Below are 72,089 nucleotides of genomic sequence, written 5' to 3' on the forward strand. Positions count from 1 at the left end.
TTAATGTTAGCTAAATTGAAAAAAAAAACTGCTTTTCTTTCAAAAATAAGAACATTTCTAAGTGACCACAAACTTTTGAACGGTGGTGTACATACACATATACAGGTGTGCTGGGTTACTTGAGATTAAACTAGTTGATTTGAAAGGTGTATTTTTAGCTTCTACATGTTTGTATCAATCATTTTAATAATTGAAATGCTTAATAAAATTATTTATGTCTCATGTAACTACAATGTTAAACATACATGTTGTGAAATTGTTGCGACATTTACGTTAAATCATGAAGCGTAAAAAATGTCATATGCCCTCTTATCACAACAATAAACAATATGAATTAGCTGCTCAATTGCATCAATATTCAGAACATAGTCTGGATTCTTATTGGTTAATAATGATGGGAAAATTCTATTTTAGTTTGCTTACTACTTTTAGTATTGATAGTAGCGTAATTAGTGCTAATTCCCTTCCTTTAAGTTGTTTCAAATTTAGTCAAGCTGCCAAGTAGCCATAAAGGTAGCCAGAACTAACGAACTAAGGCACAGTAATGCTAGCCAGATTCATCCTTCATGACATAATCATTACGATAACACAAAAATGAACTTCAGATATTATCATATATCTATCATATATTATTGTTGCTTACAAACATCTTTCTTCCATCTGCTTCCACGACATACCATTATTTGAAAATTGCGTTACATCCCGAGCTGCTAGGTGGCGCATGTCTAAAACTACGGCATGTCTAGAACTGCAGGTCTAAAACTGCAGGTCTAGAACTGTGGTTGGCTCTCCAACTGTGCAATTGGATGCATCTCGTTTCAACTCCACCCCCCAGTTAGTGTTTTTTTTTTCTCATTTTTAATAAATATTCATACTATTGCATTTGTGTCACACCTACCTTGGATAAATGGTACAAATATACTGTATGTTTCCTTGTTTTCATTTACAATAGTAGGACGTTTTAAAAGTTGCAAAGTAGTCTTTAGAAAATTTTAACACAACTGCTATGAAGTAGTGTCTATACCAGGGGTCACCAACGTGGTGCCCGCGGGCACCATGTCGCCCGCGAGGACTTCACGAGTCGCCCGCGGGCTTGTTTTAAAAATAGCTCACTATAGTGAAGTAGCTCCCAGTTTCAAAAAGGTTGGTGACCCCTGGTCTATACTTACTGAACTCTGGGACCAATAGCGATCAAAAGAACCTTCCTTGGATGCTCAGGTGAGCCACAGAACGAATGGCGTTGCAGTTGTTAGCGTTTTATGTTACCTCTCCACCCAATCTGAAGACTATCTGTGGTTAGCAATTCATGTTTCATTGGGGTAGAAATGCATGGTCCTATAAGGTTTCTCTCACACGGGTTTCATTAGGGTGACCATATTTTCATTTGGCAAAACCAGGACACCTTGGAGGGGCGGTGTGCGGCACATATACTGTGGCATGCACTCACTTAACATAGGCCCACGCAATCTTACAATATGATATTTGCAGTTGGTTTATTACAAATGCTTTTCAGTAAAAGTCAACAACTAAAACTCCAATAACAAATGATAGTCCAAGGAAGGTAATTAAAAAATTTTCCTCACTTAAAAAAAAAACCGGGACGCCAGGTAACGAACGTGAAATATGGACATGTCCCGGGAAATATGGAGGTTTGGTCACCCTAGTTTCATGTAAATTATTTTGGCCATACATTCATGATTACTTTGACTTCATAAAGTCATAAATTCATGAGTTTCTAAAGGCATTAAACTGAATTACATGAATGTAATGTAAGCTAAAGCAATGACAAAAACATGGACAATGTGGCTAATGTGCACCTACCTCTTTAAATAATGTGTTGCTTAAAACTTTTACTTTTTATGGTTTAATATAATGTGGTGGATGTAGGGAATCTCGCTCTCCTCAGCATTTGTGTCCGCTTCCTCGCTAAGCAGCATATGCTGCGTTACACATGAATGCAGAGGAAATACGGCCCCAAATATCTTTATTCTGCACATGGTCCAAGAGGCTCAAACAGTGATTACCCTTCATTTATATTATATTATATTTACATTATATTATATTTTTGTGAATAATATTAGTCCATGGGCCATGAACAAAGTAATGCATTCTGAGTAATCAATTTCAACACATTTGTAGTGTACTTGTGTACTGGCGTTTTTTTCTTGTAGCTTTGACAGTGACAGAAGAGAGAGAAAATACATCGTCAAAAGACATCTGTAGCTACAATGTATCTGTATGTTGATCGTTCTCACCTGTGGCTCATCTCGACATCACTTGGGTCTCGTTTAGTTCTTCTTGCGCAGTGTCCCATGCATGGACGTAATTTTGATTTCATAGGTGGGGGGGCACAAATGGTGGTGCTGGTGTGTTCCAGATCACTGACGGGGGGTGGCGAACGAAAAGTGTTGAAGGGGGGGTGCGGAGAACATAAAGTGTTACCAGAGCAGAGCTTGGAGCGGTCGATTTATGCATGGTCCTAGCGCTAGATTCGTCGCTATTTAAATTTTTGTTTTTTAACCGTTAGAAAGTGGGAGGGACGACGACATGGATTCGTCGCTATTTAAATATTTGGTTTTAACTGTAAAAACTGGGGGGACCAAAACCGGCTTTTGAAAAGGTGGGAGGGACATGTCGTTGTCCCCCTCCAAATTACGTCCGTGGTACCATGCTCGTATTTGTCGATGCCGATGCCATATGTGTGTACAGCAGGGGTGCTCATTACGTCGATAAGGAAGGAAGTGTCGGTCGATCGCGAAGGAATGTGCGTAGATCGCGTCACATAAAATAGTAGTAGATGAATCGCACATCTGCACTGACGGTTGTATTTTGATTGACATTCACGGTAGCCAATCTGCAATCCACTCAACAAATTACGTTCGCCACCCAACCCCCCCCCCCCCGCTCAACATATTACGTTTGCCAACCCCCCCCCCCCCCGCTCAACAAATTACGTTCGCCGCCACCCCGGTAGATCTTTCTGACTTGGTCATCTTATAAGTAGCTCGCAAGCTGAAAACTGTGGGCACCCCTGGTGTACAGTATATGTTAATGTGCGCTGCCTGCGATATATCTCACTTTAATAAACGTGAGTATATACGCAACTGCCTCGTCACTCCGCCTGTGCATCGTCGTTACAGTAGCAAGACATGAAAATTTTATTTTTATGCCACTTTGAGAATTGAGAATCGTACAAAGGTAAAAAGAAATACAATTCAAGGATTTATTATTTTTTTATTTCAAGTAGGGGTAAATAAATGCAGTAGCTACTTAAATTACAGCCTGGTTTTCGCACAATTAAAGTTGAAGCTGTAGGTGTAACGCTGGGAGGAGGCAGGAACGACGAGCAGGTGCGACAACACAACGTTTATTTATACAGACGATAGTGAAAGTGCGGTGCAAACAGCGCAAGCACTTGGACATAGAACACTCACTAAGCACGAGCATTAGACAAAGACGAGCACAAGACATTGCGCGAACGCACATTAAATAGGTGATTAAAACATACCCTCGTGATCTCGAGAAAAGGTACAGGTGCGACTACGAACACGCTCAAAAATGACCCACACCCACGGAACTACAAACATGGACATAACTGCATGCAGACAACGTAGCGGCACGCCCACAGGAAAGGGTCCGGGGCTGTCACCGTAACAGTAGGTTACCTGACAAATTCTAGGTTCAGTTTTTCTTCACTCAGAAATCTGAATTTATCCAAAGCAACTATCCTTAGCTAGCATATATAGGTTTAATTCCAAAAACCCTTAACCAAAACTATCAGAACATCACATTAATGTTGAAGCCTAGAATGAGAGCTACAATATAACACTCTAAAATACAACACAATTCAAGAGCAATCACTAAACAATTATAACTGCAAAAATGTAATGTTCTGTACCAATGCCTAAGTATAATTAAGGTGCTTTTCATAGAGCAATTCAAGTTGATATTTGAAGATAGTGAGTCACTCCACTGTTTGGACTGTTTGGTCTTGATCCTGGTCTTCCATGAAACTTGAAATATTGTGGGTCAAGCCAGGCCATACTTAACAGTCAAATAAAAAGGTAGCTCAGTAACTAAAAATTGGCATAATATTCAGAAGCTTCCTTCAAACCCACCATTGTCAACGTATCACTGTTGGGCCCTTGAGCAGTCCCTTAACCCTCAATTGTCTGATCTTGCTCAAAACTGTAAGTTGATTAGAATAAAAAGTGTCTGAAATGACTAATGACCTCTCAAAACAGATGACAAGACCTCTGTGAGGATCAGTTGCTCTGGGGATGTGTGATAACTTAGTCTTGCTTAACAATTTTAGACTTATTGTTCAATTAGCATCATTAACATATTGGCATCATTAATTATTCTTAAGTCATTGATTACCTTGACTAGAGCTCTGTTCCCTGTTTTGTGATAATTTTGGCTTAACATTTGTTTGTGTGAAATGGCTGCTCTAGAATCTTTTGACTTTTGCAAAATTTCCAAATTCCTTTACAAAGACACTTAAAGATCTTCTCCCATGCCTCCAATTCTGATCGCCACAGAGCTGATCTAGAGCGGATAAGATGAGAGGTTTCACTTTTCTTGCCTTTGGCCAGGCTAATGCTTTCTTTACAGATAAACAGGGCATCAACACCAATGAATAAGGCATTGAGACCAATGAAACCAGCCCTGGCTGACTTTGACTGGGCCAGTGGTGCGCCCTTAGCCAGCTGCCCAATGTCAGGCAGGTCTGCAGTGAGATTAGGGATGCCGCGAGCTATTTTAGCCTCCTGAACCACAAGGACCTTCATGGCTGATGCCCCATCTACAACGGCATCAATACCTTTGGCTACTGCCTAGTTGTTAAGAGTTTTGCTCCAATAGCCATAGGGTTATGGTTACGGTTGGGGTTATGGTAATTTATTTGAGTTTGTAATTTATTTATTTGACCCTCTCTGTTATCTAATTCCTGCAAACAATTTAGAACCTTCTGCACATCATCCATAAATCTCTTAAAGGTGTTGTTGGCCTTTTTCCCACGATGACTCTTTACTGCTATTTCAGTAATGCCTGTGACTAAACTGTTAACCCCACTTGTGACCCCCAGTCCAACCCCTGTCAGTGTGAGGGCCAGGGACACTCCTGCAGTGACAGGGGCCAGAGCCAAGCCAACGATGGACAAGACACCTCCTGCAATGCCAACTGAACTGCCAGCCACAGTGGAGATGCTGAACCCCAGCTTCATCTTATCCAGCTGATTTGCATCCTCCTCTAATTCAGACAGGAACTGAAGCATTCTGGGGCCACACTGACTGAATAAGCCAATGAAGCGCAGGGCCTCACCACCAAAGAGGAACGTCATCCTGAATGATTCATCCATCCTGAAAAGGTCAGGAAAGAAAAAAATCAATGCACCACAAATGTTCAAAAGGTAAAAATGTTCATGCAAGAGAAGACGTGCGTTTACCTGATACTGATTAGCTGTTTTAAGTGGACATACAAGTTACACACTGACTCCTCACTCGGGTTATAAAACTGCAGTGAAGGTTCCGAATTTTCCCAGCTGCAAAGTAATATGTAACACAATCTGTCATTTCAATGTTCAGATATAAGCAAAGTAAAATGAATGTTTAATTACTAAAACAATAAAAAGATAATTAATCTGAATCGAATTGAATCAATTCATTTGAATCACGGTGTTCCGAAACACTGTTTAGAAGTCTGTATCGAAAGGGGAAAGCCATGTGACTGTTCCAAAAACGGGTTTCTTACATCACGCAGTTTCGAGACGTTTTGAAACTTTTCACGCGTTTTAGTCCGCACTTAAGTTTGAGCAGCTGGTCTGAGATCAAAATGTTTACTGATTACTTGTGATCAGTTGTGATTACAACTGATTACTTGTAATGTTTAATAAATAAAGGATTACATAAGCATTTCCCTACTTTGCAATGTAAAATGAATAATGTCAGCTATATCAATCCACTGACTAAAAGAGTATCATAATGAAAAATACATCTTAATGACATCATTAAAACAACCCTGTTCTCTGCAAAATTATGTTTTTGTGATTAAAATTTATTTAGGGACACAATCTGTTATGGGGGAATATTTCCTATCATTTTTCATAAATTAACACATTACTTCTGTTAAGAAAATGTTGTGGATTTAGGCCCTGGTTGCCCACTAGATGTTACTGTGGCATGGGATGATTTTTCCAAATCAATTGGTTCATTTGATTCGATCTCCCAAAAGCCCCACTTTTGCCGTCTCTATGAAAAACCTTTACCAAAATTACAAACAAAACTGGATAGAGAAATAACAGCATAAGTAAACTTGAGTAAGGGCAGAAGTGGCGAAGGAGCGAGCATACTCGGAAACAACAGGGAAAAACCAGAGCAAGGTAAGTACAACAATGTAGCATGAAGCAACAAGAGGCTGACTGAATGTGCGCAGTGTTGGCAACAAACAACTCAACAATGAGACTCTGCTGCCATCATCCTGAAATAGGAAGGACAGCTGCAGGTCATCACTGCTGATTGTGTGTTAGTGAGTGAGTGCTGGTTCGCAAGCGAGCGTTGGTTCGAAAGTGGCCGTTGGTTCGAAAGTGAGCGTTGGTTCGCTAGCGAGTGCTGGCTCGCGAGCCTCCTCCTGTGGTGACAGGTGGAGCAACTCTGGAGTCAGCACTGACACAAAGAATTATTTTCCTGTATAATACTTACTCAAGATTGCCTCCAGAAAACACACCCTTTGATCTGCAGAGAATAAAACACTACTTTGACAAAAGATAAACAGCTGTTAAAAAAGATAAACAGCTGATAAATAGTTAACACCCCAATACTGTACACCCCATGATAACAGAACTGAGATCTTACTTCTCTTTCATTCTCTCACACAGCTGTTGTGTGGTGCGAATATACTTGTCCAATTGGAAGGCCAAGACCTCCACATTGAAGAGGCTGGGCATGAAAAAAGCTCCTGCATCTCTCTTGAAGTGGATGAGGAGTGGAGAGACAACTCTGGTTGTGGAGATCACACAGCTGCAGCACTCACCCCTCTTGGTAGAATGTTTACACTCATAAACACAAACAGTGAGGTGACTGCTAGCCTCTCCACTGCATCCATGAAGTGTTGGAGTTTCTCCAGTCCCTGCAGGGTTTCATTCAGGACTGATCCCAGCTCTTTCTCCAGGTCTTCCCTCCTGGAGTCTGCTGTCATCTGGGTCATACCACTCCACAGATACTCCCCAAAAGCCTTGATGACTTTCCACAAGATTTTGGAATGTGACTGTGGGAATTTGTGGCCATTCATTCAACACAGCATTTGTGTTATTGGGCACTGATATTGGACAAGAAGGTCTGACTCACAATTTAGATTCCAGTTGATCTCAAAGGTTTTCAATTGGGTTCAGGGCTCTGTGCAGACCACAGTTGTTAAACCATGCCTTTATGGAGCTGGCTTTGTGCACAGTCATGGAACAGGGGAAGGTCTTCCTGAAACTGTTACTACAAAGTTGGAATCATATAATGGTGTGAAATGTATACTGTAAAATTACCTTCACTGGAACTAAGGGGCCAAGCTCCAGCTTTAGCCCAATATCCTTATGAGTAATGTAACAAACTATGGTCAATATATATAAATATATATACACACACACAGTATCTGGCAAATGTCCTGTTGCTTAGCCAAGTTGTAGGAACAACAACAAATAACTTGACTTGTAGTTGATCAATTGAAATCAGAAATAGCTTATATGGAAGGTAAAGCCCTCTAGATTATGCTTATTATACCAAAAGACGTTTTGTATCATTAATTGAGTTTTATCATTAATTAGGTCTTGTATACAAAATAATGTTGAAATTATACACATACTTTATTTTGAATACACAAACATGTTACAATAACATTAGAAAAATAGTTAATATCAGTATGACTTCCATGAGCTTGGAGGACTGCATCCATACATCTTGGCAATGACTCAAACTATTGATGAAGTCATCTGCAATGGCAAAGTAATCAGTCTCGCAGGACTTCCAGAGTTCACCAAGATTTTTTGGTTTCATCTTTCAATCCTCAATAATGTTCATGTCTGGTGACTGGGCTGGTCAATCCTCAATAATGTTCATGTCTGGTGATGGGGCTGGTCAATCCTCAATAATGTTCATGTCTGGTGATGGGGCTGGTCAATCCTCAATAATGTTCATGTCTGGTGACTGGGCTGGTCAATCCTGGAGCCCCTTGAACTTCTTTGCTTTCAGGAACCTTGATGTGGAGGCTGAAGTATGAGAAGGATCGCCATCCTGCTGCAGAATTTTGCAGTCTCCAGAGTTCCTTACCTCAAAATATAACAAGAACCACCAACACATTTTAACCTGCAAATGGGCATGTAAAAAAACTCATGTGGGCATTTTTCACCCCAACCAAGGTTGCATACCTTCTATGCACAAATTAGAGAATACTGTAAAATGCAAGATATATGTATTCTACAGCACATTTTAAACAAATAGAAATAGGTTCTGCTTGATAAGACCATCTGCAGCCACAGTGACCCTGTGTGGATAAGACTGGCCCTGATCTACAACAAAGAAATGCACGCTTACTCTGCCAAAAGACTGTTCTTTCATCAAGCATGCCAATAAATGCATGACGAGAAAGCCCAGGAGCCAGCTGCTTCAGATCCTGGAAAGACTGGAACAGGTCTACATGGATGATGGTCTGGTGGTTGATGGTAGCAGGTAAAGACTGGAACAGGTCTACATGGAAGATGGTCTGGTGGTTGATGGTAGCAGGCCAATTTCCGCATTGTACTAGTTAATCAAGTCCAGTGGTCCAGCTTTTCATGCACTGAGAACAGCCCAGTGTTGGCAAATTTAGTTGGTACCATCCTGAAATCAAAAAGAGCCGTGTAAGCAGTATGAATTCAGTCTTCTGCATTTAATTGAACTGAATTAAGTACTTACTAACAAGGATGACCTCTTTACCACACATCAGCTTTAGCTGACTGGGAGAACAGGCACACTGTTGAGGTAGACGAAGCAATCTCTGTACAGCAAACATCTGTAAAGCGGGATCAACGGGCTGGGAACAACACAGACATGAGAAACAGGGAAACCAGAGTGACAGCTAGGAGAGGGGGGCGTAGCCCTACGTGACAGCTAGGAGAGGGGGGCGTAGCCCTACGTGACAGCTAGGAGAGGGGGGCGTAGCCCTACGTGACAGCTAGGAGAGGGGGGCGTAGCCCTACGTGACAGAAGCATTCCACTTCTCTGAGCTTTGAGCTTGCCGTTCAGCCCAGCTGAGTGGCACAGTGCCCTTCCCTTGTGGAGGAACGTCCCCGAGAAGGTCTTGCAGTGCATTAAGTTCTTGAGCACTATCTGTAAATGTAAGACAAAAAAATTACTAAATTATTAAATGTGTGACTTACAGTTATGTATGTATAATCTGTGTAACAGATTTCTACTGACCATAATGTGTTGGCTCAGGCTGCTGAAATACTGGTTCAGCCACTTCAGAACTGCTCCTTTTACCTGAGTTTGGAACAAAAAGCAATGTGAGACCAAGGTACATTTTCATTATTCAACTATCAGAAGACCTGTACAATTCAAATTTGGAGACCAAAAAGAACATTTATTACGTGTAGTCGAGTTATGAGTCTTTGGGGGAAAATTTGGAATAATTTGTTCTGAATTATCCCTCTGTCTCCACCTAACACCACCAGATACGAGTTTTGCCGACCTTCTTTTCTTTGCCTATGATTGTAAAATAAAAATTAGTACACATACCAGACAGATAGATAGATGGATGAGATAGATGGATGGATGGATGAATGGATGCATGGATAGATATACAGAGAGACAACAGACACACACAGACAATGAAGACAGACAGATAAACAGCAAGAGAGGCAGACAGATAGATGATGGATGGATGGATGGATGGATGGATGGATGGATAGATAGACACAGACAGACGAGTGGCTCTTAAAAGTGCCGTTGGGTCGCTATAAAGGACAGTGAGATAGATGGATGTGAGGAGGGATCTAAAAGGTCTGTGAAAAGAAAAAAAAGCATTTAATGTTGATGTAACCCACCCACAAAGTGGTGTATTTAATTATTTCTTGTTGCTATTTGTTTTATTCAAGAAAAAAATAAATTCTTTTAGTTTGGCATTTCAGGCACGTTTCTCAACTAATTGCCGCTTACCTGTAATTGTGGGTCTAGAGTTGTAATGCAGCACCCCCTCTAGGTCACGTGAGTGTGCTGTTTTAGCGCCGTGAGAGGTGAAACGTCTGGTGGCTGCTCGTGAGAACTCGCATCCAGCGCAAATATTATATTTGCTGGTTATATCGCATATACACCCACATATTGTGTCTGAATTATCACATTTTTCTTTATCAGGTAAGAAAATGTCTTTGTTATTTTATTATTATTACTTAGTAGAGTTATTTTATTTCTGAGTTCTAAAATATGTACCGACCACGTTGTGCTTTATGCTAGCTATGGGGAAACTTAGCCCGATATGCAGTGGTTAACGTCAAGTTCAGTTTTGTTGTTAACTGTTGTAAATGTATTTGATATTGAATTTTTCTGCCATCCAATGTATATATCTTGTAGTTCAAATTGTATAGTTGTTTGTGATTTTATTTAAGCAGGCCATTAGTGCTGCTAGTGTATATTTTATTACATTGTCGATACGTGAGTGTGCTGTTTTAGCGCCGTGAGAGGTGAAACGTCTGGTGGCTGCTCGTGAGAACTCGCATCCAGCGCAAATATTATATTTGCTGGTTATATCGCATATACACCCACATATTGTGTCTGAATTATCACATTTTTCTTTATCAGTGGACTGTTGAGAGCGATCAAATTCTGGAACGGCTCCGTCTTCCGGATCAAGAGATATACTTGCTGGACACCAGTACTGCAATTTTTTTGAGCTCCATCTAACACCGTCACCGTAAGACTGTTCCATACGGATCCGGCGTTAGTCCGGAGACAAGACATTTTTTTTTGTTGTTTGGTTTGTTTGTTGTATACATATATATATATATATATATATGTGTGTGTATGAATGTATGGTATATATATATATATATATATATATATATATATATATATATATATATATATATATATATATATATATATATATATATATTGTTATTATTCATGAACATAGTATATATATATTTTTTAATAGACATCATTTTAAAAAAAAATTCCATTCGTCTGCGTTTTTGTGTGCTTAAGTTGAGTGCGAGCTAGAGTTGTCTCTAAGCTGCCCCAAATATAATTTAAATTATATCAACTACAAATTTTATTTATTCACTCCAATATCCCAGACCCTGTAGATTAATTTCCTTACAGGATCATACCCTATATTTTATTATTGGGTTACAACTGATAAGAGAAATTAAGTGGCGCCCAACGTGGGGCCCGCTGCGGAGTAGACTTGTGTTCGCATTGACTAAGCACACACATTGAGCATACTACATATTGAGTATACTACACATTGGTTATACTACATTTCAGTTTTCAAAATGGATGTGTGTACTCAGTATGATTTTGACCCTGAATGTTCAGTGCTCTTGAAAAATGTACATCCCACTGTAACACTCAGCGATGTACGTAGAGCCTTCCGTTTGATTGATAAGGTAATGAGAATTGAGTGGGTAGATGGAAATACTTCTGGGGTTTTACTTTGTGAGTTCCAAGAGTGTATTACTCCACTACTGCTGGAGGAGGAACACTTAAATGCAGATGGCAATGGGTATTGGGAAGTAATTCAGGTAGATAGTCCTGAAGCTGGCAAGACCAAATTGCAGACAGAGGCTCCCAACAAGTCAGAGCATCTAGACAGTGTTCTGGGAGCCATGGCTGATGACCTGGTGGCCCAGATAGAGTGCTTGGCAGATTTATATAGCGTGGATACCAATAACCTTAGCCAGCATATTGCTAATAAAATCACAAAAGGTGTAGGTTATGGTGCACAGAACCCAGTTAGTTCCACTCCAGCTTCTAGCATATTTGCTCATAATGCAGACTCTGAGATTTCTGCCCCAACTTTTGTCACACCAACTCGGTCAGACAGCTCGGTCAGACAGCTCTGATTTTCCACGGGTTGCTCCAAAAGTGTCGTTTGCTCCTAGCGTTGACTCTCATTCTAGGGACAGGACCACTGATGCTGAGGCACAGGAGAGTTTTCTAATTCCCAGAGATGTACAGCGGGTAGTTGTAGAGCATGTAGTAAAACGTGATGCCAACTCCTTAGAGCCCACCACATCTCACCATAAGATCCGAACTTTCTCGGGACAGAGTCCAAAGCCGGCTGGGGAAGTTGACTTCAAAACCTGGAAAATATACGCAAGACAGGTGATCAGAAATGACGCTTTGTCTGAAAATTACAAGAGGAGGCAGATACTAGATAGCCTTCTCCCTCCTGCTATCAGCATAGCACTCTGCGCTGGTGATAATGCACCCCCCAAGCTCTATCTACATGAGCTGGAAATTGCATACGGCAGTGTGACTTGTGGTGAAGAACTTTACATCCAATTCCTTGAGACACATCAGAACAGTGGAGAAATGTCCTCTGACTTTTTGAGAAGGCTTCAGGCCTTAATGCAGGAAGTTGTTGAGAAGAAGGGTATGGCAGGCAGGCATGCTGATGTGCAGCTCATGAAGCAGTTTGTTCGTGGTTGTTGGGATGAGGGATTACTAACAGAGCTACGTCTTAAGGATGTGCTGACATGCCCGTCCCAGCCTACCATGAGTTACTCAGACCTGCTGTTTAAGATTAGGTCGATCGAGCAGGAAAGGCAACTTAAAGAGAGGAGGAAAAGTCGCCATCTTGGCATCCTACCGACTAAGGCACGTAGCCATACACATGTCACCTCTAATTCTCAGCAATTACTACCTGAGAGTTGCAATAGTGCTGAAAAGGAAGATTTGAGACGAAGGATTCATCAGCTTGAAATAGAGGTGGCTGAAGCAAAAGCTGCATCTGAAGTAGGGAACGGTAATAGGGGAGTAATCTACCAAGAGTCTAAATCCACAACACAAGATACAACAAAGAACAAGACAAAACTGGAACAAATTCCCATATCTAAATCTCAAGCTCAAAAGACCAGGACACTGAAGTTCTGCTATCGGTGTGGAGAGGACGCACATTTTCTGCAGCACTGTAAAAATCCAGTGAACGCAGCCCTGGTTCAAGAGAAACTAATGCAAAGACATGAACAAAAGAATAAATTCCAAAACACTAAAGCTTCACCCTCAGTACATTTAAATGGGGTGTAGCCTCTGTTGGGGAACAAACGGAGGCTACAAATGAAGAAAGTTCCAAAGCAGCCCAAAAGCAATTTGCATGCACTTTAAGCTTGAGTGACAGTGTGTCAAAGCCTGAGAAACAAATACCTATTGGCTTAGTGGGAGAGCCTTATGATGGGGTAGCATGGTTGGATGGGGTGAAGTGTCATTGCCTCATAGATACTGGATCTCAAGTGACTTGTCTCTCAGAATCATTCTATAGGCAGCATTTGTATCACAGAGAGCTATCTTCTGTAGGTGATATCCTGCGTATTGAGGGTGCAGCGGGACAAGAGGTGCCTTACCTTGGGTATATTGAGATGGATATAAGATTTCCAGCCAGTGTTTGCGGGACAGGAACAACCTTCACCATTCTAGCCCTTATCTGCCCCGATCAAAATTATAATGCTAACACTCCCTTACTGGTAGGGACCAATGTCCTTAGACGACTTATTCAAGACTGTCAGAGTACGAGAGGGAACCAGTACCTCAGCACATTGCCCATACATGCTGACTGGATCAATGCCTATGCTATTTGTGATGCAAAGCTGAAGTCAGAGATGACTGATAGAAATCCTATTCCTGTCCGTCTGTCCGGAAAACATGCAGTCACCATCCATAAAGAGGAGAGCCGTGTTTTGGTTGGGATTTGTCATGCCAAAAAGTCTAAATGGATGAGACCAGTAGTTCTAGAGGAACCTGCAGGAGGCCCTTTTCCTGGTGGACTTGTGGTGAGTGCACAGTTAATCCAAGTGCAACCCAGATCACACAATAAAATTAGGGTAGTAGTTCAAAACATATCAGACCACAGTGTAACTTTGCAACCCAGGCAGAGGATTGCAGAAGGTTTTCTGGTGGATTGGGTCAAGCCAGTGAATCCAGGTGCCAGTTATGGTGATCCAAATGCTTCCAAACTTTCTGTTCAGCAATTCCCTTTGTCGGTTTCAGAAACTGCTGTTCCCCAGGATCTGAATTTCGAGAATTCCCTTGTGCCAGAAGAGTTTAAACTGCACATCATATCCAGAATAAACCAAGAAGTATCCAGTGCCTTCTCTAAGCATGATTTAGATGTCGGGCATGTTAATGGTGTCACACACAAGATTGAATTGTCAGATCACATACCATTCAAAGAGCGTACTCGTCGAGTGTCACCTGCTGATTTTGAGGATTTAAAGAAACATCTGAAAGAGCTCCTATCTATCGGCATTATAGAGGAGTCAAACAGCCCCTATGCTTCCCCAGTGGTCTTAGTTAGAAAGAAAAATGGTGATCTTAGAATGGTCGTGGATTATCGCAAACTCAATAATATAACCAAAAAAGATGCATATCCTCTTCCAAGGATAGAGGAGACTTTTGCCTTACTCACTGGTTGTAAATGGTTCTCCGTTTTAGATTTAAAAAGTGGCTACTATCAGCTGGAAGTTGAGGAAGCAGATCGTCCAAAAACTGCTTTTACTACGCCCTTTGGAAACTGGCAGTTCCGCCGCTTACCTCAAGGTCTCACTAATGCTCCTGCAACTTTTCAACGGACCATGGAGAGGGTTATGTCAGGGCTCAATCTGCAGGAAGTAATTGCTTTCCTAGACGATTTGATCATTTTTTCAGAAACCTTAGAACAACATGAGGAGAGGCTAATGAGAGTACTGGGAAGGATCGCTGCATTCGGGCTGAAGTTGTCTCCTACCAAGTGCAGGTTCTTTCAGACCTCCGTGAGATACCTGGGTCATGTGATTTCAGCCCAAGGTATTCAGCCTGACCCTGACAAATTAGAGGCTATAAAAGGGTGGCCTACGCCTAAAACAGTCAGAGAGCTCAGATCATTTCTGGGTTTCTCAGGCTATTACCGCCGATTTATGGAAAACTACTCTAGAGTAGTAAAGCCTCTAAATGAGTTGTTGCAGGGAGGATCCTCCACCAGACACAAAACATCGGCACATCAGAACAGATCAAAATTTCAATCTGTGGTTGAAAAGTGGAGTCCTGACTGTCAAAACGCCTTTGAGACTGTCAAACAAAATCTAACTGCTGTGCCAGTACTGGGCTTTGCTGACTGGAAGCTACCTTACATCCTCCATACAGATGCTAGTACCACTGGTTTGGGTGCTGCACTGTATCAGATTCAGGAGGGGAAAGCTAGAGTCATTGCCTATGCGAGTAGGGGCCTCAGTAGAAGTGAAAGGAACTACCCTGTCCATAAGCTCGAGTTTCTGGCACTAAAATGGGCCATATGTGAAAAGTTCCATGATTTCCTTTATGGTGCCAATTTCAGCGTGCTAACGGACAACAATCCTTTAACATATGTGCTTACTACTGCCAAGTTAGATGCAGCTGGACACCGCTGGCTTGCCGCTCTGTCCATGTACAATTTCGATATTAAGTACAGAGCTGGGAAAACTAACGTGGATGCTGATGGTTTGTCACGTAGGCCTCATGCCCCTGCAGGGGAGGATGAAGACTCTGAGGATATTGAGATGAGAGTAATGAGGATGCTGGATAGAGCAGCTCACTCTCCAGAAGAGTTTGAACTAATGAACCCAGCTGTCTTAGAGACTTTGTGCCTTAGACATGGTGTGCGGTGTATGAGAGGAGGCGTGCAACTGGACAAAGAATCTGAAATAGACGATAGCGAATCTGAGGTGACTCCTGCAGTGGAAACGCTGCTGTGTGATGAGAGGGCTGTCCCGAGTGATTTAGTGGATCCTGAACCATGGCCCGGACATTCCACGTTACCCAGCATGACTCCATCTGACTGGGAAGAGCTACAAAGAGATGATCCCGCTATTAGTTATATAATCAGGCTTTTACAATCGGGTGAGGGGTTAGCTGACTCAGATGAGCAAACGGCACCTAGAGAAGTACATCTGCTCTGGAGAGAGAGACAAAGATTGATCTTAATTGACCAAGTTCTATATCGTCAAGTTACCGATCAGTATGGCGAAAAGTATAATCAATTGGTAGTTCCAAGTAGCCTTAGACAAAGAGCACTAGAAGGCGTACATGACGAGACTGGTCACATGGGGTATGAAAGAACACTGGAGCTTGCGCGTGCTAGATTTTACTGGCCAAAAATGGCAGTCTCTGTTGAACACAAATGTAAGACGTGTGAGAGATGCCTTAGGAGGAAATCTCATGCTCAAAGGGCATCTAAGCTTGTAAATATCAAAGTCTATTCACCGCTTGAATTAGTCTGCATTGATTTTTTATCACTAGAGCCAGACGCCAGTGATACTAGGAATATATCGGTTATTACAGACCATTTTACAAAATATGCCCTTGCATTCCCAACAAAAGATCAGACTGCAAAGACGGTGGCAACAATTCTTTGGGAGAACCTCATATGCAACTTTGGTTTCCCTAAACGCATACATAGTGATCAGGGGGCCAATTTTGAGTCCGAATTGGTCACAGAACTTTGTAAATTGGCGGGTGTCAAGTCCAGAACTACACCGTATCATCCCAGGGGAAATCCGGTTGAGCGATTCAATCGCACCCTATTGGATTTACTGGGCACTTTAAGTGATCAGAAGAAGGAGCAGTGGAGGAAGTATGTGCGTCCTCTTGTACATGCGTACAACTGTACAAAAAATGATGCTACAGGAGAGTCGCTATTTTTTCTAATGTTTGGGCGGCAACCCCGCCTGCCCATTGATCTCTGTTTTGGGATAAGCCCAGCTGGACACAATCCTAGAATTCACTCACATTATGTCACGGAGTTGAAGAAGAGGCTGAGATATGCCTATAAGCTAGCTACAGCAAATGCAGAAAAGCGACAAGCTCTCAATAAGGCCAGATGGGATAAAAGAGTGACTGCTGCCAGTATTGGGGTGGGAGACCGTGTTCTTGTGCGTAATGTAAATCTTAGAAGGAAACACAAGATTGCAGATCGCTGGGAGCCCACAACATATATAGTAGTCAAGCAACCTAATGAAGAGATCCCTGTGTATGTTGTCAAGGCTGAAGATGGTCAGGGACAAGAGCGGGTGCTACACAGAGACCTGTTACTTCCTTGTGGGTTTCTGCCCATCAGTCAGGAAGATATGCAGGCAGAAGGTGCTGGTGGACAGAATAGACCAGTCACACGCAGCAAAGATAGAAAAGTATCTGAGAAAAGCAACCCTAACATAACTCTTAATCCTGAAGCTCTGGAGTTCCATTCTGTGCTGGAAAGTGGAATCAGTTCTATCTCCACCTTGAACCAGGAACACTCAGACCCTTCGAGTACAGAAGAATTGTTGTTTTCACAGGATGAAGATTGCAGTGTTGCAGAGAATTATTCATGTTTGAAGGAACAGAATGATGACTCTGTGTTGAGCGGAAGGGACAATTCATCCCCCTACAAAACAGAACCTGCAAGCTACAGAGCTGAAGTGTATGAAAATGCTGATATTGCACCAATGGATTCAGGCTCCAGCGTAGGTGAGCAAGAGCAGGCTACTTCAATAGAGGAAGAACCACAAGTTTTCCCCCGACGGTCTCAGCGGGAAAAACACCCTCCTGCGAAATTAAGAGATTACAATGGATGGACTGCAACCCGCACCATTCAAAGTGTCATTGAAAAGCCCCACAGTGATTATCTTAGTCAGTTAGTTAATATGATGCAACAGCAGATTCAAGTACAGCAGACTCAGAGTGAACTTTTACTAAGTCTTGTGACCACAGGTTTTGGTTAAAGTATCTGACGAGGACGTCAGTGTTCAGCAGGGGAGGATGTAACCCACCCACAAAGTGGTGTATTTAATTAATTATTTCTTGTTGCTATTTGTTTTATTCAAGAAAAAAAAAATTCTTTTAGTTTGGCATTTCAGGCACGTTTCTCAACTAATTGCCGCTTACCTGTAATTGTGGGTCTAGAGTTGTAATGCAGCACCCCCTCTAGGTCACGTGAGTGTGCTGTTTTAGCGCCGTGAGAGGTGAAACGTCTGGTGGCTGCTCGTGAGAACTCGCATCCAGCGCAAATATTATATTTGCTGGTTATATCGCATATACACCCACATATTGTGTCTGAATTATCACATTTTTCTTTATCAGGTAAGAAAATGTCTTTGTTATTTTATTATTATTACTTAGTAGAGTTATTTTATTTCTGAGTTCTAAAATATGTACCGACCACGTTGTGCTTTATGCTAGCTATGGGGAAACTTAGCCCGATATGCAGTGGTTAACGTCAAGTTCAGTTTTGTTGTTAACTGTTGTAAATGTATTTGATATTGAATTTTTCTGCCATCCAATGTATATATCTTGTAGTTCAAATTGTATAGTTGTTTGTGATTTTATTTAAGCAGGCCATTAGTGCTGCTAGTGTATATTTTATTACATTGTCGATACGTGAGTGTGCTGTTTTAGCGCCGTGAGAGGTGAAACGTCTGGTGGCTGCTCGTGAGAACTCGCATCCAGCGCAAATATTATATTTGCTGGTTATATCGCATATACACCCACATATTGTGTCTGAATTATCACATTTTTCTTTATCAGTGGACTGTTGAGAGCGATCAAATTCTGGAACGGCTCCGTCTTCCGGATCAAGAGATATACTTGCTGGACACCAGTACTGCAATTTTTTTGAGCTCCATCTAACACCGTCACCGTAAGACTGTTCCATACGGATCCGGCGTTAGTCCGGAGACAAGACATTTTTTTTTGTTGTTTGGTTTGTTTGTTGTATACATATATATATATATATATATATATATATATATATATATATATATATATATATATATATATATATATATATATATATATATATATATATATGTGTGTGTATGAATGTATGGTATATATATATATATATATATATATATATATATATATATATATATATATATATATATATATATATATATATATTGTTATTATTCATGAACATAGTATATATATTTTTTTAATAGACATCATTTTTTAAAAAAATTCCATTCGTCTGCGTTTTTGTGTGCTTAAGTTGAGTGCGAGCTAGAGTTGTCTCTAAGCTGCCCCAAATATAATTTAAATTATATCAACTACAAATTTTATTTATTCACTCCAATATCCCAGACCCTGTAGATTAATTTCCTTACAGGATCATACCCTATATTTTATTATTGGGTTACATTAACATATAACTTTTTGTAGCATATTGCAGATACTGTTAGTAATAAAACACTTCCCAACTGCACCTTTGCTTAAATAGAGAGTATAATTAGGCCTCTCCAACTAGATTTGGTAGTGCACAGTGTGTGAAATGTTAAAATACTCTGATAATATTTTAACATATTTATTAAATACTGCCACGTATCATGAAAACTTCTTACTCATGTTTTCACAATTCACATCAGCTCTAGCTGAAATGTCATTTCTATATCATTCATTAATGGACATACAGTTTGAGTAATGTTAGTCTAGACCTGTGTATTATTTAGGTATACATAATTAGAGGCACATGCTCTAATTAGGCCAGCTGTAATGCTAGCTAGCAAATAACATTTTCACCTGTTAAACGCACTCTTAGCATGTCAAAAGTAAACTTCTACATGGTGCACTTATTTTGAGGGCAACATAACTTTATAGAAATTGTGATACTAATCAAATCTCATGTTAATTAAAGGCATGTTAGCTAATCTAAGCTAGTTTACTAAGCAAGTTTAAGCACCGGACTGCTTACACACTCACCGTGTGGAGAGAAAGCGCGCGGTGATACTGTGTCCAGTGGCTCGGGTGGAGGTGCACACAGTCCGACAGCTGGGAGTCGCTCACTTTCACTTCAGGCTGTATGAAATGTAGGGCCCTAACTTAGACCCACCCTTAAACAATCTTTGCTTCAAAACCTTGATATCGATGGTCGCAATTGCGCTCAAATTGGATAGCAACCTTACCATTGCGAGCAGAACTTCACAGTAGGAGTCTTTGTCTGAGCACATTCTTGTTAACTAAATTCATGATGTTTTCATACGTGGTCTATTATGAGTGAATTCCTGTTACAAGTGAGGTTAAAAAAAACGAACAAGGATGACTAAAAGTAAATTCCTTTGTTAAATTGGCAACCCTGCATATCACTTCTGAAGCTGTATAACCCATCATTATTTAAGCTTGGATACTAATCAGTTCATTTAGTCATATCAGAACCTGAGAAGAACCAGAAACAGAAAATAAAAGAAGGAATATGTTTAGGTGAAAATTACGTTTGTCTCCACACAGGAAAAAGTAGCCAAAGACAAACCTAACAGTCCCTAAACTATGAAACATCTCTCTTTCTCTCTCTCTCTCTCTCTCTCTCTCTCTCTCTCTCTCAATTCACTTAAATTTTACTTTATTGAAATTCACTTAAATTTTACTTTATTGACACGACCAATTTTAACAATTGTTTTGACCAAGCAGTAGTTTAAGAACAAACCTAAGCATAAAGAGCACTAATAGAAGATAAGAAAATTTTAAAATACATAAACAAATTAATAAAGCGATTATGTTGGTCTTATTTAGTGAAGAATTCTGACCAAATCCCACGGGCATTCGCTCAGGAAATGTCTCTCTCTCTCTCTCTCTCTCTCTCTCTCTCTCTCTCTCTCTCTTTCTCTCTCTCAACCCGCAAAACGTCAAATGTCAAATGCTTTAATATACTTTAGAGTAAAGATCAGTTTGGACACCTACTATAGCCTAGGGAATGTTTTTGTCGGGAATCGGCGAGTATTTACATGTATTTGATAGCGGCGTCAGTGTAAGGCTAGAAACATACTTGCTGTTTGCCCATGTGTTCGCGTAGACAACCGGCTGCGTTGTGAATGTTACTGAGAACATACTAGCCTATGTGCAACGCTTGAAACTGGAGGCTTCCACTAGAGGGCAGAACGTAGAAAGGGCTTCGGTATTTTAATGATGCAAACATGGCAACACTCGAGGAGATTAGCCTTTGGGTAATTTTACGGTCACGGCAGAAAAAACGACGACAGCGATCTCTTCGTAGGTGGTATGTTAGGCCGTTAAATCAAAGACAATGTGAGAATGGCAAGTTTGTGTCGTTGGTACTTCCAATGCAACAAATCGATGCTGAAAAACACTACCAGTATTTTTGAATGTCCGCGAGGACATTTCATGATCTGCTTCATCGAATTGGCCCGATCATTACACATCGGAACACACACGCAAAACCAGTATCCCTTGCAGAGCGGCTTGCTGTTACTCTCAGATTTTTAGCAACTGGTACCAGCTATCAAGCCTTGTCAGCAAGCTACAAGCTTGGATCAGGGACAGTTGGACGCATAGTCAAAGAAGTTAGCGAAGCTATATGGACCGCCCTAAATAAAGAGTATATGGCATACCCCAATGAAGAACAGTGGAAACAGATTCAGGAAGATTTCTGCCGTTTGTGGAATTTTCCGCCCTGTGTTGGAGCAGTAGACGGTAAACACATCAGAGTCCATGCCCCAGCCAATAGTGGAAGTTCTTTCTACAACTACAAGGGATATTTCAGTTTTATCCTGATGGCTGCATGTGATGCCAGGTACAGGTTTACTGTTGTGGACAGGAGCATATGGCCGTGACAGTGATGCTGGGGTGTTTTCAAGAAGCCTTTTTGGCTCACAGCTTATCCAGGGCAAGCTTTCTCTGCCACCTCCATCAGCTCTACCTGGAACTGAAATCCTGAGCCCCCCCGTCTTTGTCGCTGATGAAGCATTTCCACTGAAAATGAACTTGATGTGGCCATATTCAGGTGAGTGTTTATTACACATGCCACATTTCATACCTAATTTATCCCTTGTAGTAGAAATCATTCATTATTTCCTTTTTGCAGTTTTCTTTAAAAAGAAAATGTTCTTTATGTACACATTGTTTTGTTTTATTTTGGCTATCAAAAGGGAGAGTTATGGTTATTCTTTGGAAGTCTCACTAGGTTTGATATATAAAAATGCAATCACTCATCGCTGCTCATTATCTTTATAATAGGAGCCGAACTCACTGCTGAAAAGCGGGTCTACAACTACCGTCATGCCAGAGCAAGGAGAGTTGTTGAAAATGCCTTTGGCATTTTGGCTGCAAGGTGAAGAGTCTTCAGGAAGGCCATGGAGTGTTCTGTGGAGACAGCAGAACACATAACAAAGGCGTGCGTGGCTCTACACAATTATCTTTGTCGTATTGACCAGCTTCAGGTAGAGAGCACAAGATACGTTGGCAGCACCTTGGTGGATGATGGGGAAGTTCCAGGAGAATGGAGGCAGGTGGTGGATGGAGACACAAATCTCCTTGATCCAGGGCGCCTCACTACTGACCGTGTGACACGAGTTGGCAGCGAAGTGTGGAACAACCTGATGAACTATTTTCAGACAAACACAGGGAGAGTGACCTTTTAGGATGGAACACTACATTAGTTTTCAGCATATGGTATATGAAAATTAAGCAAATGGTAATTTTTTTTTTTACAATACTTTTTACCCATGAAATTTTCTTCACATTGAAAAAGACAGAATGGTGTTTAACTTTACCTATTTTTTATTAGAGTTACTATAAAGAGTACAGTGTGGCTGCTCATAAGTAAACATTACATATTGTGCACAAGGTCACCTGAACAAAGTGTTTTTGAATTCATATGTATGAGCAAAAAATATGTCCTTGTTCAATAATAAAAAGATAAACAGAAAAAAAGGTTACCTGAGTGTACCAAAGTGGTATTATGTGAACTAAATATAGCACTGGGCAGTAAAACACAATGTTTAATTTGCTTGTCCAACAGCTTATTAATAAAACTAACAGCAGCTTAATAACAAAAATAAATTAAGAGCTTAACAAAAATGCAAGAAAAACAGAATTGGGCATGAAAAACAAACTCCCAAGAATAGTGCATTACTGAACTGAATTGCTGTATTTATCTATTCATAACACTGCATAAGTTGCTTAATCTCCTTCATCAGGAGGAAAGGTGTGTCTAGGTGTATGTGGATGTGCGGACCGGCTGATCTCTGTGGGGGGGTGGTGTGGATCCGGGCTTGGATGTGGTAGTGGGGAGGGTTGCCGCCCTGGTCTCCCCGGGTCGACCGCTCCCTGCCCTGAGCTGGGGGGGCAGTGAAGTTCGGTGCTCAATGAGCCAGCTAGCAAGCTGGCTCTCCTCTTCCAGAGGACCCTTTCCTCTGGACCTAAGCATTCCCACCCACCCACCCCCCACACACACTCACACACACACACATCCTTGCTCATTTAGGATTCTGGGGACAGGCATGTACCCAGAGGTTGACGAGGTGGGCCTGCTACCATGGCTCACCCGTCTCCTCACCACTGTCTGTCCCTCAGTTTTTACTGCACTTTAGACATTGAGGGCCTTTGAGGGGACGGTGTGGACATGCACTCACGTTTGTCCTAGCACCTGTCCCCTCAATTTTAACTGCACCATAGTGTCACACACTACTACACATGCATATACACCAACACCTACACACAGCACTGGGGGTGGAGGGGTGGGAAGGCCTTCCTTCACCCGCTTCTTGCTCCCTGCCGGGGCGGGGGGGGGGGGTGGGGGGGGGGGGGGGGTTGCTGGCGCGGGACTGGGCTGGCGGCTTCCTAGGACCACTGCAGGTCCTTGCTGGTCCAGCCATTTGCCCCTGCCGCAGAGGGTGTGCCAGTCTGGATAAGTGTGTGTCTCTGTCTTTGTTTTCTTCTTGTCCTTGTTTTCTTCTTGTTTCTGAATGGGTGGATGAATGAGTGCGTGTTGGAGGGAGGGGACATATGGCCAGGTTTGGAGGTGTGAGGGTGAATTTGAGTGTATGTGTGTGTGTATGGTGGGGGTGTATAGGGGCGAATGTAGTGTGGGTTTGGGTGTGTGGGTGAGGACAGCTGGTTCTGGGTCGGGGCTGGTCGTGCCCGGTTCACTCCCGGACGCTCCCCTGAGACTACTGCACCACTCCAGAGGGGGAGCGCCTTGGGGCTCCGGAGTCCGGCTTGGCCCCCCGGCGAAGGGGCGGTTGGCCCGCTCCCCTGGGCGGTGGTGGTATGGGGCGGCCGGATGCTCCTCGGCGGGAGGTGGGCCCTGCCGGGTGGTAGGTGGCTTTCCGGGCGCGTGGCGCCGTGGCTTTGCCGCTGGCCCCTGGGGGGGGGGCATCCTGGGGGGGAGGCGCTCTGTTCCCTCTGGTTCCCCTGGACCTGCGCTCCTTGACTGGTGGGGCGCTGTCCGGGGTCTCTCTCTCCCGCCTGCGGGGGCGGGCATGTGAGGGTTTCTGGGAAGTGCGGCTCTGGTACTCCACCGCTCCATGGGGGGCCGTGGGCGGGTGGGATTCCCGGGTCTCTCTCCGCCCGCCTCTGGCCTCTGGGGGAATGTTGTCGCAGCTACCCACCCTTGCTAGTAAGTACATTCTATACATCTATCCTATGTTGCACTTCTAGGTTGCACATAAACACACACTCACACACACCCATACATCGCACTCATCTGTACTATATGTATTTGGTTTACTTTCTGTACTTCTTTGCAGTGGTCATTTGAGCTGGTTGCGTGTTTTATTTTATTATTATTATTATTATTATTATTATTTTATTTATTTTTTTTTTCTTCTTTTCTTTTTCTTCTTCTTTCTTCTCCTACCTCTTTGTCTTTTCCCTTTTTATTATTTCTCTCCCCCTCTTTTCTTGGTCCACCTAACCCCAATAATTATCACTTTGCATATTGTTATCACTATATATTGTTATCACTATACTATATATTATACAGAATTGTTATAATTGCCATTTAAATCTGTACATAAAAACAAAGTTGTCCTCCAAAGATGGGGGGGTGGAGGTGGGCCAAAAAAAAAAAAAAAAATCTCCTTCATCAGCCTCTTTGAAGCATCTGGAGGCAACTCCTTAAGGAACATGGCAATGTAATTTCCAAAGCTGCTGTAGATATTCTGTGATGCACGAGTCTCCTCTCTGATGTCTGCCAACCTCTGGAGAAGAGCAGCATCCACCTTATCCATCTCTTCGACACTCTTCTTCTTTCTTTGGACAGTAGGTTTTGTGGATGAAGTAAAGGGCTCGGAGTAGGTATGAGAAGTTTGGACAGATGGGCTTGGTGAGGTACCAGGCTCAGATGTTGGGCTTGGTGTGGGATTAACAATGGGCTCTTCACTTGGCACCTACAACCACAAAATCAGGCTGTATTACAGGTGTTTATTTTTTCTTGGTGTTCAGCCACAACAGTATCTCTCTCTCATCTGAAATGTACATACAGTATTACACCTAATAAACAATTTATCTCAAAATACCAGACATGTGAACAAGTCACTAAGTTGCAAGTAACCAAGTCAATACAAGCGAGTCTCGAGTCAAGTCCCAAGTCAATACAATCAAGTCTCGAGTCAAGTCCCAAGTCAATACAAGCGAGTCTCGAGTCAAGTCTCAAGTCTTAAACTTCAAGACCTAGTCAAGTCACCAGATGTAATGTAATTTCAATATTTAACACAATTGATGCAGTTGATATATTAGTATATATGAGTAGTATATTAAACTGACATTAATCATAAACATTTTTAAAGTTTGCATTTATTATAACAGAACTTACAACATACAAGCAGTTCAAACAAGTAGTGCAAATAGAAACAAGTAGTGCAAATAAGTAATTAAATAATTTGAAAAGGGTCTTTTTTAAAGAACAGTAACATAGTAACAAATCCTTTTATTCTTATATCTCATTTACTTTATGAGATACACCCAACAAACCATACCAAAATCTTATCTATGAAGAATTACATTTGCAAAAGATCATTCTGTCATTCATTTGTGCGCGATTGGGCCACAATATGATGCCGCCATGACTAAAAACACGCTCCACTGGTGCACTAGAGGCAGGCACTGCCAATACCCTGATGGCCACTTCAAACAGTGAAGGTAGAGACCTCATGTTCATTGCCCAGAACAAGAGAGCACTCTGTCCTTCAGATATGTCAAAGTAGTGAGTTAGCTGTAATGCTGGACTGGCCCCAACACTTTTCTTCTGTCTCTTATGGTATGCTACAAACAGTCCTTCTTCCTCTTCCACAGCAACGCTGTCTTCTGCCTTATCAACATGACTCTCTGCTTGACTTTTTCTTTGCAGCATCTTCGAGGATAAGCTCTGGCAATGCACAGAAAAGCACAACCAAAACAATAAAAAAAAATGCAATTCTTTAAACAGGATATTATACCTTTCACTCTTTGTGCAACCTGTTCCTTGTGTTCAGGACTGGCCAGTACATGGTGTTCCACCCACGTCAAAGAAAACGCTGGGTCCAAAGCAGCTGCTTTGAGGTACACGAGATCTGAAAATGGAGCAGTGCTTCCATTGTGCGACTGGGCCATTTTGACATTCCAAGAAATCTTTTCTGCAAGGGAGCCTGGAGACTTCTGACAAGGCCCATTAGGAAAGACACTTGTGGCTTTAGAATTTCCTAGTGGTGATTCAGGGAGAGTACAGATGGAATAACAGAACTGATTGTGACAATTGTCTCCCCCTGTGTCAATTCTGTTGCTTCTCCAAATGGTTTTAAAATTTCAAACAGCTCCTTTAACTGATTCCATTCTCTCAATGTGAACAACAAATGCTTATGTCCAGCCTTTTCGAGAACCTGACCAAGCTTTAAATGATCACACTGGAGGACTGCCTTCACTTGCCTCAGTGTTGAATTCCACCTTGTGTTAACCGCAGCAGGGATTCCTCTTTCCCCAAATTCAGCTTCAAACACATCTTTAAATGATGTGCTTGTGTGCAACAATGAGCTGATTTTTGATAGCTTTGAGAGAGAAGTAGTAACTACTTTTGTTTCTTTCAAGCCATCCCCTACCACTAGCTGGAGCGTGTGGGCAAAACACTGCAAGCGTTGTGTTTTTGCCATAGAAGCATTTACTGTTTGCTGGTCTTCCATGCTTAGCTCATGCCAGATCTCCGGGTCATCTAGGTAATCTTCATCATGTACTTCATCTTCCTGTTCTTTGGGGAAGCACACTGTGAAGGCTTTCTTCATGTTTGCAGCATTGTCACTAATGATAAAATCCAATTTGTGTTTAATTTGGTACTCATTACATATAGCCTCAAATTGTTCACAGATTCTTTCAGCAGTATGTGGGCCTTTAAAATGGTCACACGATAGGAGACTGGACTTCAGTTGTAAGGTCTCCCCTTCTTTCTCCATATAGTGCCCAGTGACACCAAGAAACCCCCTCATCTTCGGGTCTGACCAAATGTCCACTGTTACTGAAATGTAATCTTTGTTGCTTAAATGGGTCTTCAGTGTTGAATGTTTCTCAGCAGTGAGGGCCTCAAATCTTGATGTTAGTGTTTGACGACATACTGGGCTGTATTTGCTGTCAATCACTGACAGAAAGTGAAACTTTTATTTTCCACAATTGACAGGGGCATGTTGCAACTTATAACCAAGTCACATAGCAGTGGTGGACAGTAACTAAGTAAATGTAATTCGTTACTGTACTTAAGTAACATTTCCATGTATCTGTACTTTACTCAAGTACTTTTATTTGGTAAGACTTTATACTTTTACTTCACTACATTTCAAAGCGAAAATTTGTACTTTTTACTTTGTTACATTTACAGAAACATCTCGTTCCTTTTTCATTTTAAATCAACGTTTAATAAAATACCGAAAGGTTAAAGTCTACCGTGTCACAGACTATAACCAATCAGCGCTCAGTAAGAGATTAAGATTTGTACGCTAAATGGCTGAGTATCTGACATGGCTGCAACAGATGTCTTCCCCCAACACCCCTGGCCTTATTTAGTCGAATTGTTTGTATTCCTCGAAAAGAAGAATTATTCGTATTCCTCCTCTGCATTCCGAAGAACACATCGCTGTCGTCATTTATGAACTCGCTGTCAAACTTGAAAAAACACATCGAAGTAAGTTCACCAATAGATTAGTAGGTTTATATACCCCTGTTAATTATATCACATTGAAGTACACTACATTTAACAGATGCTTTTATCCAAAGCAGTGTGCTAGTACCCGAATTGCAATTTGTGGAGATGCTAAGTGCCAGTTTAACACAGGAGACTCCCACATCAAACGTTAAAGCCGGGGACACATACACGCGAATTTGGCCAAACGAAGCGAACTTCGCAATTTATTCCTATGAGGGAGGCGAAGGCAAGTAAATATGAGCGAAGCAAAATTATTAAAATTATTATTAAAATTATTATTATCAGGGTTGGGGAGCGGGGCGGCGGCATGTGTGTAAAATGTTGGCGGGTGGGGGGGGGGGGGGGGGGGGGTGGCGCCGAGTGTAAATTGTTGGACACAAATTAAGTATTATGTCGCGATCGATCGCCAGTGGTTGGCGCCACAGCGAACTAGTAACTCATTGAATCATAAATGTAGATCAGAGGTAAATAAACTAGATTTTTTTTCAGTGTGAGAAATCGGATGTATGTGAAGTGCAGGGTTGCCAACTTTTGACGTTCGCTTGGAGTGAGATTTTAACCTGGAGCCAGTGGCGAGTGTATTGTTGTGGCAAACGAAAGTTGTTGAGCGGGGGGGGGGGGGGGATGGGGGGTGGCGAACGAAAGTTGTTGAGCGGGGGAGGGCGAACGTAAAATGGACACAGATTCAGTGTTATATCGCCGGTGGATGGCGCCAGAGCTAGCGAACTAGTAACGTATTGAATCATATATGTGGATCTGAGGTAAATAAACTGGATATTTTTTTTCGGCGTGAGATATCGGAAGTGTGGCGTGAGAGCGTGTGAAAACGGTCAAATGCGTGTGTCTCACGCTCAATGCGTGAGAGTTGGCAACCCTGTAAGTGTAGTGTGAGTGAAAGTGGTCTCTGGTAAAGACAGTCAATGCGTGTGTCCCACGCTCATTGCGTGAGAGTTGGCAACTCTGATTATTATTATATTAATTATTCGGCCAAGTTTAATATTATCAGTTCAGTTCAGTTGGTAGGGCTGCACACAGTTCTAGTTTTAGGTGCTAGAGCTTCTAGCTTCCCTGTCCCGCCATGTGGTGGACAACGTAGTACCTCAGAAAAAGTCCCCCAAGCTAGGACTGAAGTGGCCAGTTCAAAATTATTGTTCTGTTTGGTGGTGAATTATGTTTTCATATTAAACGGTTTGTCCACTTGTCTACCTTTCTAGTGTGAATTATTAATATGGATAAAGTTTGGAGATGAATGTTGTGAGGATAATATAGGCTAGTTTTGTGTATTTTGTGTTTGCTAGGCAAATGTAAGGCACTGTTTCCTGTTCACCTTTTGATCGAGTAGGCCTAGGGGTTTTGATGTGACGCTAAGAAAAAAAAGGTTTTTATTTTACTTTTAATACTTAAGTATTTTTGAAGGCAGATACTTTTGTACTTCTACTCAAGTAAAAAATTGAGGTGAATACTTTTACTTTTACTTGAGTAATATTCAATGCAAGGTAACTGTACTTTTACTCAAGTACATAATTGGTGTACTTCGTCCACCACTGTCACATAGTATTGAATTTGTGATTGCTTTCTGCTGTGGATGATGCATGTTGTAGTGGTGTGATTCCTGGATTTTCATGAACTGTGAAATTTGAGGCTGTTGTTCATTAATGCAGGTTTTGTTCATTTGATATTCTTCATATCTGAAAAAGATTAACCAAATATCATATAGTAAATATATTAGATGTGATTAGGGAGCATATTGATTAATATGCTAAATAATAAAATTCCGTTACATGCTGAATGATTTTCTTATTAACTGTGAAAACCTACAAGTACTGTGCAGCAAACAGGGCAAATAACTTACAGTAATCTCTAATAGATATGTACTAAATGCAGTATGGGCAAATGAATGTGACATTATACCACAGTTTAGAGCAAAAAAAATCAATGTTTATGTGACGGGCAGGGGTGAGCAACTAAAAAGGAAGCGATCACGCCAAGTCTCAGGGTAATAGGATGGTTTAATAGAAAGTGTGCAAACCAAAAACCCGTGCATGTTCCAAATGTAGGAAATAATAACCAGCAGTCAACTGGTACAAAAGACAAGACATATATAGACGAACAAACGACCCTCAGGTGAGACGGATCACGGGTCCCGCCCACCTGAGGGACGAACATCACGTGACCAAAAACAGGACCGCTGCCGCTGTAACCGGGGGCGACCGGCAGGGGGCCCCCCCACAACGTGACAGTTTATGAAAAAAAAAAATAGGAAAGGCTTGCTCATTAGGGATCTGGACCCATACGATTGTAAAGCTGCTTTGTGACAACGTGTGTTGTGAAAAGCGCTATATAAATAAATTTGACTTTGAAAGGACTAGAATATCATATGGTTTGTTGGTGATGGGGCTGTTTCAGTGTGCTCTGAGACAGATTTATTTCTATAAACAGTCTAATAAAGTACACTAGATCATTGTTTCTCAACCCTGGCCCTGAAGGCCCACTGGGCCCTGCACTTTTTATTGTTTTCCCTTCTCCCAATACACCTGATCGAACTAATCTCCTCATTACCAGCCCAATACTGAGTTTAAATAGGTGTTGAAGCAGAAAAAAACACAAATGTGCAGGGCAGTGGGCCTTGAAGGCCAAGTTAGACAAACACTGCACTATATGGAAGTATTAGTACACATTACACCTACATGAGTTATACAGACGTCACTATTAGGCGGACCGCGGTCCGGATCCGGACCCAGATGTTGTCCAATTGTTGTCCAATGTGGACACAAACCGATAAACTACTTGAGTGTTTCGGTTCGCTTGAGTGAGATGTCGTTGCAATTGTCGTCGTCACCTACCCCCCCCCCCCCCCCCCCCTCCGTTTGCCACAGTGAGAGTTCTCATCCATCTCATCCATCAGTTCGCCTCAGTGACTTTCGCCTCTCCGTCCGTATCCCCCCCCCCCCGGTCCCCGGTATCCGCTTTTGAATTATCGTTGGTGCGGACCGCTGACACAAGTCAAGTTGCTCGTGTGTACCCTTAATTTTTAGTTAATTTTCGACCCCTGAGTTATCACATCCCAACCAAGCTAACCGTTATAGCATTATATTAAATATACATAGTATACTTACTTTTGTTTGTGCAGCCTCAAATGGCGAACGAAGTTTGAAGTGGTTGAATCTCCATCTTTTATCTTTACTCCACATGTCTTGCATGTCGCATTTCTTGTTTTATTCAAAACGGTATAATCTTTATAGTTGAACTGGATAATTTTGGGGAGCATGTTTCTTGACCTCTCTGCCCAAATACAACACTCCCCCTCCCCCTCCGATTGGCTGCAGAACTTCACCTGTAGCTATGGATAAACTGAGCTGAGCAGTTCACATTTTACAGCACCGTTTAACCCTTATATCGTGTTGGGGTCAATTTTGACCCGTTTTCAAAGTTCAGGTGTGTAAAAAGTACTGTTTGCTTTTTTGTATTGGAATACAATACAGCTTACACACACAAACAATTGTTCTGGGCATTGTTCTGGGCATTGTTCTGGGCATTGTTCTGGTCATTGTTCTGGTCACTGTTATGGGCATTGTTATGGGCATTGTTATGGGCATTGCTCTGGTAATTGTTATGGGCATTGTTATGGGCATTGTTATGGTCATTGTTCTGGTCATTGTTCTTGTCATTGTTATGGGCATTGTTCTGGGCATTGTTCTGGTCATTGTTCTGGTAATTGTTCTGGTAATTGTTCTGGGCATTGTTATGGTAATTTTATGGTCATTGTTCTGGTAATTGTTATGGGCATTGTTCTGGGCATTGTTCTGGTCATTGTTCTGGTAATTGTTCTGGTAATTGTTCTGGGCATTGTTATGATCATTGTTCTGGGCATTGTTCTGGTAATTGTTATGGGCATTGTTCTGGGCATTGTTATGGTTTTACAGGGTTCAATCTATAGTTTAATTTTCAAATTTGCACTTGATAAGTCTGTATAAAAAGTAGTGGATGAATGACAGGCTAGGGTTTGACACACGCAACCCCCCGCACCCCCCGGCCTGGGCAAAGATCGGCACACATGGAGCCAAAAAAATGAAACCCTGAAATTGAAAACTGTGGTTACATGGATTTAAACACATACTAAGTTAGCTATGAGGTGAGAAACAAGAATTTTCAGGCCAATTTAATTCGGGTCCGTGATGACCCGAGACACCAAGAACTGTTTACCCCGTCTAACATAAGATAAGGGTTAATACAAAATGATTCAGTTATGTGATTCTATATTACTTATTTATTATGTTAAAATAAGGATTTCAAGTCTTAAAGCTCAAGTCCGATTCCAAGTCTAAGTCAGTAAAGGTAAAGTCTAAGTCAAGTCGCAAGTCTTCAGTGATGTTGTTGAGTCAAGTCACAAGTCATCAGTTTAGTGACTCGAGTCGGGCTCGAGTCCAAGTCATGTGACTCAAGTCCACACGTCTGCAAAATACTAATCATAAAATACTGAATACGGCCCTTCAGAATAGTACAGTAAGTTATGGTATAGTATAGTATAAGTACAGTATAGTTTGAATCCAGCAAAGGTTAAAAATAGCTGCTGTCACTCTGGGGAAAGTTGGTCTCGGTTGCCCGGTGGTTAATGAAGTTACATAGCCAGCTCAGGCGTCTGATAACTGCTGGACAGAACACCCCCTCGGCTCCGTCCCCACTACGTTTCTCCATCATTTTCCGCCGTGCCCGGACGTAGCGGTCTCGGATTTGTTTCCATTTTAGTTTACACGTTTCCACATCGACTTTCAAAACAGTGCTTATCTCTCGCCAGCTGTTCTGACAAGCATATTTGTCACTGTGCAGCAGCGAGGACACATCATACAGATGTGGATAGCTCCGGACGTGGTCACAACTGCTCCTCAAAACTTTCCGCCATTTTGATGCTGGTTAGCGGCTACACTGCACCTCGCGTACGCGTCGCGTTAACTTTTGGAGGACGTGCAAGACCTACGCGCCAAACCGACGCAGGATACGCGAAGCAGCCATGATCGAACGCGAACGCTTAGTTAACAGCAAGTATATCTCTAGCTTAACATCTGTACGCAGCATTTCAGTGCATAGTTTTGCATACGATTTCATATGCATGGGGAATGAGACCGGGTTGGTGTGACTGCTGTCATGGCTTCCGCTAAAGGACTTTATTTTAAAGTTAAAGAAATTGCCCCAGAAGCAGTGTTTGTGAACGGCTATGCACATAGATTAAACTTGGTGTTAAACTGGTGCACAATTCATGCCTCGGTCCAGTGTTTTTTGCAACTTTCTATGGGTTTGTCACATTTATTGTTAAACCCACATTTTCTGTTAAAGGACGGCCTTTCCTAAGTATTCAGGAAGTTCCCTGAAACTCTGATACACAGTGGAGCTTCACATAATGGATATTAAGCACTATGACCAACATGTATCATAGGCTCCTGCAGACTTTTGAAAGGATATGTTTTGATTCCTGAGGAGATATTCCAACATTTGATAAAACGTTATGGCAGTTTCTGTGATATAGGGATACTGAAATCTGAGTGAAGCAGTGAATAAAACAACGTATTAATATTTTACATATATTTACATTGTTTTAAGATTGTCATTATAAACTTGATAGTTTAACAAGGTTCTCGACATTAAATTTCAAAAGAGGTCATTTTAATGTTTATGCTGTGTGGTTTAACTCAGTTGAGAATGATTCTTCATTGGTTCATAAGTTTGTTAATTGTTTGGAGTATGCGCTACTTTGAAGTTATCCAAAGTAGACATATTTGTGTGCACGCTGTTCTGTGTGACTAGGGGTGTGTGTGCGCTGTTCTGTGTGACTAGGGTTGTGTGTGACTAGGGTGTGTGTGTGTGTGTGTGTCGCGGGTAGTGGACGGGAGCTTTCCCTACAGTGTGAGTCAAGGTTTGAGGGGGGCGGGGTCAATTAATCACTTTTCCTCAGAAAATAAACTCTCCATCATCGTTCCACGATGCCATGTGACCAGATTTTTCTATTTTGTCCTAAATGTAGGAGGCGTTTTTTCTGGCTTTCACCGGAATGTTTCGGAATGTTTTTACCATTTCGTCCTCGGTCGCTCGTAGATCTACCGGTTGATCTTCAGGCGCCTGAAAACACGGACAATATAGGAACTGCAGATTTTAAATAAAATGGAGTTTATTCTTCTTTAATAATGCAGGTTTATTCCGCGGGCTGGACTGAACCCCTGGCGGGCCGTATGTTTGACACCCCTGGTGTAACGTTTCTCGCGCTGCGTAGCGAGGAGACGGACACAAGTGCTGAGAGGAGCGAGATTTATTCAGGGGAATACCGTAATCGTCATCCGAAAGCCAGGCAGGGTCGACAACAGGAGGGCAGTCCGAAAAGCACGCATACACTGGCATATTGAACACAAGGAAACACAACCAGGGAGGGAGACACAGAGCACAAGGAAATAAACGGGCGAAATACAAAACACGAAAGCACGGGGTCAGGTACACGAACTAACAGCAGACAATAATCAAAGAGTCACAACAAAATACCGGACGAAGGACAAGGGAGACTCAGGGGCTTATATGCACGGACATTAAACAAGGGGCAGGTGACGGTAATAACAAGGGGCGTGGGAACAAACGAGGTAATCACAGAGACAAACGAGCGGGGCGGAGTAAACAGGTACGGAACACAGACACGAGGGGTTCGGAGCGACAGCTAACGGAGGGGGGCACGGTCATACGTGACAGTACTCCCCCTCAAGGCGTGCCACTCCGGGGCACGCAAGGGCAGACAGGGCAGGGGACCACGGGACACAGGACAGACCGGAGGAACAGACCAGGACAAAACAGGACGAGGGACCTGGGGCATGGCAGGGACTGGAGACAGGGGAGCAGAGACTGGCCAGGAGCCGGGTAGGGACTGGGCAGGACAGGGGACACAATGAGATCCGACAGGGCCAGGGCGAGGAATAGGGGCTGGGCCAGACGAGACAGGACTGGGGACAGACACGGGAGCGGGGCCAGGGGACAGGGCGGAGGCAAACACAGAGGCAAAGACACCATGAACAACGGAGACAGGTACTGGCACAAGGTGGGTGACAACTTGGGGAACAGACATGGGGACAGGGACAGAGAGGACGCCACGGGAAACCGACACGGGAACAGGAACACAGACCTTGACAGACACAACCACGGGGACAGGGACCAAAACAAAACCAGGGATGGGACCAGGGAGCAAGGGGAACACGGGCAACGGAACATAGGAGGCACAGGGCGGAGCAGGGGGAACACAAAGTCCATGCCCAACAAGGGGCAGCACAGTCTCAAGGGGAACAGGCAGGGTCCGCTGGCGGGCAGCGGGAACAGGCGGGGTCCGCTGGCGGGCAGCGGGAACAGGCGGGGTCCGCTGGCGGGCAGCGGGAACAGGCGGGGTCCGCTGGCGGGCAGCGGGAACAGGCGGAGTCCGCTGGCGGGCAGCGGGAACAGGCGGAGTCCGCTGGCGGGCAGCGGGAACAGCAGCCGGCGCGGGCGACCTCTCCAGGGTCGCGGGGACAGCAGCCGGCGCGGGCGACCTCTCCAGGGTCGCGGGGACAGCAGCCGGCGTGGACCGCCTACGGGCAGCGGGAACGGGAACTGGCGTGGACTGCCGACGGGCAGCGGGAATGGGAACTGGCGTGGGTGACCTCCTCAGGATCGCGGGAACAGGCCGCAGAGGTGACATGACGTCCTCGGGGGGCGGAGTCGCCGCACTGACGTCCTCGGGGGGCGGAGTCGCCGCTCTGACGTCCTCGGGGGGCGGAGTCGCCGCTCTGACGTCCTCGGGGGGCGGAGCCGCCGCTCTGACGTCCTCGGGGGGCGGAGCCGCCGCTCTGACGTCCTCGGGGGGCGGAGTCGCCGCTCTGACGTCCTCGGGGGGCGGAGTCGCCGCTCTGACGTCCTCGGGGGGCGGAGCCGCCGCTCTGACGTCCTCGGGGGTTTCAGCCTGCCACTCCTTAGCTGAGTGGCTTGTACGACCCCCCAAAAAATTCTTGGGGAGCCTATGGGGCGTGGTTTCCGGGGTCGGCGGAGGGAAGTCCTCATCCTCTGGGTCCTGGGTGAGCCTGGCAGAACACACAGACACACAAGCTCCTCGGCTGCTCTCTCTGCTGCGGCTCCGCCTCCCTTGAGGCGCCGGGAGCTCGCGGTGGTCAGAGAGAGTCAACCGAGGGTTAAGCGAAAACTTGTCTGTGCGCTCAGACCGTCTGCCCGCCGCTTGCACTACAGGGGTTTTTTCCCCATCGTGTTCGCAAAACCGGGCAGACACATAGCGCTCAGATGGAGTCTCGTCGCGAAAGCCAGTAGAAAGAGACTGCGCTTTCTTTGGTCGGCGACGAGACTTCCTTGTACCCGCAGCGCCAGGGGTATTCCTGTCTCTGGTTTGTTCGCACTGAAATACCGGAGAGTCTAACCGGATTAAACCAGCCGACATCCATTCACAGTGTTTGAACTCACCAGAGTCTCGCTCTCTCGCTGTGTCCTTGATAGGTCCGGTATTATGTAACGTTTCTCGCGCTGCGTAGCGAGGAGACGGACACAAGTGCTGAGAGGAGCGAGATTTATTCAGGGGAATACCGTAATCGTCATCCGAAAGCCAGGCAGGGTCGACAACAGGAGGGCAGTCCGAAAAGCACGCATACACTGGCATATTGAACACAAGGAAACACAACCAGGGAGGGAGACACAGAGCACAAGGAAATAAACGGGCGAAATACAAAACACGAAAGCACGGGGTCAGGTACACGAACTAACAGCAGACAATAATCAAAGAGTCACAACAAAATACCGGACGAAGGACAAGGGAGACTCAGGGGCTTATATGCACGGACATTAAACAAGGGGCAGGTGACGGTAATAACAAGGGGCGTGGGAACAAACGAGGTAATCACAGAGACAAACGAGCGGGGCGGAGTAAACAGGTACGGAACACAGACACGAGGGGTTCGGAGCGACAGCTAACGGAGGGGGGCACGGTCATACGTGACACCTGGTTTATTGTTTGCACCCGTCTCTTGTTGGTTTGCACCCCTTATAAGCCCACAGGTACCTGCCTTTCTGTTTATATTTTGTACTCCTGTGTCATGTATAAGAAAGGTAACTTACATACTACATACGGTCTATAAACTACTTAAAGTTTAATCCATTGCCTTGATTTGGCACAATTTCTGTGGAAGCTGTAGGCTGCCTGAGGTATTCTAGATTAATTTCTTCATCACTCAGATTTTGAATTTGTTGTATTTTGTAGAAAAAGAGTCCTGCTAAGATTTTTTGTTAATGTATAGGTATGCTAATGCACATATAAAAACAAAAAAAAATTACCTTCCAAAGTGGATATATCCACACATAAATGGTATAAAAAGATGTAAATCTCTGCACGAGTACAAGGATTGAAAAGAAAAACACTTTATTACACCTTCACCTTCAGCCTGTATTTTTGTCTTTTTCTTCACAACACCCTTAACCAAAACTACTAGAACATCACGTCAGTTCTGAAACCTTGAATAGGAACTAAAATATAACGCTATAAAATTCAAGATTCAAAATTTAACACAATTCAAGAGCAAATTACTAAATGAGATAGAAATATGAGTGGAAATATAAAATCTCTTGTACAAATGCCTGATTATGTTTAATTAAGATGCTTTTCTAAGAATTTTCAGTTCTTAGAAATTATGGTGAGGGACTTGCCAGCCAGGGGAAATTCATTCCAAAAACAAGAATCTTGATGTTGGTTTTCCACAGAATCTTGAAAGACGGTGGATTACATATGAATATCAAAGGGCTTGATGTACAAATAAGGTTTTAACTATTTCCATAATGCAGGAAGGAGCACATACATTTTTGGGCTTACAGGCAAAAAGATGGCAAGATCTCTGTGAGAATTAGTTGTTCTGGAGATGTGTAGCAGCTCAGTTTTGCTGAGACTAATGGTGCATACAAAGCCTGCTAAGGATTTTCTGGAACGTTCTTCTGGAATGCTGGTAGATTGTAGATAGCAGAAATTAAAGATTCGAATAAATGAATTAAGATTAATCCCAGAATCCTACTAGTTTTGATGACAGAATACATAATTGATACTGCCAAAGCAAGTAATTCACACACTCACAAACATCTCTTTCCAACACTTATCAAATACTTTGACTAGAGCTCTGTTCTCTGCTTTGTGATCATTTTGGGTTGAGATATTTGTTTAAGCACAAAATGGCTGCTCTAGAATGTTTTGACTCTTGTAGAAATTACATTTCCCTTCACAAAGACACTTATAGATCTTCTCCCATGCCTCCACTTCTGATCGCCACAGAGCTGATCTAGAGCGGATGAGCTGAGAGGTTTCATTTTTCTTTCCTTTGGCCAGGCTAATGCTTTCTTTACAGATAAACAGGGCATCAACACCAATGAATAAGGCATTGAGTCCAATGAAACCAGCCCTGGCTGACTTTGACAGGGCCAGTGGAGTGCCCTTGGCCAGCTGCCCGATATCAGGCAGGTCTGCAGCGAGACTGGGGATGCTCCGAGCTGTCTTAGCCTCCTGAAGCCCTAAATTGACTGCAGTAATAACCACTTCCTCACTCCCAAGGATCTTCACAGCTGATGCCCCATCTACAATGGCATCAATACCTTTGGCTACTCCTCCAGTTCTTGCTATGAGTTTTGCTGTATTGGCCATAGGGTTAGGGTTAGGTATAGGGTTAGTCTTTTGAGGGCTCTGTCCAGACTCTGTCTTGAGAGGACCCTCTCTGTTAGCTACTTGTTCCATATAAGCTAGAACCTTCTGCACATCCTCCATGAACCTGTTAAAGATGTTGGTGGCATTTTTGCCATGGCGATTGTTTACTGCTATTTCAGTAATGCCTGTGACTAAACTGTTAACACCACTCGTGACTCCCAATCCAACCCCTGTCAGTGTGAGGGCCAGGGACACTCCTGCAGTGACAGGGGCCAGAGCCAAGCCTACGATGGACAAGACACCTCCTGCGATGCCAACTGAACTTCCAGCCACAGTGGAGATGCTGGACCCCTTCTTCATCTTATCCAGCTAAACTGCAGCCTCCTCTAAATCAGACAGGAACTCATCCATTCTGGAGCCACACTCACTGAATAAGTCAATGAAGCTCTTGGCCCCACCACCAAAGAGGAACGTCATCCTGAATGACTCATCCATCCTGAAAAGGTCAGTAGGTAACAAAACAACCATCAATGCACCATAAATGCTCAAGAGGTCAAAATGTTTATACAAGAGAAAACATTTTACCTGATATTGGTTAGAGGTTTAATGTGGTCATACAATTTAGACTCTGCATTCAATATTAATTCCAGTGAAAGTTTGGGATTTTTCCAGCTGAAATGTAATATACTGCATATATAATTTCATTGTCAAGATATAAGCAAAGTAAAATGAATGTTTGATTACCAAAGTTTAGCCTTAATAAGAATCTTACTATTTTGTTAGTATGTAGAGATATATAGAGATATAGAGTAATAATTTCAGAAAGACTTAAAATATTCCTTCGGTTATTTTTTGATTATTCATAGAGAAAAATATGCCTGTATAATGCTTACTCGAGATAACCTCCAGAAAACACACACTTTGATCTGCAGAGAAGAAAACACAGTTCCCTAAAATCACTGGGAGAAACTTTACTAAAACCCTAATGCAATCCATCTATCAAAACTTTTTCTCCAGCAAATAATATTAATTGCTATTTAGGCTAAATATAAAAGGTGCACATTCTGTCAGCTTTCTAGAACAGGTAACACCCCAATACTGTATACGGCATAGCAACAGAACTGAGATCTTACTTCTTCTCCATTCTCTCACACAGCTGTTGTACTTGTCCAGCTGGAAGGCCAAGACCTCCACATTGGAGAGGCTGGGCATGAAAAAAGCTCTTGCATCTCTCTTGAAGTGGATGAGGAGTGGAGACACAACTCTGGTTGTGGAGATCAGTGATCGGACAGCTGCAGCACTTACCCCTCTTGGTAGAATGTTTTCACTCATAAACACAAACAGTGAGGTGACTGCTAGCCTCTCCACTGCGTCCAAGAAGTGTTGGAGTTTCTCCAGTCCATTCAGAGTTTCATTCAGGACTGACTCCAGCTCTTTCTCCAGTTTCTCTCTCCTGGAGTCTGCTGTCACCTGGGTCATCCCACTCCACAGATACTCACCAAAAGCCTTGACCCTTATCTTTGCCGTCTTTACATGGTCAAACTTCAGAGAGATTTTCTCTGCCCGGTCTTTGATGTCTCTCATCATTTCTAGCTCTGACTCCCTCTGAAGAGTCCATTTTGGCTCTCTGTCACAGAATTTCCTCACTGTTTCAATGTCTCTGAAGGTGTCTGAGATGTAATCTTCTAGTAGTTGCTTTATTTGTTCTCTGTGCCAAAAAGGGTGTTATAATAAGACATATTTTTCATACACAGTCCTACATGTTCAAGAAATCAAATTGGTGAAATTGCAACTCTGTATCTTAATATTTAATATTCAAAATTGTGATTGTAATTTCTGAATATTTTAAAATGTTTATTCTCTCATTTGTAATTCAAAGCATGTCTTGTGTCTGTTTCCTGAGTGAGCATTATTGGGACAAAAGTCATTTTGTGTCTTCAAAAAATTATTACACAAGTTTCAAATGGCTAATGAATTGGCACCATTTCGCAATTCCATCAACATCATTTTTTAAATCTTTGCTGAAAATATTGGCATCCGCTATATTCATTAACATTTGTAAATAGAGATACATGAATACCGATACTGGTATCAGCCCGATACCATGTCCATTTACCCGTACTCGTAATCGCAAAAGAGGCTCCGATACCAACATGCGATACCTTGCTTCCAGTGGACGTTATGCTAATGAGCAGACAACTCAACACGTCGGCGATCTGGAATTATTTCACAATTTGTGATGACAACTGTTAAGGATAATATGTGTGAAAGCATGCTAAGATATATTTAAACCACAATACTCGAGTATTATGTAATCTTTATAAGTTGATTAGCCTTAAAGTATCAAATATTAATTACTTTATGTTTACATTACATTATTGATCAAGTTGTTTGTTATTAAGAATGTCTGTGTAAGTGCTGGTGTGCCTTTACCAAAACTATGAGTGTTTGCAGTTTGCTAAAATTGGGATGTGAAAACAGGAGTCCTCTCTGACCCGATTAGGTAAGGTCAAGCGGGAGACCATGCTTCCAGAATAAGGGAAACAGCTGTAGGTTTTGACATGATAGATGTTCACCTCCTATCTTTACCTGAGAAGGGGGATGCCATAGGAGCGTATATAATGAGGGAGAAGCAGACAGATGTCAGAGCTACACTCTGGATGACATGACTAGCGTGTCTCTTCTGTGTACTCTCAGGGTACCCTTTTTAATATTCCATTATTATTGCTTGATTGTATTAGCTTTAATAAATAATTAAAAGACACAAGACTGGTGACGTTCTTATTTGCATTAAACGGACGTGCTGTGCTAAGAGAGTGGTAGCACAACACAACCCAAGCAAAGCAGACTGCAAACTGTGTTCTAATAAAATATCAAGATGAGGTACTTCTGCATCATCCTACAACACGAGTAACCTGATAAAACATCTTAAAATGAAACGCAAAACTCAACATGATGAGTTCACTGCTAACAGAACATGGCATCAACCAACACTGCAGCAAACGCTAGCTAGCTGCGTGGCACACATTGTCACTGAAAGCAAAAACAGGCTCACAGCTAAACATGCAGAGATCCTACTTTTCCTGAAGAACCTGCCACTTACAGATGTAAAAAAAGATTAGCTTTTGGTAAAATACTGTAAAAACACTGAAAAATTCGTTTTGTGTTGACATGGTGATTAGTGATTGTGTAGGTAAAAAATGTTCATGTTCATATAAATTATAGGCCATGCACTGTTTTATGTTGGTTTTGTATTGATTTCATTGCACTATTTTACATTAATAACTAGGGGTGCATTAACCGTCAGAGTGCATTGCGCATATCGACGTTCATAGGGACTAGGGGGTATAGTCGACTATAGTCGAATCAGCGACTATTGCAGGTCACCCCTATTAATAACTAAACTATTACATAATGCTCCTGACTGCTTAATTCTATGTAAGTATCGGTATTGGCAAGTACAAAAATACACATACTTACTACTACATACATAGTAGTAAAAAAATGGTATTCATGCATCCCTATTTGTAAACAAATAAAATAAAGAAATGAAAATATTTAAAAGTGGGCCATTTCGAACTATGTATGCATATGTGTGTTTGTATTTAGGGAAAACAACAATGAAAGTAGAAACTGCTAAAACAAGCTGTAACGTGCAAGAACTAGGAGAAGGACACAAATGCTGCTGAGAGTCAGATTTATTAGTAGGAGGGGGAGTTTCCTCCTGTCTCCTACTTAGATTGGCTCGAATCGCTCTTGAACGGCGAGGCATTACATTCACATAAACACTCAGAGCTTTCAGACACCGAAACTCTGTGAATGTAACAGTAAAACTCTTAGCGTGTATACTAGTACACAGATTAATCAGGTAATACCTCTCAGGCACAGCAGAAAATACACATATGACGAACAGGTTCTTATACAACCAACAGACAAACAAAACATACTCTAGATGAAATATACAATAAACCAAAACACCGCCAAATAGACCTTACAAAAGAGACTAACCGTACTGACTAACACTCGAAGGACCATAACGAGCGAACTCAATAATGATCACAACACCCAACATGGGACGATCTATAAAGCAACACAAAACAAACCTGATACTATCAACCAAACACTGAACACGCAATATTCACAGTTTAAATACCAAGGACAGGTCCAAATATCAAAACACGGGGAACAGAACATACGAACACTAGCAACAGTACACACCAGAATGACTCACAAGGAAGGACTGGGCACACGGGAATATAAACCAAACAAATCAGGACATTAAACGTAAACAGCTGATTGAGACTAATAATGGGCGGTAGGATCAGGGGGCGTGACAGAAGAACACTGCGGAGTTGCAACGCAGGTTGGGGCGGAGCAAACGTTACAGTACCCCCCACAAAAGCGTGCCACACTGGGGCACGCAAGAAAACGCCCCCCCCCAGAGAACATCGAACCACCGAAGACCAATTACACTAAACCAAGGCAGGCACAAAACAGGCCGCCAACACCAAAACAAACCCAACACACCTCAAACCACTAAGGGCAACAACCAGAGAAAAATGGAGGGCAGACAGAACCAAAACCAGAAGAGTCAGCCAAAAGTAGAAACCACGACACAGGACGTACGAACCGAGATTCAACCTTAGGGGACTGGACAGGGACAGAGCTAGGGGGACCGACCACCGACGGAAACACCGTGTGAGAAGTTGGATCAGGTTGGGGAACAGAACCTGACGAAGGGCTGGACAAGCCCGAACTAGAACCAGACCAAAGGGGACAGGTAGAGCACACAGGATCCAAAACCTCAGGGGACTGGGCCGATGCAGACTTAGACACGGAAGAACAATCATGAACAGATGAAGAAAAAACAGAGACGATAATTTCAAAAATAACAGAAACATGGACAGGAACAAACCGAGTAACAATATGAGGAACTGACATAGGAACGGGGACACAAATTACAGAACCAAACACAACCACAGGTACTGACACTTGAACTTTTACATACTCATAAACAACAACTGGAACCAACAAAAACCCAGGAATAGAACACGGTAACATAGGCAACGTGGGCAAGATCAAAGAACAGGTATTCGGAGAAACAAAACCAGTCCGAAGGTCAGGTGCACAGGCAGGCAAAGCAGTCCCTGCAGGTCCCACACAGACATGAGAAGCTGGAACGGGTCCCAAACAGGCCTCAGGAAGAGACTCCGGTCCCTGATGGGCCTCCGACTCACCAACAGGCTGAAGGTCCTAGGCAGGTATAGAGGTAGACCAGAAGCCACTCGGGGTCGGCGTGGCGACGGCGGCAGCCGGGGTGCCGCTGGAGAGCACGGCAGCCGGGGTGACGCTGGAGAGCGCGGCAGCCGGGGTGACGCTGGAGAGCGCGGCAGCCGGGGTGACGCTGGAGAGCGCGGCAGCAGCAGCTGCCTTCAGGGTCACAGGAGACGTGGAAGACCCGCCATGAGTCACAGGAGACGTGGAAGACCCGCCATGAGTCACAGGAGACGTGGAAGACCCGCCATGAGTCACAGGAGACGTGGAAGACCCGCCGTGGTTCACGGGAGACGTGGGTGAGTTGGCCAACGGGGAGACACTAGAGGAAGTAACAGACGAGGAAGCGCCTACAAGCGCGGAAGACGAAGAAGTCCCGGAGACCAGTTCCATGGTCAACAGAGCCATCACAGAGTCTAGCTGATCAGGCAGTAAGGCAGCCTTGGAACTAGGTTTACTTGCCAAAGGAAAGTCTTTGGAATCAGACAGGGGAATAGGGGGAGCGGTTGGAGTAGGGCTGCATAACCCTCGTCTCCACCCTACGTACTGGATCGGGTCATCACCCTTAGACTGGAAAGACTTTCGGCAACACATGAGGCTACTTTCTCTTCTCCTCTCCTTTAGGGGCAAAGGTGTACAAGGGACTGCCCTGGGTTTTATCCCTTCACCACGGACAGCTGGCACAGATCCAGCACCCAAAAACCGGTCTTTCAGAAACCGAAAGAACCCATCTACCATCAACGCCTCCTTTCCTCGATTGGCTAAAACGATATCCGCCCAGTCTCAAGCATTTCCTCTCAGAAATGACCTCACAAAAAGGACAAGAACGTCATCCGGCGGTCTCGGACACGTCAAATTTTGCAAATAGATCTCGCATTGCATTATAAAGACGTTAATCTGACCGCTCTCGCCGCTAAAGATACTGGGGCATGCCATTACTGAGGGAAGCACGACAGGTTTACCCAGAGGATCTAATATTAATAATTCCGACTGCAATGCGTCTAATCGGTCTGTAAAAGACATTTTCTCATCAACTAAGTCGGTCTTACCCTGATACAATATGTCCGGGCTCGAGTCCTTCAACGGAGTGGCTACCAAAAGAGCGTTATGTATTTCTCCCTCCACAACCGTAGGACTAACGTTAGACTCTCGCGCTGTGTCCGAAAATGGTGAGTCATTCTGTAACGTGCAAGAACTAGGAGAAGGACACAAATGCTGCTGAGAGTCAGATTTATTAGTAGGAGGGGGAGTTTCCTCCTGTCTCCTACTTAGATTGGCTGGAATCACTCTTGAACGGCGAGGCATTACATTCACATAAACACTCAGAGCTTTCAGACACCGAAACTCTGTGAATGTAACAGTAAAACTCTTAGCTTGTATACTAGTACACAGATTAATCAGGTAACACCTCTCAGGCACAGCAGAAAATACACATATGACGAACAGGGACTTATACAACCAACAGACAAACAAAACACACTCTAGATGAAATATACAATAAACCGAAACACCGCCAAATAGACCTTACAAAAGAGACTAACCGTACTGACTAACACTCGAAGGACCATAACGAGCGAACTCAATAATGATCACAACACCCAACATGGGACGATCTATAAAGCAACACAAAACAAACCTGATACTATCAACCAAACACTGAACACGCAATATTCACAGTTTAAATACCAAGGACAGGTCCAAATATCAAAACACGGGGAACAGAACATACGAACACTAGCAACAGTACACACCAGAATGACTCACAAGGAAGGACTGGGCACACGGGAATATAAACCAAACAAATCAGGACATTAAACGTAAACAGCTGATTGAGACTAATAATGGGCGGTAGGATCAGGGGGCGTGACAGAAGAACACTGCGGAGATGCAACTAAAACCAAAACTAAGGAAAACAGATCTCACCCAGGTTGGGGCGGAGCAGACATTACACAAGCACATCTTGACAATGCTGAACACATTGATTAGATCATGCTACAGCATCATGAATTTACTGAAATTTGAACTTTGTCCTAGCTATGTTAAAACCGTTGTTCACACAAGGAATCCCAGAAATGTAATAGTTTTTCGGGGTAAAATGGTTTCCTATTCTTTCTAAACACATGATTTATGTGTTCAGTATTGACAAGATAAAGTGCAAAGTGTTTTCTGTTATTAGTTTAAGGTTGTGTTTCTCCACTGTTGTGGCTTGTTTGAAGTTGGAAGTTGAAATAGTAATTCCAAATGTTTTTTAAGTTTACATGCATGTCACCAATAATGATGCATGAGCTAAAAAAAACACAAAAATTCAACCCTGTGGCCTAGTCTAACATAGTATATTGCTTTATTTGAGGAAATGTTATGCTGTGCTAAATGTCAGAAATTATTTTTGTGGAATATTTAATATTTAATAATATTTAATATTTTGTGTGATATTTCATGTCAAGATAGGCTCCTCTCGTTTTTTTTGTAGTGTAGTGGCTGGTACTCATGGCTACAGCGAATCCCCAACAGACAAGCTGTAAGGCAAGCAGAGGGATCTAGCCCTTTAAGGGGTGAAACCGAAAGTTTATAGTGCGTGTTCACTGTTAGCAAGCTTGCCTGACTGCATTCTCACTTGCATTCTGTTAATAAAGTTTACCTCCTCGGGATTGTATTTTGATTGACATTCATGGTAGCCAATCTGCAATCCGCTCAACAAATTACGTTCGCCAACCCCCAAACTTATTTATTTATCCATTTTTATTTTTTGCAACTGTTATTAAGGAGACATTATATATATATATATATATATATATATATATATATATATATATATATATATATATATATATATATATATATATAATATATATGAAATTTCTGAAATCTTGAAAAATGGCTCATATCTTTGAGATAGGTTTTCTTAATACAGAGGGTACTGTCACGTAGGGCTACGCCCCCTCTCCTAGCTGTCACTTCAGTTTCCCTGTTTTCTCGTGGTGTGTTGTTCCTTGCCTGTTAGTCCCGCCCTGCTTGTCTGTTGCCCTGGTTTCCCATTGTCTGTCACGTCCTTTGTGTATGTGTGTGTGTGTGTGGCATGCCGTGCGTTCACCGAATACCCCTTCTGCTACACAAACCCCCCACATACACATTGTTATGGTACAATAAACCAAATAAATCATACTATAAATCACAGTATGATTTCAAAATACAATATATATATTGTTCTTCTATACACACACACACACACACACACACTACCAGTCAACATACATACATATGGACATACATTTCAGAAGTACATAGACATAAATACATTTAAGAAACGTCGGTGAAGGTAATCTTTGAGTAATCAGAGAAAGAATTAGAAATAGTTTCACTTTCTTCCTAATCCTTGTACAGATCTAATCTGATCAGCAGCTATGGGAAATATTTTGGGTTGGTTTTGGATCATTTACTTATGGTATGTATTCAGTATTGACAAGAAAAAATACCAAATGTTTTCTGTTGTGTTTCTGCTGTTGTGACTTGCTTGACAAATTATGATGTTTATGATGGTTACCTACACTACAGCACCTTCTGTGAAATGGATAACATGTCCAGTTCCAGTTAAGGAGATGTAATGGCAAGACACCACTTTTTGCTTACTTGTAACTTAAACTACTAACCTGTTTTTGGAATCCATTTGAATGAAAGCTGCAGACCAGGCTGAACCGCTAACATTGATAAGAAATAAATGTAATGCCGAAACGTAAATCAACATTTAATATATGTTTGCTAGTTTCAGTTACAATAGTAGGATGTTTTTAAAAGCTGCAAAGTAGTCTTTAGAAACTGTTTTAAACAAAGCTGCTATAAAAGAGTGTCTATACTCACTACGCACTGGGACCAATAGAGATTAACTGAACTGTCCTTGGATGCTCCGGTGAGCCACAGAACGAATGACTTAAAAATGTTAACACCTGTTAAGTTTCACTTTCTCCTTTATATTGCTTCCTAGCCCCGCCTGAAGACCAGTTTGCGGTGACCAATACGTGTTTAATTCAGGTAGAAACGGGTGGTTCTGTTATGTATGTCTTACACACATTTGATGTTAATTATTTTTTGCCATACTTTCATGAGTCACGCTCCGCCTCTGATTCCTCCTTTGGGCTTGTTTCAAAATCATAATTTGTGCACAAGTTTAGACATAGTTTTGGTTGTTTTGTGCTCTCCATTTAAGATAACATGCCCACAGATTGCCAAATCGGATACTGGAGCAATGGAAAATATGAAATTAACATTACTTATTCCATTCTTATTTGTACTACACAATTAGGACCGTCAAATCTAGTTTTGTTGAATCAAATGTAAAATTGATTTAGTTTACATTTATATAGCCAGCTAGTTAATAAAATTAACAAGGTGCCTTGGTTAAGCTAACATTGCAGCTAATGGTTAAAGTTGCTATGAAGATGAATGATAGTCATACTGTTAACAGTATATTAATAAATGGGGGTTATTTATTTATTTATTTAAATCTTTGCTGAAAATATTATCAGCTTTATTCATTAACATTTGCAAACATATACAATGAAGAAATGAAAATGTATAACAGTGAGCCCCGGTCACGTAGGGCTACGCCCCCTCTCGTAGCTGTCATTCTGGGTTCCCTCATGTCTGTATTCCCTGCCTGTTTATCCCGCCCTGCTCGTTGTCTCTGTGATTTCCCATTGTTTGCCACGCCCCTGTTATCATTGTTCGCACCTGGTCCTTGTCTAGTCCTGTGTATAATAGTCCCGGTGTCTCCCCTGTCTGTATCAGTCTTTTTGTTCATTCGTTCCGTATGCCCTCGTGGAGTTCGCTATTTCTGATGTGTCGTATTTGTGAGTACGTCCAGCCTAGTCCTTGTTCCCCTGCCTGGTTTTGTCCTTTGTTTTGCCATGTCTGTCCGTATTTCGTGTTCTGACTGCCTGCCCGATATGACCCATGCCCGTGTCTACAACTCTGCCTTTGGTATTTCCTTTAATAAATCTCGCTCTCCTCAGCGTTTGTGTCCGCCTCCCTGTTCTGCCCAGCGCAGATCGGTACATAAAGACAGATCGTACAAGGACACAGCGAGGGAGCGAGACTCTGCTGAGTTTAATCACTGCGATGAGATGTTGGCTGGTTCGGTCCAGTTCAACTGTCCGATATCGCAGCGTGAACGAACCAGAGACAGAAATTCCCCTGGCGCTGTGGGAACACGGAAGTCTCGACGCGCACCAACAAAAGCTCAGTTACTTTCGGTACTGGCCACGTCGGCGGTCCCGTCCCCGATGACGTCAGTATGGCGGTCCCGCCCCCCGATGACGTCAGTATGGCGGCTCTGCCCCCGATGACGTCAGTATGGCGGCTCCGCCCCCGATGACGTCAGTATGGCGGCTCCGCCCCCCGAGAACGTCGGCTTGGCGGCTCCGCCCCCCGAGGACGTCGGCTTGGCGGACACGCCCCCCGAGGACGTCGGCTTGGCGGACACGCCCCCTGAGCGCATCTCCTCACCTCAGCAACCTGTTCCCGCTGCCCGTCGGCAGACCCCGCCGGCTCCAGTTCCCGCTGCCCGTCAGCAGACCCCGCCGGCTCCAGTTCCCGCTGCCCGTCGGCAGACCCCGCCGCCCGTCGGCAGACCCCGCCGGTTCCTGTCCCCGCGACCCAGGAGGGGTTGTCCACGCCGGTTCCTGTTCCCGCTGACCGCCAGCGAACCCCGCCTGTTCCCGCTGCCCGCCGGCCGGAGACTGCGCAGCCTACATGTGGGCATGGACTCAGTGTACTGTCTGCTCCGCCCTGTGTTCCTGTTCCTGTGCCCGGGTTCCCCATGTTCCCCAGTCCTGTCCCTGGTTTTGTTTTGGTTCCTGTCCCCGTGGTTGTGTCTGTCAAGGTTTGTGTTCCTGTTCCTGTGTCTGTTTCCTGTGGTGTCATCTCTGTCCCTGTCCCCATGTCTGTTCCCCAAGTTGTGACCCACCTTGTGCCTGTGCCTGTCTCAGTCGTCCAAGCCGTGTTTGCCTCCATGTATGCCTCTGCCCTGTCCCCTGGCCCGACTCCTGTGTCTGTTCCCAGTCCTGCTCCCGTGCCTCGCCCTGTCCCTGCCTGTATCGCCATGCCCCGGTCCGGCTCTTGGCCCATCTCTGGTTCCCCTGTCCCTGCCGTGCCCCGGTCTCCGTGCCCTGCTTTCCCCTTGTCTGTTCCTCCGGTCTGTCCTGTGTCCGCTGTCCCTGTCCTGTCTGCCCTTGCGTGCCCCGGAGTGGCACGCTTTGATGGGGGGTTCTGTCACGTTGGGCTACGCCCCCTCTCTTAGCTGTCACTCTGGGTTCCCTCATGTCTGTATTCCCTGCCAGTTTATCCCGCCCTGCTCGTTGTCTCTGTGATTTCCCATTGTTTGCCACGCCCCTGTTATCATTGTTCGCACCTGGTCCTTGTCTAGTCCTGTGTATAATAGTCCCGGTGTCTCCCCTGTCTGTATCGGTCTTTTTGTTCATTCGTTCCGTATGCCCTCGTGGAGTTGATCTGTCGTATTTGTGAGTACGTCCAGCCTAGTCCTTGTTCCCCTGCCTGGTTTTGTCCTTTGTTTTGCCATGTCTGTCCGTATTTCGTGTTCTGACTGCCTGCCCGATATGACCCATGCCCGTGTCTACAACTCTGCCTTTGGTATTTCCTTTATTAAATCTCGCTCTCCTCAGCATTTGTGTCCGCCTCCCTGTTCTGCCCAGCGCAAATCATTACAGCCCCTTTGAACCATGTATGTATTTGTATGTTTGTATATATGGAAAACAAAAATGAAAGTAGAAACTGCTAAACAAAACATTCCTCGGAAAGTTTTGCTTTCTTCTTTAAATTGTCTCCTAGCCACACCTGAAGACTATTTTGCAGTTAGCAATTCATGTTTCATTCAGGTAGAAATAGGTGGTTCTGTAATGAATGTCTTACGGTTTTTTTTTCTTGCCATACTTTCATGAGTCATGCTTCGCCCCTAACACAGGTAAGGTGCTAGATACATATCATCAGGCACATCACTTGGCACATTGAAGATTTTGGTGGGCCAGATCCAATAGGCATTCCAAACACTTGCTGATTTCCTTTAACTCCACCTAAATGGGAAAAATTGTCACACAGTTACATTTATTAAATTTGATGTAAGTGAATGCTCAAAAGGTCGGTTCTCTTCAGTAATGTAACTGTCGTAGAAATGATCTGAAAATGGATGAGGACTCAGACGTGGTTAAATCATTAAAATGATAAATTTTTAAAAAGATATAAATATATAAAAAGACAAAGATAGACACAGACATGAGAGTCTCAATCAAGCATGACAACTTATGCTTAATCCTAAACACAATTCAGCAGTTCTAGCAAGCAGGTTATCTTAGGCACAGCATATTCCAAAACATAGGTGCCCAACAGGCTACTTTGTCTCACATATGTGTAGACTTCCCTAAGTTTTAGCGGAAGCAACTGATGTATCAGTTGAACGCAGAGAAAGATAAAGGACCCAAGTATCGTAGACTAGTGACAACCAGTTAAAAAAGTGCTCTTACCCTTCGCACTCTCCCTGACCTGGGTCACAGTATAGAATACCATGAACTAAACATGGTTACACTGAATCACACTACTTCATTATTGTATTCCTTCTGCTTAATCAGAATGACATGTACTAAATCATAATGTTCATAATGATCTCTTATAATCTAAATGACATGACCTAATCAAGAATGACATAATTTCTGTCACAGTAACAAAACAATATATTAACAAAAAAATCAACCAAAAAATTTCCAAATACCTTCTTGAGATAAGAGAAGACACTGTTTCAGTATGTAGCCCATTGTCACTGAGTGCTTATTGGATGATTGTTATGAAGCACATCTGCACAAGGGCTTTGTTTGTGTAGTCACCAGTGAAGACTCCCTCACCCTTCAACTCTCCCAGTAGATGGATCCAGTACTCAACCTCCTCTTTTCACATGATTCCCTCCAAAATCCTTTGGTTTGCTGGGCTTGTTCCTTTAACCCACTACTGAGTATGTACACGTCGATGGTAGGCCAGGTTCAATAAAACTAAAGAATAACAGACACTAGGCTCTGGGGAGAGAGTGGAAAAGAGGGGAAAAGGTTTTTTCTATATGGAAATATTTACAATTACCCAAATAAAAGATTGGAGAGAGAGAATGAAGGACCGCTTATTTTAAAAAAAGATTTACGACTTTGACCTTTGACCTCTGCCCCCCCCACATCTGCCCACCCACATCCACCCCACCACCACCTCGTGACCATGACATCATCACATCAATCAACGTCTAAATGATCAAAGAACAATGCATTGATCTTGTTTAAGCAAACTTGTTAATGCTTTGATCTTCTTTATGCGATCTTGTTAATGCTTTGATCTTGACTGGCTCTAGCCATACATTTCCTATGCTATGTTTTCCTATGTATATCCCTACTAGCCACCTGCGACACACATCCTGGTGCGCACACACATTTTTTCAGCATTATGGGAAAACCCCTTTTCACTACCCACCCCTGCGACACACACACACACACTGTCGCCTTTGGCTTGCTCATTAGGGATCTGGACCCATTTGATTGTAAAGCTGCTTTGTGACCATGTGTGTTGTGAAAAGCGCTATATAAATAAATTTGACTTTGACTTTGACTCACACACATCCTGGTCACACACACACACAGAATAGCGTGCACATGCATTTTTGCTGATCTATGGGGAAACCCCTATCACTATCCGCCCAGCAACACACACACACATACACACACGCATACAGGCACACACACATATCCCCCCTGTAGTCAGACAGAACAGCGTGCGCACAAATATGGTTCAGTCAGGTATGGTACCTGTCGAGAATTAATTATGACATTAGTTGAATAACTTCAAAGTAGCGCGTACTTCAAAAAACAAACTCTGATGAACGAATGAAGAATCATTCTCAACCGACCAATCCTGGGCAAGCTTTTTTCATGTTTTTTTCAGTCTAATGAGCATTTATAGATGGGCAGACTATCGAGAAGGAAAACGTTTTTTTGAAAGATCAACATGCGTACGATGGCGTTATGCGGTTGTCCGAACATTCCTAAAAAACCATATCTCGCCATGAAAAGAAGAATCGACGCGATTGCGGATGGCGACACACAACGATACTGGCCTCTGAAGAACAAAAGTAATGTAGGGTACCTTTTTGATTCAAACAATTGCACGGTTTCCTTTTTCACGATCCCGAAAGCGATTTACCTCGAATTTTGTACCGCCAACAAGAAAGGGGAATACGATCTGTGCGACTGGAAAGAGTTCTGAAGATGGCGCACAGGGTTTACCTTGTGGAGAACTGCCATTTCTGACTTTTACCCATACCACGTTTTCAACATCCGAGCGTGTATGGTCGCTGAGGGAGAAGTAGACCTCTGTTTGTCGGTGACTCACTCGCATAAACGCTTGGCTCCTGGCACGGATGTTGGGAAAGATGCTGAGGTGAAGTTTGGGGGTGTCAACTGGTACCAAATGCTAAAGTATTTCTCCATGGTCGATAATCTGTTCAAGATGATGGTGGATAATAAGATTAATCTCTACGGCATGTTTGAAGCGTGCAAAGGAGAAAGCGACGGGCCTCTGCAACAAATCGTCGAGGAAGACTCCTCCCACTCCTCATCTTCCAATATAAACGAGCTAACGTTAGATGAGCAAGACAAACCGATTATCATCAACATGATGAACCTAGAAGACGATCTCTCGACCTCTCCTGAGTCGAACTCATCGAGCTCTTACGACGTCAAACCATCTCTTTCAGATCCTGAAGATAAAGAGAACGTGCCTCTTGAAACACTCTCATTGCAAAAAACGTCTTGACGAGCTAGACGGCGTTATCAGCACGAAGGTGCTAAAGATCATTCGCACCGTGATCGGAACCATGCTGGACGCATTTATCGATAAGGATATTAAGGAAAACTGCAACGTATGCGCTATCAATCACCCGAGTCAACGTCAGCACCAATGTCTGGGCGACCCTGACCCGAGCTATTTCTGTCTCAACCTACCCAAGCTGTTTAAGAAAGTGTTCAAGCCATGGTTCCTGCAAACGGTGACCGTAGCGCTGAATATGTGCAGTATCTCAAATTCGCCTCCTCACAGCAAGATCTCCGCCGTTGCTGAGGTGATGATGATGGAGCTAAAACATAAAACATCAAAGCCGCTCTGAGAAAGATTGAAGAGCAAAGTCAGGATATGTGCAAGAACGAGGACTTGCAGGAGTGCCTTAAGAAAATTTTAGAGAAATTTTCAAAATTATGGGAAACCTCATCGACAGGCGTGACAGTTCTACAACCGAGAACAATCAAATAATCAGGGACATGATCTCTTTGTTCCGCAACATTGTCAACGTCACAGCTTACAATCTCACAGATGAAAGCGAGAGTTTATATGCATTAAAAAACTGATGTGTGTAGTACGGGAATCTAGCGATCGTTTGAGTTCTCTGATCTTCCAAGCCGATAATACTAGTTACCCGACGCACGCGTATATATCATGCATTCTTTCTTGTATGTTTGAAAAACCCTTTGTATGTAGAGACGCTCACCTATTATGCATTTTCATCTATGTAACCGACGTGTTTTGAAACTAAGTAAAGATGAAAAGATTTATGTAAATGAAGCCTTTGAGTATACACTTTCATTATTAAATGAAACATACATAAATGTAATCTCATTTGGCAAAACTTTGTTAATAAAACCATGAATCATTGTATTATTAAATGCAATCTCATATGCCAAAAGTTTGTTAATAAAACCATAAAACATTGTATTTGTTGCATCATTGAATTCGGATCAACATGACCAAACATTTGCTGATTTACTATAACCCCTCAAACCCCGGGTCTTATGGAGGGGTAGCGGGTCTGCAAAGGAGTGTTGCGGAGAAGACCGGTAAAAAGGCAGACGCCAAAAAATCAAAACCTGGTTAGCGGTGCAGGATGTGTACACGCTACATAAACCGGTCTCTGGGAAATTTAAAAGAAACAGAGTAGTTGTGAAGCACATTGTCAAGCAATGGCAAGCCGATCTGGTAGACATGACCGGCTTATCGGAGCATAACCACGACGCAAAGTTCATGCTAACCTGTATAGATACAGGTCATGTCCCATCCAAATACACGTGGGTGCGCATCCTAAAAAACAAGACTGGCATTGACGTTATCAAGACCTTCGAATCGATTAGATTCGGAAGGTAGAGTTCCTAAAAAACTTCAGACAGAAGAAGGGAAAGAATTCTTTAACAGCAGATTCCAGACATTAATGAAAAACAATAACGTCGTTCACTTTGCTACCGGGACCGGGCAAAAAGCCTGCATGTGTGAACGGTTCAACAGGATGTTAAAAACCAGAATGTGGAGATACTTCACGGCTGTCAATACAAGAAAATACGTAGACGTGGTGCAAGACCTGGTTCACGCCTACAACCGTAGCTATCACAGCAGAATCAAAATGAAGCCAGCAGAAGTGAACGAGGGAAACTCTTTCAAAGTTTTTAAAACTTTGTACGGATTGTTTGCGCCGAGAGAGCAAAGAAAAACACTGAGTTTCAAGTGTAAAGTCAGCGATACCTTTAGAATTTCATGATAAAAAAATCAGTTTGAGAAAGGATACGTGCAGAACTTTACAGATGAATATTTTACAGTTTCTGAACGAATAGGCAGAGATCCTCCCATATACAAACTGCAAGATTACGACAGAGAGATTTTACAAGGAACCTTTTACGCACAGGATTATACTCAGTAAAGATAAAGCTTTTAAAATAGAAAAGATTATATCTGAAAAGACAAGGAACCGAAAGATTTGTTTGGTCAAGTGGGTCGGATGGCCGGACAAGTTTAACTTTTGGATTCCTGCTGAGGAAGTCCGCGACATCGTGAAAGTATAAAAGGAGGTGTTCTACTTTTGCGTAAAATTATAACTTCGTAATCATGGAGGTAAGCGGATTCTTTGTTACTCTCCGGAGCAACGAGTCAAAAGACATATACCCCGATAACAGAATTTCGAGCTACAGGACGCATTTCTTAAAGCCTATATCTTAACACTAGAAGCGCCGCGCCTCATTTACATACTTATCTGACCGCTTTCACCACCTCCTACTAGCGCTGTGTTGTTTTCACCTACTTAAAGCGCGCCTCGGCCGGTTAAAAGACCGCTGAGTCTTTACATAGGGCAGCTGGTACTGACACATAATTAACGCTAGATGGCGTTTTGCACAAAAGGATGAATGAGCCGCCCAAACAAAATATTTGTAATGGTGACATTTGCATGTAACGTCAATATGTTAACAAATTATGTGACTAAATAACCTTTTAGAATCAGTGCCTTGTGATCTTGTTCTCAGTAGCTTCCCCATTGCCAGTTTTGTTTAGTGTCATATTGCATTTCCTGGTTTGTGCGAAAACGTAAATGCAAAATATAGTTTCACTTTTGTTTCTTGGTTAGTGTAATAGTTTGCTTGGTTAGTGTAATAGTTTGCTTATTTGTCTGTGTGTTATTCTGTTGGCATATATGTCACTATATTATCATGCTCGTTCGCCACACCACTAACCCACTGGCCCGCACCCCCCACTGTGAAGCGTTCACGTCTTTTGTCTTGCTAATGCTACAGACTGCGCTGCAGCCTTCCACCCCCACATCCACAGAAAGCTTGTTCGATATTCAAAGTAGCAAAGTGAAGCCCATAGACTCAGCTAAAGCAAGTTTGTTTGTATACTCAATGTTACGCCATTTCAAGTTTTAATGTCTAAAAGTTATGTATGTTAGTGAATTGTAGGCTATGGTGAACATAGCAAATCTACAAATAAATGTCTATAATGTTTTGTGTTAGACAAAGAACAAAAAGCATAAATAGGCAAAATTAATTACAAAAATATCATTATAAAAGGTAGGCTATGTACCTTTGCGTAACAAAACGCAAAATTATTAAAATGATACGGATGGCTTCACGAATATAGTTGCCTCTCCCTCTCTAATGTTCACTTTTTTATCTCGCCATATTGTGTTGCCATTTCAAATGAGGTGTTTGATCGGTGAATAGCCGATGTGTGATCCCACGTCCTAACGACCGTGTTATTGTGACGCTCGCAGGAAGGAGGCACGACGAGCGTCGCAAGGTGCAACACAAAACGTTTAATGACAAAAACACGTATAAGCTCCGTGCAGAGAACAAGAAAAGACAAACACTCTCGCACAGGCATGAATCTTTAGACAAAGACGAGCACAAGACACTGCGCGAACGCACATTAAATAGGTGATTAACACGTACCCTCCTGATCTCGAGACAAGGCACAGGTGCGACTACGAACACGCTCACGAACAACCCACACCCACGGAAGTACATACATGGACATAAAGACACGCAGACAACGTAGCGGCACGCCCACAGGGAAGGGTCTGGGACTGTCACCGTAACAGAATCCCCCGCCAGGGGCTCGCTACTCCCGGAGCGTCCTGCGCAGCTGGAAAGCCCCAAACCTACACCGACGGGCAGGTCCAGAGCCGCCGGGATCACGAGCCTCCGAGAGCCGTGTCCCCCGATGGTGGGAACCGCCGCGAACAGCTCTAGTACACCCTCCCTGGGAACACAGGGGAAAATACATTAAACACGGGCACGTTCACAATCACACACACTGGAACATTGAACACGAAGGGAACAAGAAGGAAGAGGAGATTAGGGAAACACAGGGGTACAGACATACATACAGGGACAGGCAGCCACGTTATCAGTTGGGCTGCCTGCCAGAGCGCTAGCGGTGGTGCTATCCCTCCTGGGAAGACAGGCGGAAAGGACAGAGCAGGCGGTACAGGTGGCGGAGTCCCTTCGGCCCTCGGTGCTGCGCCTCTGGCGCGCGTTGCACGTCTCGGTGCGCCCTTGGACCTCTCGCCCGGGAGTCTCCCCTGAGGAGCCTCGAACTTCCTCTTGAGTGCCCCCGGAGCCGATACTCGGCGCCACGTGCCAGCGGGCTTCCGTGACGTCCCCAAAGGCGCACGGGACCCCCACCTCGGACCACTGACCATGCCGAATCCCTCTCGTGCTCCCGGGATCACCAACGCTTTCTCTGCCGTGGTCTCCATGGGCTCCACCTCCGCTTCACTCCGCCCCAGGGACATGGACTCTCCCGAAGCCGGGCAGTGTGACCAGCTCATCCTGCTCCCCACTGACGGAGCACGAGAGCCCTCTTCGCCTCGCGGACACCCCTTCTCCCTTTTCACTGTCTCCTCCGAGCCCGCCGACATGCAGTCCTCTACGTCACTCCCGCTGTTAAACCCGGAAGGATCCGAGCAAACGGACGGGGAAGGACCGGCGCTCTCTCTCTCCTCGTAACACCCCGTCGACTCGGTGTACAGGGACAGAGGGGGGCTGACGTTCTCCCCCTCTCCGTAGTACACTGTGGACTCAGAGTACAGGGACGGGGGAGGGCTGACCTCATCCTCCTCCTTCTCCGGGTGCTCATGGGCATCGGAATAGATCGGTGGAGTGGGGCTGGTCTCCTCTTCCTCATCCGACGTCTGGGGAGCCGCTGACGTGGGGGAAGGGCAGCTGACCTCACCCTCACTCTCCTCGTCTGAACACACGGAGGGGGGGTGACTCTCTTCCTCTCCGGAGTCCTCACTCCCGAACTCATATTCGGGAGGGGTGAGGGCAAAGGCGCCTGCACCCACCACTAGGGGCTCACTGGTCTCCTCCTCCTCGGGGAAGACCAGGAGCGGTGCTCTCCTCTCCTCCAATACGCTGCTGCCCTCTGCCATGGGTGGCAGCTCTAGGGACGCGGGAGGGTGCTTTTCCCTCCATATGCGCACCGCAGATTGGCGGAGGCTTTCTGCCATCTCTCTATCCTCCGTCTCTCGAGCCACGCACAGCAAGTACGCACACAAGGGGTCCTGCTTCATAGCCTGCTCGGTCACGGGGGATTCGCGACGCCGGACCGGGGAAGAGCCGTGGTGACGCCGGCTCTTTCTCTTCCCCTTTGGTGCACGGGTGGCGTATCCTGGCATCTCTCTTTTTGTTCTTTGGCTCGTCTTTCTGTAACGCTGGGTGCAGGAGGCAGACACCAAGACATATATGGTGCACAAGCAACATTTATTGGACTCTCCACAAGTAAGCTATGTGCGGAGCGCAAGCAGCACACAGTCACACTCACGCTGACACGTAACTTTAGACAAAGACGAGCACAAGACACTGCGCGAACGCACATTAAATAGGTGATTAACACAAACCCTCGTGATCTCGAGACAAGGCACAGGTGCGACTACGAAAACGCTCACAGACAACCCACACCCACGGAAGCACTAAGATGGACATAACAGCACGCAGACAACGGAACGGCACGCCCACAGGGAAGGGTCCGGAGCTGTGACCGTGACATATATAATATTCACATGGATATATCCACAAATCCAATCACTTCAGAATTCTTGAGGATGCTTAACTCTTTTGATCTCATACAGCATGTATCAGGCCCAACTCATAAGCATGGCCACATTTTAGATTTGATAATTTCTAAACGCATAGAGGTTAATAATACTGAAATTACTGAAGTTGCAATCTCTGACCATTTTGGTGTATTTTTCAATATGTCATTATCTACTAGAACACTCAGTGAAAAGCGCACAATAACCAAGCGTTATCTCAGTGCTGGCAGTGCCGTTGCCTTCACAGACATGATACAGTCCCTCCCTCCTCTTTCAGAAAATGGGAATGAGCTAGTTGAAACATTCACACACAGAGTTAGGAACTGTATTGATGCTGTGGCACCAAAGGTCACTAAAATTATCTCTGGTAAAATTAAGATGCCCTGGAGAAACACTCCATCTATTGTAAAATTTAGGCAAGATTGTAGGCTGAGAGACGTTGGTGAAGGTCAAAATTGCAAGTACATTTTGATATTTATAAAACAACATTGCAGAATTACAACAGTGAAGTGAAATCAGCAAGGAAAAACTATTTCTCTACCTTAATCAATTCATCCAGTAATAACTCAGCTGTCTTGTTCAGAAGTATAGATCAGCTAGTAAACCCCACCTCCTGTGGCTTCCCTGAAACTGTTTCAGTTGAAAAATGTGATGAGTTTGCAATATTTTTTAGGGACAAGATTATTAGTATAAGGCAAAACATAGCAACAAGTACTAATAGACTATCAACCCTTATATCAGTTACTCAGCCTAACTTCAAAATGTCTCATTTCCAAGACATTGACATGGTAACACTACTTGATGTGATTTCATCACTAAAATCCTCTACTTGTGAACTGGACCATTTACCAACGTGCTTTTTCAAGCAGGTTCTGAGCTCATTAGCAAATGAAGTTCTAACGATTGTTAATCAGTCTCTGCAATTGGGTGAATTCCCCAAAATTTTTAAAACTGCAATGGTTAAACCACTATTAAAGAACAGAAATCTTGATCCCACAATTCTCAATAATTATCGACCTATATCTAACTTTTCCTTTCTTAGCAAAATCATTGAAAAAGTAGTGTCAATCCAGTTGAATGACTATGTCAAAGTAAATCAAATAAATGACACTTTTCAATCTGGTTTCAGAGCTTTCCATAGCACTGAAACAGCCCTAGTTAAGGTAGTAAATGACTTGAGATTGAATAAGGATGCAGGCAAACTCTCAGTCCTTTTTCTGCTAGATTTAAGCGCCGCTTTTGACACGGTTGATCATGAAATACTTCTTGATCGACTACAGAGCTGGGTAGGCAATAGTGGCTTAGTCTTAGACTGGTTTAGATCATACCTGACTGGGCGTGATTACTATGTAGCATTAGGTACCTCTTCCTCCACACGTCAAAAAATAACTTGTGGCGTCCCCCAAGGATCAATTATTTGGCCATTACTATTCAACCTATATATGCTTCCGTTACCACATATCACTAATAATGTGACGTCGGGTGCGGCGTGAAGGACGAGACACAGAATCCCTCTATAGCAGCGAACGTCACTGTTTTATTTTAACAAGGATTGCGCAATAGCGCACGGAGAACATTACACAGATACAGCACGTGTAGACTTTAGACAACGACGAGCACAGGACACTGCGCGAGCGCACATTAAATAGACAAACCACATTAGCCCCACGTGATCACGAGACGATTCACAGGTGAGACTTATTAATCACACGACATAACCCGAACCACGAATATCCACTGACGCAGACAAAGCACGTAGACAACGTTGACACACGCCCAAAAGGGAGGGGCCGGGGTCCTCAACGTGACAGACGCCCCCTCCAAGGGCACTACCCGTCCCGGGGTGCCAACAGGACCGAGTGCCCCGAACCCACGACGATGGGCGGATCCGACGCGCTCAGTCCTGCGTCTGGGAGGTGACCGCCCTTGGTGAAGCGTCCGCCACGGACTGCCTAGAACCACCTCCCTGGGAAGACGGGGGAAAAGACGGGAGACACATTAAATGGAACAGAAACAAACACACAGACTGGCATACTCACACACAGAGGCACAAACGGGAACAGGGGGTTTGGCAGACATACGGGAAGACTGACGAACACTGGCACAGACAAACACATAACGGGCGCCAGGCTTCGCGCCAGGAGGAGCGCGAGTAGAGGAGAGAGATCCGGCGCTGCTGGTGCTGCGTTGGGCAGTCTCCCTCCTGCCTTCGCTGCGATCCCTTCACTGGGTGGAGCGCGGCTGGGGGACGTGCCAGGAGCAGCGCGGCGGGCGGACGTGCCAGGAGCAGCGCGGCGGGCGGACGTGCCAGGAGGAGCGCGGCGGGCGGACGTGCCAGGAGCAGCGCAGCGGGCGGACGTGCCAGGAGCAGCGCGGTGAGTGGACGTGCCTGGTGCGCCGGGGCTGGCGTACGCACCTGGTGCATCGCGGCTGACGGACTGACCAAACGGGCCGTGTGGGTGGTCCCCTTCGGTCTCCATCTCCTCCTCTTCCTCCTCTCCCCAGCTCCACTCCATGGACTGCTCCGGGCTGCCACCCCGGAAGCAGTCCATAGCACTGTCTCTGGAGCGAGCGGAAGAGGGCGTCCGCTTCCCTCTTACGGTCTCCGCAGACCTCTCTGAGGGGGGAGGGCTCTCTTCTTCCTCCGTAGTATAGGAGCCCTCCTCCTCCTCACCCTTCTCTGCGGTGCGAGAGGAGCACACGGGCGGAGGGAGGTAATCCTCGTCCTCCGATTCTTCCTCCGACTCTTCCTCCGACTCCGCCTCCTCCCTACCGTAGTCCACGGTGGAGGCGGAGTCCTCCGACGGAGGGTATTCCTCTTCCTCCTCATCGGAGCTCTCCTCCCCGAACTCGCTCTCTGGGGTAGACTCGGTGGCTCCAAAGACGCACTAGCCCACCCTCAGCGGCGAGAGGGCGCGGGGAGGAGACGGGTGTCTGGCCAGCCAGACCTTAACCGCCTCCTGTCAGAGCACCACCGCCCACTCGGGGCTGGACGCCTGTTTAGCCATCCGCAGCAGGTCGGCGCACTGCGGGTCCCGCTCCATCTGCTCCGACGTCGGTGTGGCGTCGCACTGTGGCGGTGATTCCCTCTCCTCCTCAGGTGGCGTCCCTGCCTCGTAAAACTCCGGGACGCTTACCCGTAGGGGCGAGAGTCCCCGGGAAGGCGAGGGGTGCCTCTCTCGCCACACTCGGACCGCTGTCTGGCGGTATTCCCGTGCCAACTCGGGAATAGCGGTCTCCCGGGCCGCACACAGCAGGTAGGAGCATTCCGGATCCTGCTGCAGTTGCGCCAGAGTCGGCGGACCTGTGCGGCGTGGGCGAGGAGATGGAGAGTGGTGATGCCGCTTACTGGGCTTCTTGCCCTTCTTTTGCTTGCCCTTGTAGCCTGGCATGCTTTCTAGGTGTCTCAAACGGCTCGTCGTTCTGTGACGTCGGGTGCGGCGTGAAGGACGAGACACAGAATCCCTCTATAGCAGCGAACGTCACTGTTTTATTTTAACAAGGATTGCGCAATAGCGCACGGAGAACATTACACAGATACAGCACGTGTAGACTTTAGACAACGACGAGCACAGGACACTGCGCGAGCGCACATTAAATAGACAAACCACATTAGCCCCACGTGATCACGAGACGATTCACAGGTGAGACTTATTAATCACACGACATAACCCGAACCACGAATATCCACTGACGCAGACAAAGCACATAGACAACGTTGACACACGCCCAAAAGGGAGAGGCCGGGGTCCTCAACGTGACAAATAAACATGGTATTAGTTATCATCAATATGCAGATGACACTCAACTTTATATTTCGCTAGAACCTAAAGCCCCAACATCAATTTGCTCACTGTTTGACTGCATAGATGATATACAGACATGGATGTCTGACAATTTTCTGCAGTTAAATAAACAGAAGACAGTTTTTCTTGTTCTTGGCAGTGATTCACAAAGGAATGATGACCAGACTTATTTAAATCAAATGAATCTGAATGCCAGACAATGTGTTAAGAACTGTTGAGATTTACATTTTAATCCCTTCATATATTGTTTACATTACAGTATTGATCAAGCAGCTTATCATAATCCATATATAATTTGACCAGTCTTAAAGTATTAATCAAATTTCTAATATTAATCACTTTATGTTTTGCTTACAGTATAGTATTAATCAAATAGCTAATTATCAAGTGTGTCTGAGAAAAGGCCTGTATGCTCTGTCCCATATTCCAAGTGCCTGTCGTTTTCTAAAAGAACAGGATGCTTAAGAAGAAGAATAAGAATGTATATCAGTTTGACAGGACCAGGAAGCGAAGGCCTCTCTCCCACTCTTAGTAAGGAAACATCTGTATGTTTAACGTATGTGATCTACGTGCAACTCCTATGTATGGAACCACTATTAAGTCTGTGAAAATCATAATTGGCAAAAGTCATTGTAAGATTTAGGGAAAAAACAAGATGAGCTCAGCGGATTGTGAATGTCTTAGACAATCAGCCTTTGTCTAACAGGCTAGGTTAGGGAAAGTCCAAAAGAAACGGGGGGGCTTATACCCAGGCCACACTATATAGAACAGGAGGAAAATGTGTCAGGCAGAGACCTGCGCACAGAGCCATAGGGTAGAGTAGATAGGCTTGTGTGTGTTCTCTCCAGAGCGCTCTGTATTTTTGTATACATTTAATAAAAGGATAAAGACAAGACTGGTAATGTTTTCTCTTGCAATCAACGAGCATGCTGTGCTAGGTGAAAGAGGATCAAAGCACGACAGAACCTGGGAGTTACCTTTGATAATGAGCTCAGCTTCAAATCACACATCATGACTACATGCAAGACAGCTTACTTTCACCGTCGAAACATTGCTAAGGTCTGAGATATGCTCTCTCCTGCTGACAGTGAAAAACTTGTCCATGCATTTATCACATCAAGGCTAGATTATTGTAACGCTGTTCTATCTGCTCTTCCAAAGAGCTCTATTTCGCACCTACAGCGAGTTCAGAATGCGGCTGCAAGGGTTCTGACCCGCAGGAGAAAGAGAGATCATATTACACCTGCACTCCACTCACTATACTGGTTACCTGTCAGCTTTAGAATAGATTTTAAGGTTCTAGTAATGGTTTTTAAATGTCTTCATGGTCTTGCCCCTCTTTACCTCAGTGAAATGATGGTTAGATATGTTCCAGTCAGGTCTCTCAGGTCTTCAAACAATCTACTGGTGATTCCTAAAAGCCGATTAAAGATTGGCGAGGGTGCTTTTAGTCACTATGGCCCAAAGCTCTGGAATTCTCTTCCTGAAGAGCTCAGAGGCATTTCATCCCTGAATTGTTTCAAGAACAGTCTAAAAACATTCCTGTTTAGATCTGCTTTTAGTTAAGAAACTCAATCTTATTTACCTTATTACATTATATTGTCTATTATTTTATAATTTGTCACTTTATTTCATTATTTCATTGTGGTTGTTTCCTTTTTATATTATCATCTTATTTACTTTACTTTTTTACTTTTTATGTTATTTTAATATTTTTATATTTAATTTCTTTTAACATTTCCTTTTTGTCCTATCTCCTTTTAATGTTTATTTTTATTTATACCGTAAAGCACTTTGAGTTGCATGTATGTATGAAAGGTGCTATACAAATAAAGATTATTATTATTATTATTATTATTATTATTATTCTGACACTCACCTACCAGCTCGTTGCCTTAATACAACCTGTGACAATTAAAGGTGATCACCAGAGCAGGAGGAGGCTCTGCAGGTCTGTTTTGAGACTACAGACGGTCATGGACTGTATTATGGACTATATTAACTTTTGCATATCATAGTTACAGTCAGGAGGGGGCGTTGATCCTGTAATAAGCCATGAGTCACAAAGGACCTGAGGGACTTAACAAGAAGGAAGTATTACTGAGGAGGGTAAAGAAGGAACTGAAGGTGAGACTGAGGCAAAATAAGGAGGCTTACAGCAGGAAGCTGGAGGGGAATCTACAGTAAAACAAGCTCTTCAGCAGCTCGTTAAACTGAGCCTCAAACAGGAGATGATGCCAGTGCTGTGAAAACATCCTGTCTGGTTCCTGTTCCACATAAGCTTACTAGCTCCTCATGAACGACCACAGACCAGTGGCACTCACATCACACAGTATAAACTTTATGGAAAAGGCTAGTGCTAGCTCATCTCAGACCAGACAGTTCAGCCCCTCCCTGGACCTTGTGCAGTTTGCTTATCAGCAGCAGGTTAGCGTGGGTGATGCTGTTATCTACATATGAACATATTAAACAATAAAGACACTGTTTGACCAAGGAGGGACTAAATAATCTAGTGAAACCTAAATGGGTGGTGAGGCAGGTAATGCCATCATCAGGTATGCTGAAGTCCTGGTCTCACAGGTCCATCCTCATCTTATTTACACATAAGCAAACATTTAAATCCAGCACATTAGTGTTTTCCATAAAAACATCCTGTTTAGTGCTGAAATTAATTCTAAAAACCCCAAACTATAAGAAAGTGGAAATGAGACAAAATGGTTATAAAAATGATCAACATGAGTGTTGGCTTAAACCTGTAGATTTTTTTGTTAATATAATGTTTGCTTACATTACTGAAGAGAACTGACCATTTGAGAATTCACTTACATCAAATTAAAAAAATGTAATTGTGTGACACAAATTTTCCCATTTAGGAGGATTTAAATGAGATCAGCAAGTGTTTGGAATGCCTATCGAATCTGGCCCACCAAGATCTTCAATGTGCCAAGTGATGTGCCTGACGATGTGTATCTAGCACCTTACCTGTGGTGGGCTGAGGATCTTTTTGTTCCTGTTAATGACCATGACATGGCTGCATGCAAAGACTGCTGCAGGTTCCTAACCTCTGTGCCATGCATATATCTTTAGAAATAATGGAAGAAACTGGGCTGGAATTCACAAGAAACAGAACAGATAATTAACTTCCATATATATTTGAGAGGCCTTGTTTGACCTGAGATATTTGAATAGAAGGTTGCCTCTTTGTCACATTACAGCCCTTGACTCCTCCCTTTTGGGCATGTTTTTACGTTGTCTACGTCTAGTCGTCTGCATCTGTGGATCTCCGTGGGTGTGGTTGTGTCCGAGTGTTCATTGGTCTCACCTGTGGCTCGTCTCATCTTCACTTGGGGCTTATGTGGTTCATCTATTTAATGTGCGTTCGTGCAGTGTCCCGTGCTCGTCTTTGTCTGAGTCTTACATGTTTAAAGAGTGTGTTTGTTTCACGTGTGCTATTTGCGCTATATTTATGTATGAAATAAAAGGTGACGTTCGTGAAAGCAAGGATTCTGTGCCTCGTCCTTCGCCCTGCCCCGAGCGTCACACTCTTAAAAACTTCCTCATTAAAGAGAACATAATGTGAAAAAACTAATTCTGCATTTGATGCAATTTGCAAACAGTATTACAGTTTCAAATCTCTATTTAGCCCTTATGTCATAGAAAACAACGTACTCACATAAAACAGCCTATTCAGCCAATTGACATTAGTGTTTAAGGTAATTGCTTTGTTGTAGAATATCGGACATTTAACACAAGAAAAGTTAAAGCTGTTCATATTATCATGTGTCATTTGTTTATTATATTATTTTTTCCACAAAAAGATGAAAATGCTTGGAAACAATAATGAGTGTGTTTCTCCAGGAAGAATATAGGAAGAGTCTAATTTTCCAGAAAAAAAGTGATGTAAATGCAGACATATCATTCAATATTATTCCACAATATGTATCGTACATTAGACATGGATGGCAGAGTCTGGTGTGGATGAACTTGACTGGCCTGCACAGAGTTCTGACCTCAACTCGCTAGAACAGCTTTGGGATGAATTAGAGCGGAGACTGAGAGCCAGGCCTTCTCATCCAACATCAGTGTGTGACCTCACAAATGCACTTCTGGAAGAATGGTCAAAATTCCCCATAAACACACTCCTAAACCTTGTGGTCAGCCTTCCCAGAAGAGTTGAAGCTGTTGTAGCTGCAAAGAGTCAACGTCATATTGAATCCTAAGGATTAGGAATGGGATGTCACTTAAGCTCATACAGTGGGGAAAATAAGTATTTAGTCAGTCACCAATTGTGCAAGTTCTCCCACTTAAAAAGATGAGAGAGGCCGGTAATTGACATCATAGGTAGACCTCAACTATGAGAGACAAAATGTGAAAAAAAAATTGAGAAAATCATTTTGTCTGACTTTTAAATAATTTATTTGCAAATAATGGTGGAAAATAAGTATTTGGTCAATAACAAAAGTTAATCTGAATACTTTGTTGTATATTCTCTGTTGGCAATGACAGAGGTCAAACGTTTTCTGTAAGTCTTCACAAGGTTGGCACACACTGTTGCTGGTATGTTGGCCCATTCCTCCATGCAGATCTCCTCACGTTTCATCTTCATTGCCGTTGCTGATGGAAGGAGGTTTGCACCCAAAATCTCACAATACATGGCCCCATTAATTCTTTCATGTACACGGACCAGTCGTCCTGGTCCCTTTGCAGAGAAACAGCCCCAAAGCATGATGTTGCCACCCCCATGCTTGACAGTTGGTATGGTGTTCTTTGGATGCAACTCAGCATTCACTGTCCTCCAAACACGACGAGTTGTGTTTTTACCAAATAGTTCTACTTTGGTTTTATCTGACCATATGACATTCTCCCAATACTCTTCTGGAACATCCAAATGCTCTCTAGCAAACTTCAGACGTGCCTGGATATGGACTGGCTTAAGCAGGGGGACACGTCTGGGACTGCAAGATCTGAGTCCCTGGCGTCGTGTGTTGTTGATGGTAGCCTTTGTAACGTTGGTCCCAGCTTTCTGCAGGTCATTCATTAGATCCTCCCTTGTGGTTCTGGGATTTTTCCTCACCGTTCTTGTGATCATTTTGACCCCACGGGCTGAGATCTTGCGTGGAGCCCCAGATCGAGGGAGATTACAATGTAAAAAGTTTCTGTAGTTTTCACAGCATTATTACTGTAAATGATCAAATTCTTACTGTATGTAAGGAATGCCACCTGATCTCCACCTAACCAGCCTCACCTGACACTCATCACCACACCCCCTGTATCTCTACTTAAACGCCCACATTCCACTTCCTAGTCGCGAAGTATTGCCGACTCATGCCGCATACCAAGCCTTTCTATTACCTGCCTGCTTTCCTGTGTTCCGACCCTCGCTTACGTCCCCGACCTCGTCTCCTGCCTAGTCCCTCTGTACCTCCTGACTTCGGCTTCCCCGGTATGACCCTGGACCGTCCTGACCACGCCAAGACAACGCAGTTGTTACTAGTGCTCGTGATACACCTGCCTGTGCTTGTACCAACGTTTCATTTCAATAAAAGCGGCGTTCTTCCGCATTTGGATCCCTCTCTGCCTGTTCAATACGTTACAGAAATACTTCGCGCAACCATGGATCCAGCAGAAGATACACTAAAGACACTCACCGAGATGGTCCAACAACTCGTGGGGATAGTTCGAGATCAAGGGCTCCAAGTGGCAGCACTCCAGGAAGCCGTTCGTCTCGTCACAACGACAACCTCCACACCCGTGAGCGTCCCCGTAGCCGTACCCGAACGTTACGACGGGTCTCCCGACCGATGCCGTAACTTCCTCATGCAGTGTTCAATATACTTCACGTACCACCACGCTCGATTCCAAGCAGAGTTGCCAAGGGTCCACTTCATTCTCTCGTTCCTCACTGGTACAGCGGGTGCTTGGGGCACCGCTTTGTGGGACACCAAAGACCCAGCCCTCCAGTCAGAGAACCAGTTCACAGCGCTGCTCCGAGCAGTCTTCGATCACCCTGCTGACGGTCGCGACATCGGAGACCGACTCTACGACATCCAACAAGGACAACGGAGCACAGCAGATTATGCTAGGGAGTTCCGCACACTGGCAGCAGGGAGCGGTTGGAGCGACTCAGCCTTGAGGACCGTGTTTCGTCGGGGTCTGAGGACCGACGTGCAGGTCGAACTAGCCTGTCGGGGAGAAGCATTCTCTTTAGCTGAGTTCGTTCAGGCAGCGATACGAGTAGACAAATTGTTGGGGCCCTACCGCTCCGAAATAGAGGACACTCCCATTCCCATGTCCTGTGCACCATCTCCCCACGTATGTGAACAGAACCCCCATGAATCTGATGAGTCCATGCAGCTAGGCAGGTCCCCACTCACTTACCAACCCTTACTGGTTACCCAGAGGAAAAACCAAGTTAACCTACCAGTACTAGTATCTTGGGGGGGCATAGACACGAACCTGTCGGCTTTAGTGGATTCAGGAGCGGCTGGCGATTTCATAGACCGGGACCTAGCCTATCACCTCCACCTTCCCACCGTACCTATGGATCCCCCCCTGAAAATCAACTCGCTAAACGGACAGCCTTTGGGTGAGGGTGTAATTTCGCTTCGTACCTGCCCCGTAGAGCTACGAGTGGGCCTGTTCCACAGCGAGATGCGGGAGTTTTTCTTAATATCCACGCCCCGGGATCCTCTCATACTAGGCTTTCCCTGGCTATCGGCTCACGACCCGGAAATCTCCTGGAAGAGACGAGAGCTAGTACGGTGGAAAACCCGTTGTCTCGAGGATTGTATTCACTTACCACTCCGGTCCTCCTCAGTAGAAAGTCCTGATACACCCCTGTCTGAGGTCATCCCCATGCAGTATCGTGGATTCGCTGACGTGTTCGACAAGGACAGTGCCTGTCGTCTGCCTCCCCATCGGCCATGTGATTGCGCAATCGACCTCCTCCCAGGAGCCCCCTTACCTCGTAGGACGAAACCTTACCCTCTCTCACGTCCCGAGGATCAGGCGATGGAGTCCTACGTCACCGAAGCCCTACAGAAGGGATTTATCCGACCATCCACTTCTCCTGTCGCAGCTGGCTTCTTCTTCATCGAAAAGAAAGGAGGAGGATTACGTCCTTGTATTGATTACCGTGCCCTCAACGCAGTCACATCGAAGTACGCTTACCCTCTTCCCTTTATCACCGCCTCACAAGAACGTCTGATGGGGGCGAACCTCTTTACGAAGTTGGATCTACGGAGTGCGTACAACTTGATTCGAATCCGAGAGGGCGATGAGTGGAAAACCGCCTTTGTCACCGCCAGGGGGCACTATGAGTACCTCGTAATGCCATATGGACTGACGAATAGTCCCTCCGTGTTCCAGGCATTTATGGATGACATCTTCCGTGATATGATTGATGATTTTGTGTTTGTCTATATTGACGACATCCTGATTTATTCCCCGTCTGTCTCTGAACATGTCCCGACACGTCTCAGCGGTGTTGCAGCGCCTGCGGGAACACCACCCAGGCCCGTTGACAGTCTTGCTAGGGCCCGGGACAAGAAAGTTTCATGTGCCTCCCCCCCCCCCCCCCCCCCCCCGCGGGTAATGACGTAATCGCAGTGGCACCGCCCTTGCGCGAGGGCCTCACGCGCTGTCGATTCGCGAGGTCGTGCACCTCTCGAATTATGTAACTTCGCGCGCGCACTTCAGCGCAATCAACAAAGTCATGTTTGCAGGGTTCATACACCTTTATAAGGTGGAACTAAATCACTTGTACGTCACTTTCAAAGTCCATTTAAATATTTTCCAGCACGTTAAACTTAATTAAGTTAAATATTTATACATATACTCGAAATGATTCGAAATAATTCGCTTTTCATCACATTATTTAATGGTTATTTATTTTCAAAACGCCATAACGTCTTCACGTTCTCTCATGTTTCGTCCTGGAATTACAAGAGGCTCGTATTTGTTAACGTAATACAAGAGAACGAAGTAGTTACAATTTCAAGCATTTTCAAGTACTTTAGCCTAAATTACAGCACTTTTCAAACCTGCAACACAATGCAACTTTAAAATTCGTCAGGTAAATGTTTTCCTTTCTTTTCTGCGCTCCAGATTTCTGTATTTACTTTAACTATCCATCACTGTATTTCCCGCTGTAGTGCGGGTACCAGCCGGTTACAGTCGGTGCAGGATCAAACCATTTTCCAGTGGGAGGCGGGGGTGTATGCACTTAATGGAAAATATGCAAATAGGTAAAAACATATATATTTTAGCCATTGAGCTTATTTTGAGTAGAGAATTTTATATTAAAGAAAGATTTCAAGATTATTTAAAAATATAGACTTTAAATAAAAAATTAATTGCTGGGCTCTTTGATGGGCCCCCCTTGCCCTGGGGCCCGGGACAACAGACCCGGTTGTCCCCCCCTGTCGACGGGGCTGACACCACCTGTATGTAAAGGCTGAGAAATGTGAGTTTCATCGTTCCACAGTGACTTTCCTTGGATGTACGCTCTCTCCTGGTCAGGTCTCCATGGATACAGATAAAGTCAAGGCAGTCACGGACTGGCCAACACCCCGTTCTACTAAAGAACTGCTGCGATTCCTGGGTTTCGCCAACTTCTGTCGCCGTTTCATCCGCGGCTTTGGTGAGTTGGCAGCTCCTCTTACCAATCTCCTTAAAGGGGGAAAGTCACGGGAGTTTATCTGGACTGCCGAGGAAGACCGAGCGTTTTCGCTCCTTAAACGGGCTTTCACGTCGGCTCCTGTACTGC

The 72,089-nt window shown here is 44.0% G+C and overlaps 1 protein-coding gene and 1 pseudogene across 2 annotated transcripts; both read right to left on the reverse strand.

Moving 5' to 3' along the window:
- Positions 1–4,421: 4,421 nt before the first annotated feature.
- Positions 4,422–7,194, reverse strand: LOC143483786 (uncharacterized). Its single transcript, XM_076982329.1, has 4 exons — positions 7,085–7,194; positions 6,852–6,995; positions 4,930–5,360; positions 4,422–4,831 (listed from the first exon to the last, which is right to left on the reverse strand). The coding sequence occupies exons 1-4, from the start codon at positions 7,192–7,194 to the stop codon at positions 4,422–4,424; spliced, it is 1,095 nt and encodes a 364-aa protein (XP_076838444.1).
- A 30,389-nt stretch (positions 7,195–37,583) lies between these two features.
- LOC143508729 (uncharacterized) lies at positions 37,584–47,979 on the reverse strand (annotated as a pseudogene). The gene is made up of 6 exons (XR_013129438.1): positions 47,930–47,979; positions 47,722–47,769; positions 39,934–40,508; positions 39,694–39,726; positions 39,386–39,472; positions 37,584–39,296 (listed from the first exon to the last, which is right to left on the reverse strand). The product of XR_013129438.1 is annotated as an uncharacterized LOC143508729 (transcript).
- Between the last annotated feature and the right edge of the window lie 24,110 nt (positions 47,980–72,089).

Source organism: Brachyhypopomus gauderio, chromosome 2 (assembly GCF_052324685.1).
Source record: "Brachyhypopomus gauderio isolate BG-103 chromosome 2, BGAUD_0.2, whole genome shotgun sequence".
In the NCBI taxonomy this organism is placed as follows: domain Eukaryota; kingdom Metazoa; phylum Chordata; class Actinopteri; order Gymnotiformes; family Hypopomidae; genus Brachyhypopomus; species Brachyhypopomus gauderio.

What these genes read in the sequence shown, in the direction of transcription:
- LOC143483786 (XM_076982329.1), bottom strand. Translation starts at nt 7,194, where the DNA reads ATGACAGCAGACTCCAGGAGGGAAGACCTGGAGAAAGAGCTGGGATCA. An exon ending in TGTGAGAGAATGAAAGAGAA is followed by an intron (nt 5,361 to 6,851) that starts GTAAGATCTCAG and finishes TGACCTTTTCAG; the next exon opens with GATGGATGAATCATTCAGGA. An exon ending in GGAATTAGATAACAGAGAGG is followed by an intron (nt 4,832 to 4,929) that starts GTCAAATAAATA and finishes ACAACTAGGCAG; the next exon opens with TAGCCAAAGGTATTGATGCC.